This window comes from Pinus tabuliformis, chromosome 6, assembly GCF_031772625.1.
Source record: "Pinus tabuliformis cultivar Carrire ecotype Pingquan chromosome 6, CPIR1, whole genome shotgun sequence".
NCBI lineage: Eukaryota > Viridiplantae > Streptophyta > Pinopsida > Pinales > Pinaceae > Pinus > Pinus tabuliformis.
The window spans coordinates 938,540,667-938,612,755 of NC_142292.1; positions in this window are offsets into that span (position 1 = coordinate 938,540,667).

The following is a 72,089-nucleotide window of genomic DNA, read 5'->3' on the forward strand; positions in this document are numbered from 1 at the left end:
TCCACTACCTGGGTGAACTGTACAAATTTTTCCCTCAATGGTCACTATGTAAATTTTTCCCTTAGTGGTCACTGCATGATTTTTTCCCTCAGTGGGCACTGTGCAAATTTTTCCCTCAGTGGTCACTGTAAAAATTTCTCCCTCAGTGGTCATTGCGCAAAATTTTCCCTCAGTCTAGCCTAAGATGCATACTACACAATCTCAATGATTAAGCTTGAACCTTGAGTGCCTGGATTGCGCAATCTTGACTCCCAGTGGCCACTGAGAAATTTATTTCCCAGTGGGGATTGTGCTGAAAAGTTCCTCAGTCAAGCCTGATTTGCACTCTGCACAGTCTCAGTGATCACACCCATTTCCCTATCACCTGGAACTGCATAATGCACAGTTACTGGGCCCTCTCTCCCAACCTGTCATTTGTCCTAGGTTCAGTTCATGGATAATAATGCATCATTTTAGGATAGGGAGTTTTCAGATTGATGTCGTCCCATCATGAGTGAATTGCAAGAATAGGTACACTATCAAGTCATGGCGAGATGATGAAGGAGGAGAAGAAGGAGGGAAGCATGCCTAAAGACTCACTTGTAGCTGAACAGACGAGTGGACCTACCAAGAGAAAGAAAAAGGAACACAAATGTGCAACCACCTTCCAAGACCAAAGATCATTGAAGACCCCGCATCATCAAGCTATGTGGAGGAGAAGAGAAAGCATATCCAAGAACACATCCATCACTCAGTAGCAATAGCAGGTTGACATTTCCACATCATCAAACCAATCCATGTTAGCAGTGTCATGTCGAGTCATGTCATGAGTTTTCATTTGCCACATCACTATTGTGGGCCATGTACATTGTAAATCAAATGTATTGTAAAGTGAAAGTCCAATGGACACACATGAATATGAAGAGTCATGTAAGTTGAAAAGTCATAGGAAGTTGAACAATCATGAGGGTAGTCAAAGAGTCACAAGGGGTAAGCATCACCCCTTTGGTTATATATACCCCTTCATTGTATGAGCAAAGGACTCTTTACCTTGGTTCCTCCTGCAAAGCATTAGAGAGATCAGTTAGTTCTTTGAGGAGCAAGGAGTGGCTCCAATGTCCCACTACTGGGGCTAGTGATGTACAATGTAAATATGTGTCTTGGAACTTTTGCTTAATTACAGAAGCCTTTTCAGGCCACGATGTTTTCATGCATGACTAAAGAATGTTTATAGGACTATTCTATGAACGTTTGTATTTCATGTTTGCTTTCACATGTAGTAAGATAGTTGAACTAATTCAGTTATTTTAGTGCTCATCTGGTTGGGAATGTGTTGTAATGATGTCCACTATTGTCTCATCCTTGTGGACTATTCCGCGGGATACTAGACAAACCTTTCCTTGCTTACCTGTTATAATGACCGTCACATCCACTGTGGACTATTTGGCTGGATGTTAGATGGATCTTCCCTTGTTCATTGGTTATAATGACTGTTGCATTCGCTGTGGAATATTTTTCTGGATGTTGGTGGTGGGCTCCAGTATTGCAGCAATAATGCTGCAACTCATGGGACTCCCTTCTTTACTTTTATCAACCCGGTAGTTCGTAACAAACTTGGAAGCGACGGTGCTGTATGCACAAGTACTAGCTCTTGCCGCAGCTGTCACTTGGTTAGCTGGCACAAGTCCGCTAGGGGCTTAAGCCAACTTCTATGAGCTCTTAGAAGAAGCTTTGTAACTGATGGATGGAAGCTAACTCAAAGGAAGATGATCTACTTGCAGAAAGAAACTGAAAGCCAAAAAGTAACATAAACCCTAGCAAACCCTAATTCTACCAGCTAGTCCTACTGATGCAAAGGAGAGAATGCAAACTATTAAAAGAGATGCCATTACTTCTATGAAGGTAAAATGCACATGTCTAGGCTACCTCTATCTGAAGGAAACATCTTTTTGTATTTTTGAATAAGTTATCAGAATTATCATGCATGTGTTTTAACTGGCTTTTTACTGTGCAGGGGTGGATCAAGGAAGAGAAATGCTTGGAAAAGGTTGGGAAGGTTCAGAGAGGGTCTAAGGAGTCCCTAACACTCTTCCAGAGAGTTTCACAAAGTTTGGCTATCCAGCAACCTCATTTGTGAGCTTCTACAGGAAGTCTGCAGGGGTTCTACAGGATGTTTCAGGGATTTCTACAGGATGTTCAGAAATTTCTACAGGATGTTTTAAAATTGGATTTTGGAGGATGGGTGAGTGAGGTAGGGTGCATGCATGGATAGGGAGGTAGGGTAGGGGCCTGAAATGACCTAGGGACTGATGGATGGAGTGATGAGAGGGTGTAGAAAGCTGACTTGACTTAAAGAAGGCGAAGACAATGGAGGAGCCAGAAGGTAGGGTTACGTGAGCAGAAGAACAGTTGTGAGACAAGGAACCTAACTAGGAGATGGAGCAGCTGGCCTAGACGAAGCTTAGGTGGACGAGAGAGAGGTGGAGATGTCCTGCACGGTGTACACTTAACCGAATCAACTAAGTCCTGCACACAATCGAAATCTTAGCTAATCTAATCTAACTGTTAATGAAACAAATGAACAATAGCTTTATTTATAAAGAGAAACATGTACAGCACTTAAGCAAAGAAACATTTCAAAGGCCTGAACGCATAACTAACTTCTACAAATGAAAACATTACACCAAAGATTGCATGGTCAAGCAAACTAGTGTTTTTGTTGGGCAGCACTGTTTCTGCAATTCCAGCCCCTGATCCAATAAGGGAGAGGTGAAACTGAGAGTGTTGTCAACCCTTTTTCTTGGAGCTTTATCTGTTATTATCCTACCAATCTATTCTACACATCTGAAGCAATCCTATTTATCAACAGTGACCTATTTAACCAACACAACTAAATATTGCTCAACAGAAACACGTTTCAAATGCATAAAAGGAAAATCACAATGCATAAAGAAAAGATAACAATACAAAGAAGGAGGCCCTAGGCTCTCAGGTTGGGCCCAACCCCGAGAGCTATGGTTCCTATAGAAAACTCAGAGCTGATATCAAATTTGACTGCTTCTCATTATAAAAAAATAATCATAAGTCAAGAGTTATGCCAACAATGGCTACAAGAGAACAAAATGGAGCTAGCAGCACTGTAGTGCAAAGTATGCAAGAGTTTCCAAAAAGTCCCTCACGAAGGCTAAGGCCTTAATATTTATACACCACAAGGCCCTAGCTGGCCTCCTAAATCTATGGGACTTGGCTGCCCAAACTGTGAGTGAACAACTCCTTCCAAAAATCTGTTTGGCTGCCTTCTAGATCCGGTTTTGGTGGCCTTTGGAGCTCGGAGTTGGGGGTGAAGATCCTGAGGGAGGCTATTTAATGCCATAGACAACCCCCTACGAATCCTCAACCAAAGCTTGGCTGTCTCCTAGCCCATGACTGCTCGGTTTTGCTCCAACATATGTCAAAAAACCTGAAATGAGCACGTGTTAGCCACCTAGGAAGAGTGACTACCCTTATTCGTACAAATGACATAAACATACTAAAAAAATAATGCATAATTTATGAAAAATGAAGGATTGAACAAGGATAATTAGGCCAAATGAGCCCAAAATGTTACCAAATTTGGGGCTCATCATCACCCCCCTGCTAAAATGATTGCTCATCCCTGATCAACTAGTCCAGCTCCTCGTCTTTCATTGCTTTAATTGCCACTCTCACATCCCAGGCTTTTGAAGTAGTATCCTCTTCACTGTCATGGAACCCGGCCTTCCTTTCCATCTCTTCCCACTGCTTATGCTCTTGTTTTTCTGTGCTTCCTTCTACCAATCCCAAAAGCAAAGGTGGGCTTAGTTTGAGGCCGATCCAGCTGGCCTGGAGGTTCTGCATGGACTTCTTGTAGAGAGGCACCCGTGCCAGGGCCTCCCTCATTCTAGTTGGAGTGTGATATTCCCTGATTTTGAGGCTGTGGGACAATGTGTTCCACCTACGGGTGCAAGCATGAACACAATTGTCCCCTAATAATCGCTCCATATCCTCGAAGTGTGCTATAGCCTCAGCCTGCTGATCCATGTATTTTAATAAAGCCTGAGAGTTGGTTGCTAGGTGTTGGTGGGCTGATATCAATGCGGTGGGGCCCCCTGGCTCTGCTCTAATCAGCAGTGGTTCGTGTAACTCTCGGTTCATAACATCTTTGACCTCTGCCGCTCTCTTTTCTTCGTGGTTTAACCATGAGGTTAGCATATCTCCCACGACTGTGTTGGGGTCCCATGAAGTTACATTTGGAAGGGCCAAATTATGGAGGTAGAACTCTGATAGCTTGGCCTTGTCCTCCGTTGAACTGCTGTTACATAAATCTGTGAACTGCTGGGGGTTTTGGATTTGGGAGATACCCCTCTGTGCCAATGCATTAATTTGGAATTACAGCCACTGGTCCCGTAGGTATAGGCCATAAGATTTGGCCGGCTGCCTACATTGCAGAGCATCCATAGCCCAATTGGCCATGCAGGCCAGTTGTGCCTCCTTTTCTTGCACCTGCTATTTTAGAGCTTGTATCTATATGTTTGCTTGCAATTCTCTTTCCTGTAGTTGCTGGTTTAGTTCCTCAAGATCAACTTGCATTCCTTCTTTGTCTTGAGTTTCTGCTGTGGTGTCCTCTGATGCTGTGCCCCTTTCTTTCCTCTGTCCTTGTAGCTGCAGTTTGAGCTTCTCATTCTCTTCCTGTAGAAATACTCACTGGCAGTTTCCCACATGTTTTTCCATAGCCAATTCTCTTCTTGCCTCCTTGAGTTGTTCCTCCAAGGGGCCTATATCTGCTACTCCTTTAGACTTAGCTATTCTCATCCATGTGTGGGTCCTCACTCTTTCTTCCTCCAGTGCAAAGAAAAGCGGCACTGTGAATTTCTGTGGAATGATTTTCCCGGCCTCCAAAAAGTTATAATAAGAGCCCAAGCTGGGCTGGGGGCTAGGTTCCATAATGTTCTCTACCTCTTCTTCCCTTTGTGGTGATTTGGCTGCCTCCCCCTCCATTCTTTCGGTCTCCTTGAGCCTGGCCAATGTTTCCTGTAGAATGGCTTCAACATCCTGTAGAGGGGTTTTTGAAGCTAACCTTTCCATTCTCTCCCTCCAGGTAGTTGTCTTCAGGCTCCCCCGCTCATAAGTGACTGATACTTTGGAGGGGGACTTCTCCTTTGGCGAGGTAGGGGTGTCTTCAATGATAATTGGGTCTTTGGATGGAGGTTGGGGCCTGCCGGTTTTAATTCTTACACTCCTCCTTGCTTTGAAGTACAGAGGAGTCTCCCTCTTTCGTTTTTCCTTTGGCTTGGGAGAGGTACTTAGGGTGGCCAGCACAACTGCTGCCTCCCTAGCAAGAATTTCGGCCGTTTTCTCCTTCTGTTTTCCTTTCTCAGGACTTCCTGTAGAAAGCCCTGTAGTGGTTGATTTCTGGCTTCCTGTAGAAGCCGTTTTTAACCTTCCTGTAGAAACAGACGGCACCGTTTTAGCCTGCTTGGCTGAGGGTGCTTTTTCTTTTAACTTTGCTGAGGCTGCCTTAGAGGTGCCCTCACTGACGTGGACTTTTTCAGTCCTTTCCACCCTACTCTGTAGTCTTTTCTCCCTGGGTGTTGGTGTGGTTTTGTCACCCCCTATTTTGGCAGCTTGGTTTTTCTCTTGTTTCCCCTTCTGTTCTTTCTTTGGTGTTTTGCATGAGGTTTCTTGGCCTTTACCTTTCTTCTATGCTTGAGTGTGTTCCTTCTCCTCGCTGCTGGAGGAGGTGAGCTCCTCAGCCAAAATTCGGATGTCATCATCCTTAGTCAGATTTCGAAAAGTTTCCCAAGAGAGAGGGACGGTGTACGTGTGGAGTGCATCTTCCACGAGGAGCTTGATGAGCCCATGATGGGCTATCTGGTCTGGCGTTCCTTCTCTCAGTTTTGTGGCACACTCAGTCATGGATTGTAGGAGGAAGTAAGGAATGCTCAAATTTTGCTCTGAGGGTAGGTCCATTTGGTGCCTGAGTTCTGTGAGCAACCGGAAATGATAGCTATACACGATGCTAAATCGCCCCTCGCACGTAATATACTTCATAATCTGGAGGCTGACCTCACTCCAGAACGGCTGTAGGCTGGTTCTTCGAACTCCATTCTTTTCCTCTGAGAATTGTTCCTCTGGCAAGAAGAACTCCTTCTTAGCTTTCTGACCCAGTTTTCTCTCCTCCTTATCCCAGGGTACCCCCATCGGTAGATCAGTTACTCTGCTAATGAACTGTAGGGTGAGTCTGAGGGTCAATCCTCTGAAGTTGACAACGGCCAATGTCTTTGACTTTGGCTTCAAGGATCGTAGGAATTCTTCTGCAACCTCGTCATCGTGACCTTGAAGCTTATCACAGAATGACATCCATTGTGCACGGGAAAAAAAGTCCACCACCTCAGGGGTTTCTCGTAACTTCTTTGAGTCTGTAGGCTCTTTTCTAATGAACCCTCCCGGCATGGTAAAAACTTGCTTTGTTGTCCTGAGCTTGCCTGCTCGTATACAGAAGTGGATCTTCAGGATTTTCTTAGACAGAGCGCAGAGCTATGTCTCTGTTATGCACACAGTTTATAAAATTCACAACTTTCTACGAGTGAGCCTTGACAATGGCTCAATTATAAATCAAACCCTGGAGAAAATCCTACATACATACTATGACGACAATTCTCATGCAAGGATAAGAAAACGGCTTGTAAATTCATGCATAGACTTTAATTCACGGTTTCCTACCCCTTCAACACGTCGACTTCACCACCTTTTGAATCAATTGCATGGGAGAACTGTGTTCAGGCTTACCTTATTCCAGAATTGCCACCTTCGACGTGAACAGTCCAAATTCCTCCGTAATGTTGGGCTTCCTGTAGAAGTCGTGCACGGATTCTGGGGAGCACTTCAGTGGTTCTGGACCTTCTGTGCAGCAACCGGACGTTGTAACAAGCCAAGAACTCGGGTTAATAGCCTTCAGAGAATTTAGGATGCGTACTCGGCTGCAAAATGGTTGAGAATAAATGACTGCAGTGCGCCATAAGTGATTCAGCCGGCTGATTTGAATTTCTGCAGAATTTGTGGCACAGGGGTGAGCTGTCCCCGTCGGCCCATTGGCCGACGTCACGGCTATCATTCTGTTGCATGTATGCCTGACCACCGAATCCTTCCCTGTATATCTGCCACCACCATTCTTGTTAGATCGCCGCTTCTCTCCGACTGGACGCTTCCCACGTGTCCATTTCCTGTCTTTTCGACATAACCAAAGCCTTTCGGATTTGACGAGGCCGTCGGACTGGTTGTGGTGGCCAGTTGAATGGCTACCCGACTTGTTCAATCTGTTCATTTCCATACTTACACACATTTTAGAGTATAGCTTATGTAATTTGACGAAACAGGGTGAGGCACTTACCTGTGCGGCCGTGGACGTGATTTTTCTCAAGCTTCAGGATGAGGGATGATGGATCCGCTTGCTGCTGCTTTGTGCATAGGCACGGGAGCTCCCATTCATTGACTGCTGCTGGTTGCGAGACCGGTTTCCTAGCTGTGAATGTTGCATGCGTCGGCTTCATGAGTTGCAAGTTCCTTCATGGTGTGTGCTCTAGCCGGATCAACTGCTACAGGATTCCTGTAGAACATCTTGTAGTTGTTTCTCCTCCTGGGGTGCATGCCGAAATAATGGAGTCACGTTCACAGGTGCAGGGTCCTTAGATTGCCTTGACAGGTAAAGCGTTGAGCCTCTGCATGCTTTATTTCCCACTTAAAAATATTTCTCTGAGAAACCAACGTTCTGGTATGACTGTGCAGGTATTTCAATCTTATGGCAGAAATGGTGGTGAAAGGAGGTGACAACAGTGGGGGATGGAGAATAAAAAGTGGTTGCATGCCTCCTCATCAGGCTTCGAGCTTCAAATTCTTCTTCATAGTTGGTCCTGGCCCGTCCAAAGGTTCTACAGGATTTTTCCTGTAGAAATACAGAACTTCCTGTAGAAAGTCCTGTAGCTTCCTGTAGAAGGCTAAACTATGACCAGATTGCGCCCAAACCTTGGAAGAGATGAGTGTTTATGGAGGGAGTGCTTGTGAGGTCGCCTGGTAGCATGGTACGGACCCTTGTCCTTAAGTTGAGAGGCCTCCTTTTTGCATGGAATACCTGCAACCTGCATCAATTTCCAAAGATTAAGCCTGTTTTTCTGTTTCTGCCTCCTTCTTTTTTATTTTCTTTTTCTTCTTCTTTTTCTCTCTCTCTATTTTTTTTTTTAAGAGACAGCAGGGGCGCCTCAATGAGGTTTTCACCCCTACCATCTGCCTTGGGTGCCTCAGAAAGGTTTTCACCCAAGGATCTTTTTTATTATATATATATATATATATATATATATATATATATTTTGTTTTTTGTTTTTTTTGTTTTGTTTTTATGATGCTCAGGGTATGCCCAAAATAGAGGCAGAACCCTTCTCTATGACCAGCACTGATTTTTCCACAGTTTTGATGAACTCTTGCCTCGAAAGAGGTTTCCTGTAGATCTTTAGTCGATGCCCATTGACGAGCTTGGGGATGGCTTCCTCATCAATGGTCCGAATAAGAACAGAACCATTGTCATTACACTTCTCCACTGCATATGGTCCTAGCCATCTTGTCCTCAGCTTCCCCTTGAAATCCTTATGTCTGGAATCATACAGCAGCGCCCAATCTCCCAGCTGGAATTGTTTGTAATTGAGGTGCCGATCATGCCATATCTTCCTCTGAAGTTGAACCACTTCTGAGTGGAGAAGGGCCTGCATTCGGTGTTCATCTAGCCCATTCAGCTGCAATAACCTTTCTTGTTGGGAATGGCTGAGATCTAGGTCCAGCTGAGTTGCCATCCTTAATGTGTTGTACTCGAACTCAATTGACAGCAAAGCTCTCTTCCCAGAGACCAGCTCATAAGGTGTGAAGCCGGTTGTGGTCTTCCAAGTGGTGTTGTAAGCCCAAGTGGCCTCAACCAGGCGATCTGCCCAATCCTTTCTGCTGCTGCCCACCACCTTAGTCAAAATCCCTTCTAATGCTTTATTGGTGACTTCCACCTGCCCATTTGCTTGAGGATGATAAGGGGTGGAAGTCTATGCTTGATCTTGGGATGAGCGAGCAAGTCTTCAATTAAGTTGGAGGTGAATTGGCTTCCTTGATCGGTGACTAACTCTCTTGGGTAGCCAAATTTGTAGAAGATATTTTCTCTTAAAAACTCAGCCACCTTTTCTTCTGTCGCTGCTTTGATTGCCTTGGTTTCCGCCCACTTTGTCAGATAGTCTGTGCACACAATGATGTAAGACCTTTGCCTTGAAGGAGGATTGATAGGACCCACAAAATCCATACCCCACTTCTCAAATGGTTCAAGAGTCACTTGAGGTTGGAGAGGCATTTCGTCCCTTGGAGTCGGCTTCCCCATCCTTTGGCATCAGTCACATTGGCTGATATATCTTTTGACATATTGATGAAGCGTGGGCCAATAGTAGCCTGCCTGTAGAATTTTGAAGGCAGTCTTCTTGGCTGCAAAATGTCCTCCACAAGGCCCATCATGACAGGTTAGGAGGATGTCAAAGACTTCCTCCTCCCTTACACAATGCCTTAAGATCTGATCGGGGCCAAGTTTGAACAGGTTGCCCCCGATCCAAGTGAATGAGGCACTTTTCCTCACAATTCTGATTTTCTCTTTTGAGGATAGATGCGGAGGGAACTGTGCTGAGACCAGATAGTTTGCTATATCAGCAAACCATGGAGAGAGTATTGAGATAGCAAACAGATGTTCATTTGGCATCTGGTCATCCACTGTTCCATCTTCACCTGCAGGTAAATCCAATCTAGACAAGAAGTCAGCAACAACATTTTCTTTACCTGGTTTGTCAACGATAGTCAAATCAAACTGCTGCAACAAAAGTAACCATCTAATAATACGAGCATTCACATCCAGTTTATTCATTAAATATCTAATTACAACATGATCAATATGTACAAATGTTTGATAGCCAGTGATGTAGTGTCGGAACTTGTTCAGGGCATCGACCATGGCCAAGAACTCTTTCTCAGTTACAGTATAATTCATTTCTGCCTTGGATAAGTTTTTGCTGACAAAGTATATGGCATATGGGAGTTTTTGTTCAACCTGTCCTAAGGCTGCCCCTATGGCTTTTTTCAAGGCATCAGTGTAGATGTGGAAAGGTAGGGCCCAATTTGTACCTCTCAATATCGGGGTGGACACCAACTTATCCTTTAATTCATTCAGAGCCCTTTGACAGTCGTCTGTCCATTTGAACTCAATATCTTTTGCTAAGAGGCCAAACAGTGGTGAGGCTAGCTTACTGAAGTCTTTAATGAATCTTCTATAATATCCTGCTAAGCCTAAGAAACTCCGAACATCTCTTACCTTCTGAGGAGGTGGGACCTTTTTGATGAGGGCAATTTTATTAGGATCCACCTGCAATCCTTGGCGAGAAATGGTATGTCCTAGCACGGTCGCTTCAGTCATCAGGAATTCACATTTTTCAGGACTAAGGGACAGGTTCATCTCAATGCACTTGGTTAGAACTTTTCCCATATTGGACAATGATTCCTGGAAGTTGGACCCATAAGGAGTGAAGTCATCCATATAGATTTCCACCGAATCATGGACCAGATCAAAAAAGATGCTCAATACTGCTCTTTAGAAAGTGGCAGGAGCGTTGCATAGCCCAAAGGGAAGGACTTGGTAAACAAAGGTACCCCAAGGACAAGTGAAGGTGGTCTTATCTTGGTCTTCCAAGCTGATTTGGATCTGGTTATACCCACTGAACCCATTTAGGAAAGAGAAAAACTTCTTTCCCGCCAGTCCATCCAACACTTGATCTATGAAAGGCAGAGGGAAGTGGTCTTTCTTGGTGGCTTTGTTCAGTTCTCGGTAGTCCATACAGATTCTCCACTTTCCATTTTTCTTGGGTACCAACACCAGAGGGGACACCCACTCACTATCTGAGATGGGGTAGATGAATCCTGCATCGAACAATTTTTGCAATTCTTCTTTGACAATGTCCTTAAGGGCTGGATTCATTCTCCTTTGAGGTTGCCTGACCGGTTTACAATCTTATTTAATGTAGATGTGATGGGTACAGACCGAAGGATGGACTCCTTTCATCTCCTTATAGCTCCAAGCAAAAGCATCTAGATGACTGGCCAACAGACTATACAGCTCCTTTTCCTGGGAAGGAGATAGGGAGGAGCTGATCTTTAACGTTCTCTTGGGGCCAAAATCCACATTTTTAACTCTAGGAGAGATCGGATCAGTCACACAAAGGTCCACTATGGTGTTGGCTTGAGTATCCTCCACCAATTTCTCTAAGGACAATGCACTAGGAGGCGGATTATGAATCAAGGTCTCAATCAAATCATCCTCGGTTTGAGGACCTCCCCTGGTGGTTTCTAAGGTGCACAAGGGTGCAGAGTACACCTCATCCTATTCTCCTTCTTCCAACCAAAGTGGTAAGTCATGCTCTAATAGAGGTTGGGCAGGAGGGTATAGGACTAGCTGCCTGGACATAGGACCATTTTTGATGGTCATGTTTCCTGCTCGGCAGCTTATGTAAGCATCTGCAGTGGCTAACCAAGGCCTTCCCAAAATAAGGGGGTATCCAGTAAGCTTTGCCTTTGGTTGAAGAACCAAGAAGTCCACAGGATACTCCCAAGAGTCAACAGAGACCAAGACATCCTCCACAATCCCTTCGGGAGTCACGGTGGAGCGATCTGCCAACTGCAGGATTGTCGAGGTCTTCCTTAAGGAACCCTGAAGGTTGAGTTTGAGCATGGTATCCCTGGTCATCACATTAATGGCAGCCCCTAAATCAATCAAAGTGTGGGGTATGATGGTGCCATTGATGTGGACATCAACTACAGGACTCCTAGGATCCAAATACTTTCGACAGATTACTTGCCCCAACATAAGATCAGACAGTTGTCTTATGACATTGATGGTTGAGGCATCTCTTTTTCGCCTGCCTGGGTGCATGAAACACTTTTCCTTAACCAATTTGTTGTATATCGGTACATCTTTGATGGCTTGGAGAAGTGGTATTCTCACACACAACTGTTTGAGTTCTCCCAGAAGCTCATTCTCTTCTGGGTCAGGTTGTGTGGTTACTGTTAGTCTCTCAGGAAAGGGTGGAGTGGCCTTGGGTTCACTTTCCTGTTTATCTGTTGGGTCCCTATAATACTAGTGATTACCCCATTACTATTGTAGTTATACCCCTTATTTATATTGTTGTGCCCCTATTACCCCCATGTTGTTATTTTTGTGCACCATAGAGTCCCTCTATTGTTATTTTTGTGGCTTTATATTATTATTGTTAGGTCGGCTGGATTATATTGTGACTCCTTAGACTCCTATATATAGAAAGGAGGTTTTGTCATTTGTATCATCAAAGAATTGTTCATTTATGTAATGTAAAGGAGGTTTCCCCCTTGAAGAGGCTGAATTCTAAGGCGTTGATCTATCTTTTCTATCTTTTCTTGAGCTGGTTTCATAACATTTGGTATTAGAGCTTTGGATTCTAGGGTTTCGCTGCTCCAAACAGGTCATCATGGAATTTTTGCTATAACTTTTTTTTCTGTGACGTTTCATAAGTCGCAAAAAAAACCCATTTGAGAAGAAATCACGCTAAACCTTGGGTCCAAATTTCAGAGCTTTTCGCGTGATATTTGCGGAGATATGATCTGAGGAAGTTGGTCTTTTTGCAGACTCCTGAATTACATTCAAAACAGGTGACCTGGGGAAAATCGTCATAACTTTCTCTTTGGGGATTGGATTGAAATTTCATAAGAAGGTACAGAAAGAGGACGGACTGTAGTTTCTTGTATGTGTGTTTCAGATTCAAAGGTTGAAACAGTGACTCGTGGCACATCGTACAAGTTCGCTCTACTGAACTTGTCTAAAAGCAAGTCACTGTGGGAGATTTCACATAACTCTTCCTTGGAGAATCCAATTTGGGTCAGAATTGTGGCATTGGAAAGAGAACGCAGAAGGCTACTACAAGTCGCAATTTCAGAACTGGATGATCCGAAATTACAGAGATACATCAAATTCAATATCAGGCTTATATAAAGTGAAAAAAGGTGTGTGTAAGCTTGGTTTAAGGGAATTCAAAGGGCATAGTAAAGCATTATTATCGGTAACTAATGCCCCGAGGAAAGAAAATGCAAACACCTAGTAAGGAACCTGAAAGCTCGAGCATGACTCATGAAGAAGAGGAAGAAATGCTACATGATATATCAAAATTACAAGAACAAGTGCAACAAATGTCACGCTCACAAAAGCTAACAGAAGCTAAGATAAGTGGCGTGGAATCTAAGATAAATGGCCTGGAATCTAAGATAAATGGCATGGAATCTAAGATAAAGGGCATGGAAGCTAAGATGGATGATTTGAAGACAGATTTGAGGACAGATTTGAAGACAGACATGGCAGATTTGAAGACAGATTTGACAAATTTTCTACAAGAAATACTTATTAATGGTGAAAAGGTTGTAAAGGAAACTCATGATGTGAACAAAAGTAATGTTAATCATGATTCCATAGATGCTAATGTTGGATCGAAGACCCACCATATTCCAAAAATCGATATGAGGAAGTTTGATGGCAAGGATCCTACCACATGGATATTACAGATGGAGCAGTTCTTCGATCTCAATAATGTGCAAAACACACAAAAGGTACGTATGGCAACTGTATATTTGGAACCAAATCAGTTTGTATGGTATCAATGGCTTTGCTCTCGTAAAATTTTTATCACTTGGGCAATTTTTACGGAAGAATTGATAGCACATTATGAAGATATAAAAAGCAACACTTTTTTTAGCCAATTGATAAGTCTCAAACAAAAGGGTTCAGTAATGGAGCACATTGAGGAGTTCCAAAAATTGAACATAAGGGTAAAAGATATTCCAGAGGAGCATAGGATTGATGTGTTCATAGGGTCTTTAAAGGATAATATCCAACATGATGTTCGCCTTTGGGAACCTGATTCATTAGAGAAGGCATTCAGGTTAGCAAGAAAAATGGAAAGCAAAATTTTGGCAACTAGGAAGCATACCACTCACAACTATAAAGACGGAAGTGTTGTTGCCCCTAGTCTTCCACAACCTATAAGGTTGACACCACAACAATTGGAAGAAAAAAGAGCAAAAGGGCTTTGTTACAGTTGTGATAGCAAATACATTAAAGGTCATAAGTGTGCTGAGAAGAAATTATTCTACATAGATTGTGAAGAGGAAGAAGAAAAGGAGCAAGAAAGGTCAAAAGAAGAAGATATACTCCAGGAACAAAGCCTAGATGAAGAAAAAATAAATCCGACCATATCTTGTAATGCATTGGCGGGAATTACCACTCCTCAAACCATCAAGATAGAAGGACAAATCAAGAAGAAAAAGGTAATAGTGTTGATTGATTCAGGAAGCACCCACAATTTTATTCATTGTAGGGTAGCAAAAGAATTGAATTGCTTCCTATATCCAGCACCAGAGTGTCAAGTGATGATTGCAAATGGAGGAACAATAAATTGCTCTGGAAGGTGCCATAATATCAAGCTATCCATGGGAGAATATGTATTGACTAGCCCAATGCTTTCCATTCCAATGGGAGGTGCTGATGTTGTACTAGGAGTCCAATGGCTACAATCCTTGGGTACAATAGCTTTTAATTTTCAAGAACTTTTCATCAAATTTTCTACGGAAGGAAAGGAAGTTGAATTAAGGGGTATTTTAGGGAAACCAGGAAAGATAATCAGCTCTAATGGTATGACAAAGCTTCTAAAAAAGGAGCAAAGAGGGGTAATTGCACAATTATGTTCGCTAGATGTTTCCACATCGGAATCATCTATTTCTCCAGATCTCCAAAAAGTCCTGGACAATCATTCCAAGGTATTTGAGACTCCCAAAGGTCTCCCACCTATGCGTGATCATGATCATGCTATTCATTTGATTCCAGGAAGTGTTCCTCCAAACATCAGGCCGTACAGATATCCCTATGTCCAAAAAAGTGAAATTGAACGTATGGTTGCAGAAATGCTAGAGGCTGGTATAATTCAACCAAGTCAAAGTTCTTTCTTTGCTCCAGTAGTATTGGTGCACAAGAAGGATGGATCATGGCGCATGTGTCCGGATTATAGGGAGCTCAACAAGCTCACTATTAAAGATAAGTTCCCCATTCCTGTCATTGATGAATTACTGGATGAATTGCATGGATCAATTTACTTCACCAAGTTGGATCTTCGTTCGGGATATCATCAAATCAGAATGAAGATTGAAGACATTCCGAAAACGGCATTTAGAACTCATGAGGGTCATTATGAATTTTTGGTCATGCCTTTTGGCCTTACCAATGCACCTTCAACATTTCAAGGTTTGATGAATTCAATTTTCAAACCATTCCTTAGAAAATTTGTGTTAGTATTTTTTGATGATATACTAATCTACAACAAGTCTTGGAAGGATCATGTTGAACATGTTGACAGGGTGCTACAACTATTGGAGGAGAAACAATTATATGCAAAAAGATCCAAATGTTTCTTTGGAGTCCAGGAGGTGGAATATTTGGGTCATATTGTATCTCATGAAGGAGTTAAGGTAGACCCTAGCAAAATTAAAGCCATTAAGGAATGGAAAATCCCCACATCCATAAAGCATCTGCGAGGATTTCTTGGGTTGACAGGGTATTATCGCAAGTTTGTTAAGAATTATGGGAGAATAGCAGCACCTCTAACAACATTATTGAAGAAAGATTCATTTTCATGGACTCCGGAAGCAACAAAGGCCTTTGAACATCTTAAAGAGGCAATGTGCCAAGCACCCGTCTTAGCTACACCAGACTTCACAAAAACCTTTATTGTGGAATGTGATGCTTCAGGAAATGGAATTGGTGCTGTTCTAATGCAAGATGAAAGACCCATTGCTTTTGAAAGTCGTCCAATCAAGGGAAAGTTTTTAAGCAAAGCTATTTATGAGAAGGAAATGTTGGCAATACTCCATGCACTTAAGAAATGGCGACCCTACCTAATGGGAAGACACTTCAAGGTAAAAACGGATCATGATAGCCTTAAATACTTTTTAGAACAAAGATTATCCTCTGAAGAGCAACAAAAGTGGGTCACAAAGATGTTGGGTTATGACTTTGAAATCATCTACAAAAAAGGGAAGCAAAATGTGGTGGCAGATGCACTCTCAAGAAAGGATGAGGATGTGGAAGCATTGTTGTGCACCATTTCTATTATCCAACCAGATTGGATAAACGAAGCAAGGGAGGAATGGAAGAATGATGAAGAAGTGTGGGCACTTATTCGAAAGCTACAACAAGATTCCAGTACATCTGATACATTTAGCTGGAAAAATGATTCATTATGGTACAAAGATCGCTTATACCTCTGTAAGAATTCCCAGCTAAAACAAAAGATTCTTATGGAATTGCACACTTCTCCCTTAGGAGGGCACTCAGGATTTTTAAAAACTTACCACATGGTTAAGAAGGAATTTTTTGGGATGGCCTTAAATCAGATATTCAAAAGTTTGTGGCGGAATGTTTGGTTTGCCAGCAAAATAAAGTTGAAACAATTAAGACACCGGGTCTATTAAAACCTTTATCCATTCCAAGCCAACGTTGGGAGGAGGTTTCAATGGATTTTATCACAGGTTTACCCAAGTCTGAGGGAAAGAGTGTCATCATGGTGGTAGTTGATAGACTTACCAAGTATGCACATTTTTGTGCATTATCACATCCATTTAAAGCCAGTACAATTTCTACTGCATTTATGGAAACAATTCAAAAGCTACATGGAAACCCAAAGATTATTGTAAGTGACAGAGATCCCATTTTCACTGGAAATTTTTGGATAGAATTATTTTCTTGTCTTGGTACTCAGTTAGCTCATAGCTCATCTTATCATCCTCAATCTGATGGGCAAACTGAGATAGTAAACAAATGTTTGGAAGGATATCTTCGTTGCTTTGTATCTGATAAACAGACACAATGGGTCAAATGGTTGCCTCTGGCTGAATGGTGGTATAACACTTCCTTCCATACAGCAACAAAAATGACCCCATTTATGGCACTTTATGGGTATCAAACACCATCCATCACATCATATTTAAGAGAAAATTCTAAGGTTCAGGCAGTGGAACATCACATCGAACATCAACAACAAGTCCTCCAACTCTTAAAGGATAACCTCGTGTTGGCACAAAATAGAATGAAACAACAGGCAAATCAACATCGCAGTGAAAGAAGTTTTGATGTAGGTGATTGGGTATTCCTACGGCTACAACCATATAAGCAAATGTCCCTAAAGCAAGGTAAGAAGGATAATAAATTATCACCAAAGTATTATGGTCCGTACAAGGTGTTGCAAAAGATTGGTACTATGGCATACAAATTGGAGCTTCCTGCAGCTTCTCGATTGCACCCAGTTTTCCATGTTTCATGTTTAAAGAAGGTTATAGGCGACAAGCTCCCAGTGCAAACAATATTGCCAGAACTTGATGAGGAAGGAAAAATTATATTGGAACCGGAAGCAGTCACAGAAACAAGAACTCGACAGCTACGGAATCGATCAATTTCAGAGTATCTTATCAAGTGGAAGAACTTATCTGCTGAAGATTCCACATGGGAGGATGAGAATTTTATGCAGAAGTATCCAGAACTACTCAAGCGTTGAGGACAACACTTTTTTGAAGGAGAGGGGCATGTTGGGTCCCTATAATACTAGTGATTACCCCATTACTATTATAGTTATACCCCTTATTTATATTGTTGTGCCCCTATTACCCCCATGTTGTTATTTCTGTGCCCCATAGAGTCCCTCTATTGTTATTTTTGTGGCTTTATATTATTATTGTTAGGTCGGCTGGATTATATTGTGACTCCTTAGACTCCTATATATAGAAAGGAGGTTTTGTCATTTGTATCATCAAAGAATTGTTCATTTATGTAATGTAAAGGAGGTTGCCCTCTCGAAGAGGCTGAATTCTAAGGCGTTGATCTATCTTTTCTATCTTTTCTTGAGCTGGTTTCATAACATTATCTTCCTCGTCCTCTGGGGGAGGAGGTTGGCGATCCGGAAGAGTCTTCCCGGATCGCAGGTTGATCTCCTGGATCTCCACAGTATAGGTAGGGCATGTTGTTTCCCCAACATATACCTGCTGGGCTTGTCGGTTGTTAGGATTCGGGTTTGGTTGAGTAGGCATTTGGGGTTGTCTTGGAGGAGCAGGAGGTAATGGTTGTGGTTGAGCTGGTGGTGGAGGCAAAATGGCGGGAGGAGTGTTGTACTGGGGCCTCCACCCTGGTTGAGGTGCATTCCACTGAGGTTGTGGCTGGACATGTGAGTGAAACGAATGAGTAGTGGGCTGAGTATGGTATTGAGGTGGGTAAGACCATGGAGGAGGCACAGACCAGGAAGGATGAGTAGGGGGACCCCAAGAAGGCATAGGAGCAGGTTGGTTGGGGCTATAATAAGCTTGGGATGTCCCTTGCATCCCCTGCTGGTAAGGTCTAGGTCCATGCAGCCTCCTTTGGTTGAGTAAGTAGAGAGGTTCAGTGGGTGCCTCAATTCCTTGGTATATGGCCTTAAATCCAGGTAAGGTTGGGCATTGGTTTGTGGGGTGGTCCTCCTCACAAACGAAACATACCTCTACCGAGTGTAATGGACACTCGTTCTTAGGGTGCTTCCTTGTACACCTAGGACAGAAGATGGCCAAATCCCTCTCAGCTTCCTCTTTCTTTTGCTGGATTCGGAATGTATCAAGTTGCATGGCAATGGTCTGTCTCACCTCACTTTTGAGGTCCTCCAGCTGATTAACAAACTCATGCTTGGAGAAAGTAGTACTAGCTGAAAGGGGGTTTCCCCTGCCTCTTTTCCGGGCTGCCCTAGAGTGGTTTCTAAACACAGTCTTTATATCCTCATAAGGTAGTTGGTAAATATCTCCTCCAGCTAGCATGTGAAGGGTATCTAGAAGGTCTTCAGGGACTCCTCGGAGCAGGACCAACTTGAGAGATTCAGGGTCAAGTGTGCACCTGGCCCATTTATAACTAAGTTGGAACCTTTCCTCATAATCTTCTAAAGACTCATCATTTCCCATGGTCATCTGAAAGATTTCTCCCTTGGCTTCCTTGGACCTACAGTAGTCCCGGTATTTGGTATTGAAAGCTTGCTGCATCTGAGCCCAAGTGGTAATACTGTTTCCAGGTAAGCCATGAACCAGCGTAATGCTGCATCCTTGAGGGTAGAGGGAAAGAGTTTCAATTTTTGCTCATCTTCTGTAGAGTCATAGGTTCGACAAAGGACAACAAACTCAAATAGGAAGGTATCAGGGTCTTCAGTAGTCAATCCATGGAAGTGAGGTAAAGTGGAGGGGCTTATGCTTTTCATTTTCATGTCTCCATTGGTCTCTCGGATGGGAAAGGCACCTTCTATTCTATCATCTTCTCTTCTACCGTTTCAGTGCTCAACCATGGCTTCAGATGGAGTGTTCTCTAACTCTTATTCTGTTATAGGATCTTCGTATATCTTAGGAGGCTCACCTATAGGTTCTTCTGGATCACTGTCACCAAAGAAGAGAGAAGGGTGACTCAGTGAAGTGGTGGGGGTGTTGGGTAAGAATTTGCTGGTTTTATCTCTATTCCTACGAGGCATGAAATAGAAAGGCTTTTGATTGCTTTTTGTTTTTTTGTTTTTTTGTTTTTTGTTTTTTTGTTTTTTGGTTTTTGTTTTTTGTTTTTTGTTTTTTGTTTTTTGTTTTTTGTTTTGTTTTTTGTTTTTTTTTTGTTTGTTTGTTTGTTTGTTTGTTTGTTTGTTTTTTTTTTTTTTTTTTTTTTTTTCTGGCACCTGCAAAACTAAAAATAGATTGAACTGCAACTAACTATCTTGCTGAAATGAAAATGCGGAATTGAAATGAAAGCAGGAAAGGACTAAGCTATGTTGCTCAAATGAAATTGCAGGAATGAAATGCTAGTCTATGCTTGCAGAATTGAAATGCTAATCTACGTTTGCAGGATTGAAATTGTAGAATTGAAATGCTAATCTACGCTTGCAGAATTGAAATGCTAATCTATGCTTGCAGAATTGAAATTGCGGAATTGAAATGCTAATCTATGAAAGCAGGAAATATCTACTTTACTTTTGCGGAAATGAAATTGCAGAATGGAAATGAAATAAACCATTTAGCAGAAGCCGTGTGTAGGAAAATAGAAGAAAAGCAACAATCCAATACTCTGACGCTTCCCCGGCAACGACACCAAAAAGATGGTGTGCTCCAGTATTGCAGCAATAATGCTGCAACTCCTGGGACTCCCTTCTTTACTTTTATCAACCCGGTAGTTCGTAACAAACTTGGAAGCGACGGTGCTATATGCACAGGTACTAGCTCTTGCCGCAACTGTCACTTGGTCAGCTGGCACAAGTCCACTAGGGGCTTAAGCCAACTTCTATGAGCTCTTAGAAGAAGCTTTGTAACTGATGGATGGAAGCTAACTCAAAGGAAGCTGATCTACTTGCAGAAAGAAACTGAAAGCCAAAAAGTAACATAAACCCTAGCAAACCCTAATTCTACCAACTAGTCCTACTGATGCAAAGGAGAGAATGCAAAGTATTAAAAGAGATGCCATTACTTATATGAAGGTAAAATGCACATGTCTAGGCTACCTCTATATGAAGGAAACATATTTTTGTATTTTTGAATAAGTTATCAGAATTATCATGCATGTGTTTTAATTGGCTTTTTACTGTGTAGGGGTGGATCAAGGAAGAGAAATGCTTGGAAAAGTTTGGGAAGGTTCAGAGAGGGTCTAAGGAGTCCCTAACACTCTTCCGGAGAGTTTCACAAAGTTTGGCTATCCAGCAACCTCATTTGTGAGCTTCTACAAGAAGTCTGCAGGGGTTCTACAGTATGTTTCAGGGATTTCTACAGGATGTTCAGAAATTTCTACAGGATATTTTAAAATTGGATTTTGGAGGATGGGTGAGTGAGGTAGGGTGCATGCATGGATAGGGAGGTAGGGTAGGGGCCTGAAATGACCCAGGGACTGATGGATGGAGTGATGAGAGGGTGTGGAAAGCTGACTTGACTTAAAGAAGGCGAAGACAATGGAGGAGCCAGAAGGTAGGGTTACATGAGCAGAAGAACAATTGTGAGACGAGGAACCTAACTAGGAGATGGAGCAGCTGGCCTGGACGAAGCTTAGGTGGATGAGAGAGAGGTGGAAATGCCCTGCACGGTGTACACTTAACCGAATCAACTAAGTCCTGCAAACAATCAAAATCTTAGCTAATCTAATCTAACTGTCAATGAAACAAATGAACAACAACTTTATTTATAAAGAGAACCATGTACAACACTTAAGCAAAGAAACATTTCAAAGGCCTGAACACATAACTAACTTCTACAAATGAAAACATTACACCAACGATTGCATGGTCAAGCAAACTAGTGTTTTTTTTGGGCAGCACTGTTTCTGCAATTACAACCCCTGATCCAATAAGGGAGAGGTGAAACTGAGAGTGTTGTCAACCCTTTTTCTTAGAGCTTTATCTGTTATGATCCTACCAATCTATTCTACACATCTGAAGCAATCCTATTTATCAACAGTGACCTATTTAACCAACACAACTAAATCTTGCTCAACAGAAACACGTTTCAAATGCATAAAAGGAAAATCACGATGCATAAAGAAAAGATAACAATACAAAGAAGGAGGCCCTAGGCTCTCAGGTTGGGCCCAACCCCGAGAGCTATGGCTCCTATAGAAAACTCAGAGCTGATATCAAATCTGACTGCTTCTCATTATAAAAAAATAATCATAAGTCAAGAGTTATGCCAACAATGGCTACAAGAGAACAAAATGGAGCTAGCAGCACTATAGTGCAAAGTATGCAAGAGTTTCCAAAAAGTCCCTCACGAAAGCTGAGGCCTTAATATTTATACACCATGAGGCCCTAGCTGGCCTCCTAAATCTATGGGACTTGGCTGCCCAAACTGTGAGTGAATAGCTCCTTCCAAAAATCTGTTTGGCTGCCTTCTAGATCCGGTTTTGGTGGCCTTTGGAGCTCGGAGTTGGGGGTGAAGATCTTGAGGGAGGCTATTTAATGCCATAGGCAACCCCCCTACGAATCCTCAGCCCAAGCTTGGCTGTCTCCTAGCCCATGACTGCTCGGTTTTGCTCCAACATATGTCAAAAAACCTGAAATGAGCACGTGTTAGCCACCTAGGAAGAGTGACTACCCTTATTCGTACAAATGACATAAACATACTAAAAAAATAATACATAAGTTATGAAAAATGAAGGATTGAACAAGGATAATTAGGCCAAATGAGCCAAAAATGTTACCAAATTTGGGGCTCATCAATTGGACAAGCCTTTCTGGATCATGTGTGACTCTTCTTGGGTGGTACTATTACCTCTCACTTAGAGGCTCACTTTTCTCCCCCCTTTTGTAGTAAGAGAACCTAGACACAGTTGCACTGCACACTCACCTTGTTGTTTGAAGACACCATTGAATCACTCTCTTATGCTAACAGCTACAACCAAGGTAGACCTTTGAGGATTTGGAAACTGAGACTTTATACTAGATGGGACTCCTACACCAAATGGTGTGAGGTGTAATTAGGACTTCATATCGGGGAGATCCACTTGGTTGAAGAATTTACAACACCATCAACAGGCCCCATTACCATGGAAATCCAAGGTATATATATGAGCTTCAAACAAAATGGGCACACTCATATACTTCGAGGGTTCCAGGCAGGCGCTCCCACTATCATTAGCTCGCATAGAATGGAGAAACTTCTAAAAAAGGGACACCATGCGGTAGTTTCTCAATTCAATGCAATTTAGGCCATTTAATCCAACCCTACCAATATTCATCCAGATCTACAAAATGCGTTGAGTCACCATCAACAAGTGTTTGAAAAAACCAAGGAACTACCCCCCCTCTTGAGGTGAGTATCATCATACCATCCCTTCAATTCTGGGTAACCAGCTACCCAATGTATGACCCTATAGGTATCCATTTGCATGAAAGAATGAAATTTAAAATATTAATAAGGAGCTACTAGAAGCAGGCCCTTACTCATCCCCAGTGGTCATGGTCTTAAAGAAGGATGGGGAATGGTGCATGTGTCCCGATTTCAGGGCCCTTAATAAGCTCACCATCAAAGACAAGTTTCCTATTCCAGTCATCGATGATCTCCTAGATGAAATCTCTGGTGCCCAATTCTTTACCAAGTTGGATCTTTGTTCAGGATATCACCAAATCATAATGAAAGTACCAGACATCCCCAAGACAACCCGAATTTTTGGTTATGCCCTTTGGTCTTTGTAATGCACCATCCACTTTTCAAAGTTTCATGAATCACCTTCTCAAGCCCTATCTTAGAAAGTTTGTCCTGGTATTTTTTGATGATATACTCATCTACAATAAAACATGGGAAATACATCTTCAACATGTTGACCAGGTCTTGCAACTTCTAAAGGATAATAAATTATTTGTTAAATTTTCGAAGTGTTGTTTTGGAATGGAAAATGTGGAGTACTTGGCACACATTGTTGGTCACGCAGGAGTACAAGTGGATCCAAAAAAGATTCAGGCAATGCAAGATTGGCTACAACCTTGGACCTTGAAAAGTCTATGTGGATTTTTGGGTCTCACAAGATACTATCGCAAATTTGTTAGAAATTATGAACGCATTGCCAGACCCTTGAAGAGTAGTCTTCTCAAGAAAAATGCATTCATTTGGACAAAAGCAGTTGAACAGGCCTTCTTGGATCTCAAACAAACTATGTGTTCCACCTCAGTTTTGGCCCTCCAAAATTTTACAAAACCCTTTGTGATCGAATGTGATGCCTCAAGAACAGGTATTGGAGTAGTCTTAATGCAAGAAGGTCAACCGATTGCCTTCACAAGACAAAAATTAAGTGGAAAGAATTTGGGTCAATCCACTCATGAGAAAGAAATGTTGGATATATTACATGCATTAGACACTTGGTGACCATACATGTTGGGATGTCATTTCCAGATACAAACTGACCCCCATAGTCTGAAGTACTTCTTGTAGCAACGCTTATCCTCACCACAAAAAAAGAAATGGCTTGCAAAAATTTTGGGATATGACTATGAGATAGTCTATAAGAGAGGTCGCAACAATGTTGTGGCAGATGCTTTATCTCAGAAATTTGAGGAGGACGACAACCACTTATCCTTATATTTTCCCATCCCATCTTGGATTGAGGAGGCCCGCCGTGAATGGTTTTCCCATCCATCTCTTTCCCAACTAATCCAAAGGTTACAAGGGGATCCTAACCCTCCAACGGGTTACACTTGGCAGAAAAATATTCTTCGACATGAAGATCATGTGGTTCTCTCCCCTAACTCCATTGTCAAACCCCGCATCCTAGTGGAGCTGCACTCCTCTCCCATTGCAGGACATTCACGCTTTAAAAAGACTTATGCTCGTGCACGCCGCACTTTTTTGTGGGAAGGGATGAAACAACACATTCTTACTTTTGTGGTTGAATGTGGCATCTGCCAATTCAACAAAGGGGAAACAATGAAGACACCAGGAACCTTACAACCATTGTCACTACTTGCTTCTATATGGATGGATGTCTCAATGGACTTCATTACAGGTCTCCCTAAATCAGGAAACAAGTTGGTCATCATGGTGGTAGTTGATCATCTCTCCAAATATGCCCATTTTTTGCCTTATCTCACCCGTTCACTCTAGCTTTGGTGGCTTAGGTCTTCATGGATCAATTTTTCAAACTACATGGCATGCCTACCTCTATTATGTTTGATCAAGATCCCACCTTCACCAACGATTTATAGCAAGATATTTTCAAGCTACACGACACAACTCCAAATGAGTACAGCTTATCACCCCCAGATAGATGGTCAAATTGAAGTGGTATACAAATGCTTCGAAACCTACTTGCAGTGCTTTGCTTTGGATAGACAACATCAATGGCTACAATGGTTATTATTCTTGCTCAAACTAGCAGGGGTCCTAGGAGGGGTTCCTAAAAGAGCCACTACTAGGTCATTGGAAACAATGGAGCCACAACCCACTGTCACCTCAGCTAAGGCACCCTTCTCTTTACAAACTTTCACTGATGGGAGGAGACCTGGCATAAAGGGAATCGCTAGATGGATGCATCAATGAAGAGATAAGGAGTGACTCCTAAGGCTTATTCACAAGAGAGACTCAATTGTATGGTTTGCTTGCTTGAGAAGCAAGGTGTAAGGCTCTTTAAGAAGGGCCAAGGGGATTTTAAGGGCTAGGGTTTGCAAATAAGACTTGTAAAGGAGGGACCTAGTCCTAGAAACCCTTGTGAAAACTTGGTTTCCAAATGGTCTTTGTGAAATTATCTTCAATAAGTTGTGGGACCACACGGGACCAAGTGGACCCAGAATTAGGTCAAGGGGGTGGAGTTGATCAATCAAGGGTGTGCTTGACCTAATTGAGGGAGAGAAGGGGATCAAAGGGGAAATTTTCACTAATTTTGATGCAATGATCCCAATGAGGTCACTAGCCAAGGGAAACCAAGGGCAAGAATCGATCTCGGAGCTAGGGCTTGGAATATCTCAAGATCCCACCGTTGGAAATGCTTCAAATTTGGAGGGCCTCTAGAAGACACAACAATGCAATAGAGGGAAAGAGATCAAACTTTTTGGATGGGTGAATTGTGAGAAAAATGATGCCCTGGATCACCTATGAAGACTAGGCCTAGAAATAAAGAGAGAAAGGTGTGAAAAATACGCTTTTAGGTGATCATCAATGGAGGATTAGTGCCTAATCCTTTGGGGAATATGGAGTCAAGATGAAATTTGTGTTTTAGAATAACTTCACCCAATCAAGGAGCCTCCTAGACAACTATTTGGCCAATTTAATGTCATTAAATTGTCAATCATAAATTATCGACTTGGGCAGGTATACTAATGAAGCACAGGTGCACTATATGTGCTAGAAGTTATTTGATGTCATGATGTTCCTATTAGAGTCTAAACTTTAGAATTAGTGTGGAGATGGTATTGTTGAATATATTAATGTATTGATCCCTAAAGTTGTTAGCTAGTATTCTTAGGAATTATTCTCTATTGAATCAGTATAAGGATGATATGAGAGTGATTCTAGACTTTACTTGTGTTAGGCTGTTTTGGATTTTTGTCTTGAATTTTTATGCCGCAGCCAAATCTAATTTACTATATGCAGGAGAGATCTATTCTATCAAATTGTAAATGAATAATGTCTAAATTTAATTGCTAAGGAAAATACTCTCACTCTTTTACTTATTCAACTTCATCCAAACAAGACATTTTGAAACGCAGCTATGCTCTGAAATGAAACAGTTGAGCTACACTAAATAGAAAGCAAATGAAAATGGTCACACTGTACCAGGAAAAAAGCAAATAAAATGACAGAGTTAAGCTAGGTATAAAGCAAAGGAAATTGCTTATGCATACAACGATTCAATGGGGAATTCATCATACTTCATTTCAACACACAAAACATAGCATCTATTATTAAGTAATAAAAGAAATCTAAGTGCAATCGGTTAAAGACATGTACTAGTTGTAGGGGCCCTCCACGAATCAATCAAAAATGTCCAATCAATGCAGCATATAGCAAACATAAAACCAAGTCTATTACTTGCAAATGAGTCTTAACAAATTGTTCTCAAAATTTACATAAATTGGCGTGCACCCAAAACACAGAGCGACCATAGTTTTTATAATACTTATCGGCATAATAGTGTGAGCATTTCAAGCCTAAATATCTTTATTTTGGTCAAACTATATTGCTAAACAATCGATTTGCTATTCGAAAAATCAAATTGATAAGATTTCGTGAAAACTCGGACTCTGTCTCGACGATAATCTTGCAGTTGACTTTGGGGTTGACTGTGTTATCATGCGACCTTCATGATGAATTGATTTGAGGGAATAGGAAGGAATCCATGAGGGTATTATTACTTATCCATCTATATCTTCCTTCACTGAGCTGGAGCTTATGAACCCTGTGAACAATGGAGGTAGCTGCGAAAATATGGATTCGCTGCAGAAACAGGCCAATTCTGTAGGCGAATGCATACTTTCACAAAACAATAAGGTATATATATAAATATGAAGAAGAAGACATGTAAATGCTTACCTTTAACAAAACCTTGTGTCTATTGCATTATTTAGGTTATAATTATAGGAAAAAGGGAAGGAATATAGGCAAAAAGGGTGTCAAGGTAAGGCAATCCTTGGACTCTACAACAACTTCGCATGGCAATAAGGGCATGAGAGTAGCTGCTAAAAGAGTTTATACTTCCATGTCTAATAATAGATGACTTATCAAGATATGTTCAACAGAAATAATATCTAGGAACATTCACCCCTTTTAAACATGATACATAAGATGATGCAGTGCTATAAAGACTAAATTTCCACAATTTCGCATAAGAAAAATAATAAATTTCAAATCTAGTATAACGAAAATCCCAACAACATCAATGTCATAAAGTAAATAACAAGAATAGGCATGAAAAGAGTACTTACATGTATAAAAATAATATATCTAATCATCATATTATGCCAATAATGAAGCTCTAAGACAAGAGAGAGAATATCCAAACATCAAAATTCATCCATTACATCCAAATTCGTCCTCCAAGAGAGAGAGAGACCCAATCCAAGTGATGAAGATCAAAATGATTCATCTCACTTCTATTTATACACTCTCTAATGAATTCGATTTATCTAATTTGGCCTAATTTATCCCCTAAAATAAAAGAATGTGAATAATAACAAAACTTTTGGTGACAAGCCCACCAAATAATGTAAAGATAAGCCTCTCAAGAGTATTGAATGATCAATAAAGTGAGTCGTTGGGTCTTTGAGGAGGCCTAATGAAGTCCAAGAGGTAACATGATGTAGAAATGGACTCCAAACATAGTGGACAAGGGGTTGGCCCCTTGTTTTCTAATTAAGAACCTGTGGTGCTCCCAAGTGGATGTGGGGGCACAAGGACATCCTCATGGGTTTCCAAATGGATCAAATATGCCTGTATACCATCTGTAAGGGCTGTAATAACGGCATAAGACCTCCCTCTGCAACGGGAAGCATCCTAGAACATCTGTGAAGTGTATGGTGCAACTGTGGAGTTCGCTCGGCATGGTGGACCAGGTGCATCATCCTCATCCAAAAGGTTGAACACGTGCAATAAATGAATGTTGTTGGGGATCCATGAATTAATATCTGCTATGGTGGAGGGCCATGGCTCTCAACACTCACCCTACAAGTGCCATTATGTCCATCTGGATGGCTAGGACTCCGTATAGAGAGACCAAGCCCCAAATGGAGACCCACCTGTAATCCTGCATAAGATCAAATGTGCCCCCTTTTCCCTCCAATACAATCAGCCATTAGAATAATCAAGTAATGAAGCTTACAAGTCATGGGATCAATGGGGCATTTCATCATGGCATGCCCTTCCAAAGTTGGTTTTGGCATGTACAAGTGTCTCCAAGCTCAATAGGGGTTAAACAAAGATACCATTAGGTGGTTTCAACCTCTAAAGGGGTTGGCATGTCTACGGTACATCCTTTAAATGGTAGTTGGAAAATGATATAATAATGGAATGGAGTGGGGATCAGGGGAATCATCTAGACCACATGTCAAGTTTCATGGGTAGCTATAATGAGGGCAACCCACGCCAGGGTATGTGAGGAGGGAGAAAATCGTGGTACATGAGTTACCTCGACCTTTTTTTTTCCACCCTTCTTCATATGCCTTTTGTCTTTAATTAAATTTTCTTCATAACTGCTTGGGGCTCCAAGAGATGAGAGCATGATGTGTAATATGTAGCAGTGGATACCCCCTTAAGGTGGGGCGGTTCATCACCCACCAGCGGTTGGGACAATCATGGGTTCCTTAATGATAGAGGGGGTTCATCTAGGGCCCATAAGAACTGGAGTGATCGCCATGGATAAGGGGTAGAGCTCATGCTTGGCTTTTTCCTATGTGCTAAATTTCTATGTCCTGGCCATCTTTTAAATTTTATGGTACATTTCCTGTTGAAAATGGCTAAATTATGTTTTTTCTTTTCTTTTTAGCCACATCAACCTCCAGAGCATCATTCCAGGCCCAACCCAAGGTGTGGACAAGGGGAGGGGGAGTCTAACCCTTTGTGGACCTGATGGACACATGTGAATCCGGATGGGAAAAGAGATGAATGGGGCTACAATGAGTGGAAGGGGAGCAATGTAGGTGGTATTGGGAAGCAAGACCATGCAACTAAAATAAGGATTTCCCATGTAATTCCATCCCTAAATCTAATGGCCAGTAAAGGAGATCCCATGGGACTAGGATACAAGGGTAAACACAAAACCGAGCAATGGAGACAAAAATACAAACCTATCCCGCTCTTTCCACCGAAACCCCCACCAATTCATGCCCAAAAGTGCTCATGAAAAATAAGGAAAACTACTCAACTATACCAATGAAAAGTCATACCTTTGGGGTTGAAAGGCCCACCTTCAAACATACATTCATAACAGATGGGCAAGGGACCACAGGAATGGATCAGGTGGTGGAGAAAATGGCACATCAAGCTATTTGGGGGCTGCAAGGAGTTGCTGGCTATAGGCTGAGGACTGTCCAAGACAAAAAATTTCTCCCATATACACTACCCATAGGTGGGTAACTGTGACCTTTAGCAAAATGGTGGTATAATACTAATTATCATGAAGCAAAGAAGATGACACCGTATGAGGTGATGTATGGCCAACTCCCACCTTCGCAAATTTCTTATCTTCTAGGATCTTCCAAAGTACAGGCAATGGATAAGCTGCTTCAGAACCGAGTTGCCACTCTCGCTCTTCTAAAAGATAATCTCAACCAAGTGCAAAACCGGATGAAGCAACATGCTGACTAACATCACTCGGAACAATCTTTTCAAGTGGGTGACCAAGTGTTCCTTTGACTCCAGCCTTATAAGAAAATGTCTTTGAAAGAAAAGAGCTTCCAAAAGTTAGCTCCAAAATTTTATGGGCCTTATTTGGTGGTTTAGCGTATTGGTTGCATCACCTACAAACTAGCATTGTTCGCCTCTTCCAAAATCCACCCTGTCTTCCATGTCTCCTGTCTCAAGAACTTCGTGGTGCACAATTGTAAGGTTCAAACCATCCTACCTGAATTGGACGAGGAAGGATCTATTTGGCTCTAGCAGAAATTGGTCTTGGATTCTGAGAAACGACAACTCCATAGTCACGCTATCAAGGAAGTCTTCATATAGTGGAAAGACACCTTACCAGAAGATGCAACATGGGAACCAAAAACGATTCTTTAGAAATTTCCGCAACTTCAGCCTTGAGGACAAGTCTGTTTTTGAAGGGGGAGGGCATGTTAAAGTCTGACCCTAACCGCTTTATTAATTTAATAAGCTCAAGGGGCCCCGTAAGTGTCATGATTAATTAGTCTAATAAATTAAGCTTGTAAGCATTGTAAGTGGTTGACCCACATTATAAAAAGGGGCCACAATTAGTTATAACGAGCCATAGTTAACAAATAAAGTGGTTAACCCACAATATGTAAGGGACCACAAGTAGTTAGGGCTTTGGGTCACAAGAAACTATATAATGTTAAAGATATAAAGGAAATTATTATCTTGTCTTGTGTAATTGAGCTATGCTCTACTAGAGGTTGCTCCCTCGAAGAGGCAAGTGAACCATATTTTTGCAGCTCTTAATGAAGTATTTCTATTGTTGGCATCTCATCGTATTATTTTCTATAGTATATATGGCATATTCACACTTCTGATATTTTCTGCAAGTCAAGCATACTACATTATGTCCATTTCTTCAGAGATGCAGTGGAAGATACATCAGATAGATGTGAAGATTGTTTTCCTCAATGGGGTGATTGAGGAGAAGGTGTATATTGAGTAGGCTTAGGGATTTGAGGTGCATGGGAGAGAGTCTCATGTATCTAGGTTAAAGAAGGCCCTTTATGGGCTAAAGTAGGCTCCACACACATGGTACATGAAGATAGATGAATATCTCTTGGTTTGGGCTTCACCAAGGGTGAGGGAGATCCCAACTTGTACTATTTACTTATTGAGGGTAAGCCACTCATCATGGTACTTTATGTAGATATCTCTTCTTAATAGGATTGGAGAAGCTCATAGGGGATGTGCAAGGAGGATCTTACTTCAGGGTTTGAGATGAAGCACATTGGCTTGATGCACTACTTTTTGGGATTGGAGGTATGGCAGCAGCCAGGAGAGATTTTCCTTGGACATGGAAAGTATGCAGTTGAGATCTTGAGGAGGCTCAGGATGGAGGATTGAAAGCTTATGTCTACACTGATGATCACTAACTTGAAGAAGTTAAGTGCTTCTGAAGGTGAGTTGGTGGATTTGACTCTATACAAGCAGTTGATAGGTTCCTTAATGTATCTCGTCAATGCTAGGCCAAATATGTGTTTTGCTGTGAATACACTCAGCGAGTTCATGGTGGAGTCAAGACAAGTTCATTGGGTGGAAGCAAATCATGTGCTTAGATACCTTTGAATTACGAGATGTGGAGATTGCAGGGTCGAGTTTCAGAAATGAGCCATAATTGCTAGGGAGGTCGAATTAACAAGGCCTAATTGCTTTTGAGGACAATTTCTAAGTGGCCGAATTCATCCTATGCGGGCCAAGTTACAAGTTCCAATTATTGTATTTTTCCTTGCATCTCTGTGGGTTGAAAACACAGATTTTCTAGATTAATAGATGATGGAGAATTGTTATGGGTGAATTATTTTTGCAACGTGTGATTGATCTCTCTCATTTAAATTCCACTGCATATATTTATTTCTAGAAGTTAAAAATACTAGTGATTTTATTTACGGTAATTCAGAATTTATTTGGTTAAATAAATAAATTGTTGGGGATAAAATTAATTGCCATGAGAAACTAAATTTGGGCTGGTATTTGGAAATTTAACAATGAATAATCTAAATGTTCTTATGATGAACCACCCCTTTAAGTCAATTGGTCAAGCATAATGTTCAAGATGTTGGATTTCCCTAGGTGGATATATATGTAGATGATGGAAAGGACGATATTTATCTCAAGAAAATTTGGTCAATGTAGAGAAGCTTCCCAAAAAAAACTACATTTGCAAAAACAATAGGGAGCAATGGATTTTGTGCAATAATTCATATCCCTAAGGTTATTGTCTTTTGGTCCTATACCTTATAGACACTTTCTAGTTTTAAAGAGTTATTTTTAGAATGTCTCATTCTAGCAAATTTAGCATAATGTTTTGCCCCTTTTTGGCAGTCATATGTTTTGGAGCTAATTTAAGAAACTTTTTCTTGGTCAATTTTGGACAAGAATGGACTATATAGAATCTAGAGTTCATATCCAAATTATATGAGATTTAATAAGTTTAATATTCATAAATGAAGAGATAATTAAGAAAAATCAAAGTATTTCTATCTGTCATGGAAGCTAGTTTAAACTTTAAATTGTGCTTTTGATGTACAAATTTTCTTTATTTGGTTTGGAAACCCCAAGTTATGGTCAATATATATAACACCTAAGAGCATGTTTGTGTTAAAATTGTGATGTTCTATGCTGTAACAATTACTTATTCCAAAACTTTTTTTCGTTGCAATATTAGTTAAGCAATTGTAGTTAGAACATAAACCAAATGCACAAATGTAGACAACCAAGAACAAGATAAGGCACAAAGAATTAGATCCAATAAAAAGGGCAAAACCCACAAGGGGAAAACCCAACCAGATTCTTCTTCTATTAGATATAAATTGTTCAACAGAGATACAAAGTACAACGAGAGATCAAGAGAATGAGTAAGTTCACCAAAATCTGAACAAGTTGTAGCATGAAGATCACTGGTAGCAACAGCTGATGCAAACACTAAATCAACCTTCAAGTTCTGCTCTTACTCTCCAAGTCTCTCTCTCACAATCTTCTTCAAGTCTCTCCAGCTCTTTCTCTCAAGTTTGAATCTTTGAACAATGCACAGGTAGTGAGAATGAGATGATATGAGATACATATATAGGAGGAACAAAAAATTATGGTCATAACGAAGGAGCAATACCCATGCCTTGAGCAAGAGTTACATATGCCATTTAGGGAGGTACACATGCCTTTGTAGCTCATGCCATTAAGGATGTACACATGCCTTTGTAGTTCATGCCATTAAGGAGGTACACATGCCTTTGTAGCTCATGCTATTAAGGAGGTGTAAGAGGAATCTTTTATGACATGTTTTTATTGTGAGTAAGAGGAATATTCCATGTCTTAATGAGTGCGTAAGAGAGAGAGTAACATTTTCATTTATGAAAGAGTAAGAGAATCTTTGATGACAAGACTTTAATGAGAGTGAAACATATCCATTAAGAGAGAGAGAGAGATTTACGATGTGCTATGTGAGATATAGAGGAACGAAGTGATTAAGGGATGAAGGTAGCGTGACTTGAAGTTCTTTTTAATAATAATTATGTCATAGTATCATACAGATAATTATAAAGGTAATGATAATATTGATGATTAAGTCAAAACTTCAACTATTAAGATTGATTAACGGTAAGTGATTTTCCAACATTTATACTTCATTACAACTTGATGCAAGGTGATTTACTATTTTTGGAAAGTCATGCTTGAGATGCTAGACATGACTTTCTAATTTTAGAAAGTCACACCTGAATTTTCAGAAATGAAAATTCAAAGAAATTCATCCCTGAGTTGGCAATTTTCAACACTCCCTCTCAGCTAGGGAGAAATTTCTTTCTATAACAAAGATCTTTGCTCTCTTTGCTCATCTCTAATCATATCTTCTCTAAAACAATGATGTCATAATCAAATGAAGAAGAATCATCACAGGGGAGATCCATCTATAACCCTATATCCACTAATCTTCCCATCTTGACACAAGCTTGGGGGGATTACCACTTGTCAACACGTGACAATGATCGCGCACAATCAAGTCTCACCTCTACATGGGGGGATTACCACTTGTGAAGACATGACAAGGATCACACTCAAATAAGCTTTACCATAAGTGTCAAGTGGTAGAACACTTGCATCCATAGACTTTGGGGAGGATTACCACTTGTCCACACATGACAAGGATCACACACAACCAAGTCTCATCCTTGCTTTGGGGGATTACAACTTGACAAGGATCATGGCACACACACAAACAAGTCTCGCCTCTACTTGGGAGGAATACCACTTGTCAAGGATTGTGCACAACCAAGCTTTACCACACCCATTGGCCAAATGGGTGCTACTCCCAACAACCCTAGCTTGTGGGTAGGATGTGTTAGCCACCATTTTGTGGGTGATATCCCTAGGAGAATTTTTTTTCAAGATGGTCCTCAACCGACAATTCTGAGCAGCCACCAACTAGCTCAATGTGCCATTTCTTCACTACCTGATCCAACCATATGGAACCTTGCTCATCTGCCATGATTATATGTTTGAAGGTGGCCTCCCAAACCTAAAGGTATGCCTCTTCATTTGGTAATTGAATACTGTAGTTTGCTTATCATGGACACTTTTGGGCATGGATTAATGGGGGGATTCAACGAAAAGAATGGGAAAGGTCTGTGCTCTTGTCCCCTAGACCCCTTTTGGATATTAACCTTGGATTCTAGTCTCGTGGGATCTCTTTGACTGACCATTTGGCTTTAGAAATGGTATTTCACGGGAAACCTTGATTTTGGTTGTGTGGTCCCGCTCCCTTTTCCTCATATATTACCCCATTTCCACTCATTATTACCCCATTCATAATTTCTCCCACCTGGGTCCACATTCCTCCACCGGGTCCACATAGGGTTAGCTCACCCCTTCCCCTTTCCTGCACCTTGGGTCAGGCTTGGAATGATGCCCTGAAGGTTGATGCAAATAAAAAGAAAGATAAAGGCATATTTGGCCACATTCAATAGGAAAATGTACCACAAAATGCAAAATCTACCCGAGACAAACACATTTAACACGTGGACAAAAGCCAATGCATGAGCTCTACCCCATCATCATGGCCGTCACCCTAGTTCCTATAGGTTCTATGAGCCTCCTTCATCATATAGGAACCCATGAATGACCCAACCCCTGGTGGGCAATGAACCACCCTATTTTAAAAGGGGGTATTCAATGCTATATCTTATACATCATGCTCTTACCCCTTAAGCCTCAAGCAATTAATCAAAGAAAATCATAAAAAGGAAAAAGGCATATAAAGAAGGGTGGAAAAATCAAGCGCAGGGTGCCTCATGTACCACAATTACTTCCTCCTATACATTATAAACTCAAGTGTGGGTTTCCATTTTATTAGCTACCCTTGTACCCCAGCATGTGGCCGAGGGCTACCCCTTCTCAACCCCTACTTCATTCACCTATCTATCCAATGCCACCACCTTTTGATAGATGTACCTCGAACATATTATCCCCTTTTGAAGTAGAAACCACCTAAAAGGATACTCAGTTAACCCCATTTGGAGTTTAGGAGACATTGGCACATCCTGAAGCCCATTATGGAAGGGCAGACCATTATGAGGTCCCCACCTGTGGTCCATGGTTGGTAGTATCATTTACTCGATTTGTCTAATGACTTGTTGTATTGGAAGGCTAGGGGATGCATTGGATCTTATGCAGGACTGCAGATGGTCTCCATCTTGGGTTTGGTTTGCCTATACGGGGTCCTAATCCTCCAGAGGGCTACATTGGCAAATGTAGGGTGTGTGTTGAGAGCCATGGGCCTCCACAACAATAGGCAGTACTCCATGGATCCCCGAGGATGTTCAAAGATGCTTGAGATTCGCCTATTAGATGAGGAAGATGCACTTGGTTCACCTTTGCCTAACCAGCCCCACAGATGTATCATACACTTGGAAACTAACCCATGAATTGTAGGATGATGTGGCATCACCTACACCATCATCAGATCCCTTGCAGATGGTCTACAAGAATCTTCGACTCATTTGGATTCCCATGAGGTTATTATTGTGCCCCCACACCCACTAGGAGCACCACAAGTTTATTGTTTGGAGAACAAGGGGCCAACCCCTTATCACTTTTGAAGCTCCTATTATTCATTGTGGCACCTATGGACTTCATCAGGCCTCTTGGAGGGCCCTATGCCATGTATTATTTATCATCTAACCTCTTAAGAGGCTTATTCTTTCATTTGTGAGCTAGTTTGGTGGGATTGTCACCAAAAGTTAGATTATTAGCACATTATTTTATTTTTGAGGCTTATGTAGGCCTAGGAGACTAATTCAAACTTCTCTTTAGTGTATAAATGCAAGTGAGATGAGTTCATTTTATCATCATCACTTTGGATGGATCTCTTCTCTCTCTTGAGAATTTCACACTTTTTCTTGGAGGATGAATTGGAGCTTTATGGATGAATTTTGATGTTTGGATTTGGTTTATCTTATATTGGATCTTCTCTTTTGTCAAATTGTGGATGGTTGGATATGTTATATTATATGTAAAATGTTGTTCTTGTATTACTTTTTCATATACATTGGATTGGGATTTTCGCTAGTTTTAGGGCTAATTGTTGCATGTATTTACTGCTTAAATTGTGGAATTTTGTCTCAATATAACATCTCTCAATGTATGGGCCATGTAATTTTGAATGAAATTTACAAGATATAATTCCATCAATGAATTCATCTTGATAAGTCATCACCTTTTGCAAGTCGAAGTATAGAAATTGTAAGGTTGCTTCCCTTTTCCCTAGAAGGCTAGCGAGGTAGTCTTAAGGCCTCCTTAACTAAGAAATGAAGTCATCATCCATATTTAGTAGATACTCCATTCTCCCAAGACTAAGGCACTAATCTACCAAGAGGTGGTCACCCAAAATCAATTGTTTTTCATCTTTTCCTAGGTCTAGCCAAGTTGGGTCTCCTAGGGCATCATTTCCCCCACAAAATATCCCTCCAAAAAGTTCGATCTACTAGCCTCTCTTGCGTTGGTGTCTCCTCATGGTCTCCTCCAATTTTTAATCCATTCCGATGGTGGAGTTGTGAGAAAATCCAAGACCTAGCTCCGAGATCAAAATTTTCCTTGGTATCCCCAAGGCTAGTGCCTCATAGGATCAATCAAACACCTTTAAGTGAAGATTCTTTCTTTGATCCTTTCCCCCTCCTTGTTTGGGTTAAGAATATCATTGGTTGCTAAACTCTTACCTCCTAACCTAGGTTGGGTCCACTTGGTCCAATGTGGTCCCATTCCTTTGAAAATACAATTCTTCAAGAACCATCTAGGATACCAATTTCAATAAGGATTTTAGGGATTGGGAAACATTTCACAAGTCATATTCCTTAAACCTAACCCTCAAATCCTCCCATCCTTCTCATAGAAGATAATGTACCTTGCTTAGAAAGCAAGCAAGCTCCATTCTTCAACCTCCTCAGGAAAATGATTATTTGGGTCACTCTATATCAACTTGTTGATTTATCCTTCATTTCTGACTTCGTATATACTGGGTCTCCTCCCATTGGTGAAAGTTCGTAAATAGTAGGGAGCTTTAGCTGAGGTGACAGTGGGCTAAGTCTCCATTTGTTGCCCTTGGTTTAGTATTTTCCCCTTTAGGGATCCCTTTTAGGTCACTTTCTAGTTTGAGCGGTAACATTTTGGCGTCGTTGCCGGGGACACGAAATGTGTGCTTTATTCTCCATATGACATTATCGATATATCATTTGGCAACTCCATTGGAGGAACAAAGTCCTAGTTCCTCATTGAACTTCAAATTCAATGCTTGTATGGTGAAGCAAGAATTTGTGAAGGCATTTTAATTCACCTCGGCGACTGCATTTTGGCATTATATGCAAGATCATGAAAAATGGCTAAAGATAGTTTCCACAACATTAATCCCAAAGAAGAACAAGACCTATGGGAAAGATTGGATTCGTCGTCTGAGCTTTGTGATCATCTGATAGAGCATGATAATGAGGACATAATACTCAGTTTTTATAACAGGAGCAGGTCAAACCTTGATAGCATAAGGCAGTAGTATGAAGAAGGGCCCACAAATTATCTCTTCTTGGAGCTTTCCTATTATACTGGTGCATTAATTCCTTGTCTCACAAGATCAAAGAAAATATGGCTCATTACTATAAGAGGATTTTGATGACCAGGATGACCAAGAAAATGAGTATGATGAGCAAACATTAGTTATGGAATTGAGGGCCAATAGCAGTGAAGTAAAAGATATCTCCTTTGAGGATGATGAAGAGTTGGATCCTGAAAGCCTCCAAATCACACAAGAAGGAATGGATGAATATAGTAGGTCATGCAAGGGTTTAGTAAGGGAATGTAATTCTAATGCAGTATTCTCCCGTTTATATGATGAAGAGGTGAAGCTTCATAAGATGAAATGTGAATATAAAGAGAACCCTACTAATGCTCTCCTCTTAGAAGTCTCGCTTGTCAACCAACCATGATGAAGATGACCTTGAGGACCTTGGCGATGAGTAGGAAGATGAGTCCTCGTTGGGGCCGCAAGATGGCTAGGATGATTTTGAGAGCACGTGTGTTGAGGAGAATGAGGCTATGGAAAGTGAGGCCAAGACTTACCTTACCTCTCTCAAGGGTATCACCCCTGATGACTCTACTTTTGAGAACCTTGAGGAAGGTAATCCCATGAGCTCCTTGGAGGATGACATTGGCAATTTTTTCGGCATTGAAAAGGAGAAATGGGAGATTGTTGGGCCTCAATTTAATCATGCTCCTGTTTATGATACTGACAAAGAAGATTAGGTTGAGATTGGTTTCCCCTTTATCCCGGGCATTATTTACGATGACATATCCATTGATACTCGTGGAAAGGAGAATTATTATTTTCCCTTTTCTTGAAGAAGGACAGTTGGAAGTGATTGATTCTCCTTTTAATGAAAACCCAATCATTAATGCTTATAATGAGGAAATCAATGAGGCTCCTACCTACCCACCTTATGATTATATATTCAAATCACTTGAGCCTTTAGATTATGGGGAAGGAAAACCCTTTGAATACGACATTTCACCCTCCCCTTTGCCTTTCCATCTTGCTCATCATCTTGAGTCTTCCTCAAGTAAGTCCCTCGTCCCTTTTTCTATGACCTCGAGTGACCATGCCCCTTTTCCCCTTTTTGAATATGGTGTCAAGAAAGAACCCTTTATTGAATATACTTAATCCCCTTTGACTCACCCGTAGGGTTTTGATCACTCCAACACCTCCCCTCTCCGATGTGACCGTCACATTGAGCAACCTATTTGTTGCACTCCTTCTTCCTCTCACCACTCGCTCCCCTCTCATCACAACTGTGTGACATCTTCAAAGTATGATATTACAATCAATGATTGTGATGGCAAGTTCTTGATAATGATCTTTCATTCCACCATTGCGTACTTAGAGGGAAAGTCTTGCACTTCTAGTTTGGATTATTCTCCTTCTCCTAAGGCTTCTTGTTACCTTGAATAAAGATCATATTTTCCCACCTCCCACCCGCTTCATCCTCCATACAAATGTATCCACATCCGCTTCAGGATATGCTACATGAGTAGTCATACTGGCAGGCATATGTATATTGATATGATGATATGTTGGTTGCATTGGCTTTATGATTACACTTAGCGTTAGCATTATTATATGCATGCTAGAGTAGGATGCATTATATGTTGATTTTGCATTAGAACTAACATCATATGATATTTTGTATGGTAGAGTAGAGATACATCTTTGCATATTTTATTTTTCTGTTGTTTTTTATGGCCTAATATTAAGCATGTGTGATCATGAGACGCCTCGAAAGCATGTGGCCACATGTTTTTCATCCATTGTATATGCAGGTGAGACCTCTACAGTAACCAAAAGATTTTTGGAGTTCTCGTGACCTCCCATTCGAGAAGCTTTTCCCACTTCTTCAAGAGATCACGTCCTAGTTGGTGTCAGATGTTACCCACCGTTTTGTGGGTGATATCCCTAGGAGAATTTTTTTTCGAGATGGTCCTCAGCTGGCAACCAGTAGCCCCTTGCAGCTACCAACTAACTCATTGTGCCATTTCTTCACCACCTAAGCCAACAATGGGGTCCCTCACCCATTTTCCATGATCATATGTTTGAAGGTGGGCCTCTCGAACCTAAAGGCATGCCTTGTCATTTGGTAGTTGAGTATTGTAGTGTTCTTATCATGGACACTTCTGGGCATGGATTAATGGGGGGATTCGGCGAAAAGAATGGGCTAAGTTTGTGCTCTTGTCCCCTAGACCCCTTTTGGAAATTAACCTTGGATTCTAATCCCTTGGAATCTCTTTTACTAACAATTTGGCTTTAGGGATGGTATGTCATGAGAAAACCTGATTTTGGTTGCGTGGTCCCACTCCCTTATCCGCATATATTACCCCCTTTCTACTCAGTATTAACCCATTCATCATTTCTCCCACCTGGGTCCACATTCATCCCTCGGGTCCACATAGGGTTAACTCACCCCTTCCCCTTGCCCGCACCTTGGGTCAGGCATGGAATGATGTCCCAGAGGTTGATGCAACTACAAAGAAAGATACAAGCATATATGGCCACATTCAATAGGAAAATGTACCACAAAATGAAAAAGATGGTCGGGACAAACACATTTAGCACGTGGAGATAAGCCAATGCATGAGCTCTACCCCATCATCATGGCCATCACCTTGGTTTCTATAGGTTCTATGAGCCTCCTTCATCATATAGGTACACATGATTGACCTAACCCCTGGTGGGCAATGAATTGCCCTACCTTAAAAGGGGGTATTTGCTGCTATATCTTATGCATCATGCTCTTACCCCTTAAGCCCCGAGCAGTTAATCAAAGAAAATCATACAAAGGAAAAACACATATAAAACAGGGTGGAAAAATCAAGGTCGGGGTACCTCATGTATCACGATTTCTCCCTCCTATACATTATAAACCCAAGTGTGGGCTTCCCTTTTATTAGCTACCCTTGTACCCCAACATGTGGCACAAGGCTACCCCTTCTCATCTTGGTTTATTTGATGATCCATAGGAGCCCATACCTGCAAGGAAAAATATGTAACACCATATGAGCTGGGGACAAACTCAATCAACACTACATATGCCAGTGGTTCCTTTGTCTTGTATAACTCTTGATGGATAGCTCTTGAGGGGCTATGGGACCATCTTGAGGAGGCCAAGTGCCTGATGTTGTAGGCTAGGTGCTTGTTATTGGATTGGGATGCCGAAGTCTGGTGGGGGTGTAAGGACTTTGATGCCTGGGGCTGTGCACCTTAGTAGGTGTGGAGGGAGTGGGCCAGCCTTGCAAAATGCCCAAAGTCATTGAGTACCGTACCAGATGCTTTCCTTGGGGCATATGAGGTTTGAGTCAAGCGCGAGCCTTAGGGCCAGCCTTGGACTAGGATACAAACCAATGAGGCTTATGCCTGGTTTTGAAAGTGGGAAAAAGGACAAAGATTCCTTGAGATTTCCCGGGTGTTGTGAAAACTTTCGATGCTTGCTGGTTATACTAGTTCAACAGAGGGTGTAGGGAAAACATGAAGCAATAAATAACTAAATAAATAAAATTTTAAATGATTCAATTTAACTTCGGGACGAAGTTCCTTAAAGAAGGGGAGTATGTAATGTCCCCTAATAATAATAAAAATAATAAATAATAAATAATAAATAATATAACATAATATTAAAATATAAGAAAATAAATGATAAACAATAAATAAAATATAATAATATTAAATAAATAATAAATGATGAAGAAAATATAATAATAATAAATAAATAAAATAGTAAATAACAATACTAGAGTTCTAAATAAATATAAATAAAAGTAAACTATAAAAATAGTAAAAATAACTAAAGTTAACAAAAAGTAAAATAAAATAAGAAAGAGTTAAATTAAGAGAACTATAAAAATAGTAAAAATAAGTAAAGTTATCAAAAAGTAAAAAGGAATAAAACAAGAAAGAATTATATTACTTAAGAGAATTATTAAATTAAGTTAAACTTAAAATAAAGAAATAGAAGTTGCATGTTAACACATGGAAAGTGTACATGCGGTCCCCTTTCCATTGTTTGGTCTATTTAATAGACGAAGAAGAAGATGAGATTCATCATTCCATCATCAATTCTCTTGGGAGAAAAGTGTTTTAAGGCAAAGGATTCCCTAGCAGTAGTACGCTGATTGAGGGCTCGGGGGTGGCTAGTTGTAGAAAGATTATGTGCAACTGAGCCTACGGTTGGGTGGAGAGTCATCCCCAAAACTTTGTTGCGGTTAGCGAGATTCAAATAGCGTTAAACTCCAAAATTACAAGTAAGGAATATCATTGCTACAGGTAAGTTGCGTTTGCTTCTATTTTTCAAAAATTCTATGCTAATTAGTTGAATAGAAGTGTGTTGATTGTAAATTGCAAAATTGATCTAATTAGTTGCATGTTTTAATTTCGGGGTTGTTAAAAATGTACCATACACTTAGAAGCTGACCCAAGACTTGTAGGATGATGTGGCATCACCTACACCATCATCAGAGCCCTTGCAGATGATCTATAGGCATCTTCAACTCATTTGGAGACCACATGTTTATTGTTTGGAGAACAAGGGGCCAACCCCTTGTCCATCACTTTTGTGTTAGAGAAATCCAAAAGAGAGGCAGTTAAATGATTTCTCTGATTATGACATTATTTTGTGTTGTTTTCATCTTTATTATTAGTTCTTATTAATTATCTTTTCTTATCATCAAGGCTAGTGCCAAGTAACAAAATAGAAGAGAACACAAGATGTAGGCACGATGCCAGGGAAAAACCACACTCTAGGGGAAAACCTGGTCAAAATTATTCCTTCAGTAGATTCAAGATGAGACAACCAAGACCCGTACAACATAGAATCAAGACTACCTCCATCCATCTAGTCAACTTTGTCATGTCATTCTTCAGTTCTATCATTCTTTGCTCCTGTAGCAGTCATCCTTCTTTATACTTCAGTCCTTGCAATGGCACCGAACTTGTATCTTTAGATAGCAATGAGCATCGAACCATCCTTGTTGTGATAACACCGAGTTTTCTCACTGAGATAGCACTGAAACCATATCATTGTACTTGCACTGAAACTTTGTCACTATACTAGCATCGAAAATAATCACTGTGGTAGCACTGAAAAACATTTGCTATGATAACATTGAAATGTCTTCCCAGAAAATAGCACTGAACATTTCACTGAAATATCACCGAATTGTTGTCTTTATCCTTCACTGAAGTTTGCACTAGTATCACAGAAGGTAGGTCGAAATTGTCACTGTGATTCGTCAGAACTTGTCTCCGAAATCTGAGCTTCTTCACCGAACTTATATTCTGAAATTATATCTGAACTTCCTATGGTGAGAATAATGCAAAGACCCTATGCCTGTATATATAGTTGTTTATCCAATATAAATAAGCCAACATGAGATTTCGAATTGTTGTGTCTTCATATAGGCCAACATGAGTTCACCTTATGGAAGCCGACTTGAAGAGGATTCTTTCAATGACAAGGAGACTTTGATGGATGGAGGAGTATTCACAAATTGACTTTGACAATAACCTAAAGCCTACAATGGAGGCTTGACCTATACATTTGACCCAACCATGAAACCCATGCTTTAATAAGTCAATTCAATAATAATAAAAATTCTTTTTGCTTTTCTTTTGACAAATATATTACATTTTGACTTCAAGTACAATTATGAAGACTGAACCTAGTTACATTTTCCAACACTCCCTCTTAACTAGGGAGGTATTCATATTTTCATATAACTAAAGAGGTACATGGAAGATGTCAAAACACATCATCTATGAAGAAGTTTAGGCATCACAATGCCATGGACTAGATTCCTGACCAGGGCAATCTATCCATTGGTCTCTCAACAATTTAGGCACTACAATGCCATGGACTAGATTCCTGACCAGGGTAATCTATTTAGGTGGGACTAAGATGGACTCAACCTTTCAGCATCTTTAGGTACCATCAGGCTTACTTGTTAATCATCAACCCAGGGATCCAGGTGTGTATTCAAAATTAGAGCTCTACAACCAACACCACCTTTCCAACTTCGTGACCTAGACATCAACACAAAGTGTTGACCATATGTCCTCCCAGGAAATGCTTCACTTGCAAGCCTCAACACTCCTTGATCCAACATATCAAGGACAACAAATCTCTCCTGATCAAAATGATCGGTAACCAGCGTGCTATCAAAACCTTTGAGAGATTTACTTGTACAAACACAACCCCAATAAATAATATACTTTCACATGTACATAATCAAATACAAACCTTCGGGGTCTTCTAGAATTTTCACAGTAGGACTATCAACCGAATATTTAATAGAAGATTCCTCAATCATACACTTTCCTTTCATATTTCATATGCAATAACATATTCTTCAATCGTATCTCGCTTTCCTTCTTTCAGCAGCACCTCAAAATGCATTCTCCAATTTCCTTCTCTCACTCATGGACTTCACTAAAACTTACAGTTGTTAGTCTGGTCTAGTGCATGACACATGAAGTAGGGAATCATATTTTTCACTCCCTCTTAAATAGAGAGGTTTCAATTATTCTTCTACAAGGAATATTCTCCACCATCCTCTTATCCTAGGGAGATTCCTTTCATTCAAGCTCCCTCTTAACCTAGGGAGATTTCATCTAGACTCCCTCTTAACTTAGGGAGTTCTACTTTTTCTTTACGACATCAGAGAATCTTTCATGGTTTCCATCCTTCTTATCAGAGTCATTCATTTATCATTCTTATCACATCAACTTTACTTTACGGTTGTCTTCACCAACTTAAAGATGATGCACCTACACAACTTAGATAACAAGTACAACCAAAATTATAGAAGCATGAAGTTAGCCATATCAAAACCTTATAATAACGGAAGCATTTACAAACATAATCATCAAGAGACTATACTTCAATACTTCAACTTCTTGCCCAAGTTTTGTTACAAACCCTAAATCACATCTACAACTCAAAATATTAAACTCATCTAGGGTTTCAATATTATTCCAACAAGATGACATTTTATTTCATATAGCAAACCCTAGAAATAATTCAAAAAAGTGATGTGTCTAACAATGATAAGAATTCATACGTTAGACTCCCCACTAAGATTTCATACATGAGCTTCAACAATCAAAACCAAACACCGCTTAATCAATATCATGTCTATCATCTACCAAGGTTTCATGTAGACCATAGATTTCCATCTACGTATTCTTAGCAATCACCATATAGATTCATAAATTCCAGACGACTATACATACTAGAGAATTTAACTACTATTAGGGTTTAGCTGCTAAACCCTAGATTTTTCCAAACAACATCATCCTATACCATCAAACTTTGACTGGGGCTTGTTTCCAAGCTCTAGGACTCATGACTGTTAACACTTAGGTAAAGGAATTCATCAACATATCATAAGCACATCCTATGTCAGGCAATATTAATATGTTACACATATATCAACCTCGAATAGGCTAGGGTTTCAACCAAATGGACACATACCTAGGGTTTCATTCCTAGGACTCTATATACATATCAAGGGTTTTGCTTATATAACAAGCCCTAAGAATCTAGGGTTTCAATTCATAACATAGAAAACCCTACTTTTATCGACAAAAACTTCAAATAACTTTTTCCAATAACCCTAAGCAGTTTTAGGGTTTCAGACATTAACATTAGCATACCCTTATATTATCTTGTAAAGTCATAGCGAATCTTTCACTGAATTATAAAATCTTGTAATATCTTGGCAAATATTTCATTGAATAATAAAACATTGTGAAGTCTTGAAGAATTTTTTGTTAAAGTATGAAACCCAAGGATAATTTTAGGGGCGAATGTTCGCCCTTTGGCGAAATTAAGGGGTTTTAAATTTTTAGTGGGCGAATATTTTGTATCATAGTACATTTTTACAAATCACCTCAAATAGCCCACCTTATTTTAAGGGAGAGGGTAAAAAAGGTAAATTTAGCCCTTGAAATTAGGACTTACAACCTTCCATTCCCCCATTTTCAAGAATAGGTTTTATTTAAGTGAATCCATTCGCCCATTTTCAAGAATACGTTTTATTTAAGTGAATCCTATGGGCCAAATACCATATTTATAAAAGAGGTATGGTAAATTAATAAAAATATAAATAAATGAGAGGTATGGTAAATAAATATAACATTTTTTATATTTACTCCATAAGTCACCTTATATACATGTGAGGGTGTAAACAAATAAAAATATAAGTAAAGTGGAGGTATGGTAAATAAATAAAACGTATTTTTATACTTACTCAAAAGGTATGGTAAATAAATAAAAATATAAATAAACTAGACATATCGTAAATAAATAAAACCTCTTTTTATATTTAGTCCATAACCCTCGTTATATTTATGAAGGCTCAAGAAAGAGGTTTTATTTAAGTGAATCCTATGGGCCAAATACCATATTTGTAAAAGAGGTATGGTAAATTAATAAAAATATAAATAAACTAGAGGTATGGTAAACAAATAAAACATTTTTTATATTTACTCCTTAAGTCACCTTATATTTACGAACACTCAAAAAATGGGTTATATTTAGGTGAAACCTATGGCCAAAATACTATGGGACAAATACCATGGACTAGATTGTTATTAATACCATGCAAAAAACCATTATTAACCCTAATATTGGAATTAATAAAAATCAAAATGGCACATGGTATTGACCCATGGTATTCACCAAAATGGCACATGGTATTGACCCATGGTATTCACCTGGAATGTAGCCTATTTAAATGGGGGAATTAAACCAACATGTAGCCTATGCTAAGATTCACTAGGAGTTTACAAAGTTTTATTATTTAGTGAAAGACTCACCAAGATCTTACAAGATTTTATAATTTAGTAAAATATTCGCCATGCCTGGTGAGAGATTCGCCAAAAAATTATATATACATATTATATTATTGATAAAATCGCCTTCCATTTTTCCTATATACCATGGAGATTCGCCCATTTATTATATTTATAAATTTAGGGGGGGTTCTTAAAATTTTCCCTGATGAAACCATATATGATAATAGGAAAACATATTCATTAAACAGTAATATACTAACATACATTTTTGGAAAAAAGAAACGTAATTTTCTCTTCCCACAAACAATGTTGCAAGTTTCAGTGGCCGTGTTTGTCAAGGTTCTTACTGTACACTCTTTCATATCCTTCTATTAGTTTTGATAATATTCTACAACAAAATTCTTGTAAGTGTTGATCTTGACCACCAGTTCTGTCAAGGTAGGAGAGATCAATATTTTCTCTACCACTTTCGTTAAGCTATGAGAGATTAATGTTTGTACAAATTGTGTTTTACTTTTCTCCCAACTTTGGTTTCCTTAAGTGTTTCCATCACTACCTTGTTGATTCCATATCAAACCAATTTCTCAAATGCTAGCCTAACTATGACAAAGGAATTTCTTGCTTCTACAAATTTGCACCCTCGTTGCAAGGAGAAGTTGTTATATTTGCAGAGGCAATTTATAAACACTTTCATTCGCTCTCCGAGTAGTTTTTAAGCCATTGAACTTCAGGTAGTTCATCCTTCCATATGATATTTGGTCGTTACACTCTGTTCTTCAAGAAATATATAAGCTATGAAAGTCATTCTACCCTGTCATGAAGTGTTGGATCAAGGGAATCCCAAACCCATGAACCTTACCTATGGTCTTACGATGCAAGCTTCTATTTTGAGTCATTGTGTTAAAGTCCCTCCCCTTCAAGCAGGCTTTATGCAAGTAGGAAAATGAAACAGGGCCCCCTTACTTACCGACGTTCCTTTCTCTTACCTGAAAAGTTGTATCTTACGCAACCAACAGATGGTTCCTACCTTGAATTATGGAGTTTAATAGACCAACAATAAAAGATATATGTAACTCTCGTCCCCACCACCTAAACACCTTATGGCCTAGCACGAATGAAGGCATGTTAAGGATTTCTTCATTAATCTTCGTAAAGATAATTTCAATTCATATTCATCATGGCTTCTGCTAACCACTCATGTAGGGTCACTTGGTTTGGAAATGAAAATTTCTCAATAATGCTTCTCATCACTCAACCACCTTCAATCATATTCATTTCAACAATTTCATTTTGATTAGCATTTGTAAAATTTGTATGTGGTTTTTGTCATCAACAACTACTAGTTTTTCTTGAATTTCTCCATCATATTCTTAAGTAGCATTGCCATGTTCATTATCATCACCTAACAAATAATAACATCCTTGAGGTAGAATCAACATGTTTATAACAAATTTCGCATCTTTATCACAAGGTATTTCAAAAACTTGGCTACAAGCCTCATCATTGGTAAAAGCATCATAATTGAGCACCTGAAACAAGAGTTATCCTTTGTGCCCACTTCAAAATGTGAAAAATAATCAAATATCGGAAAACATGTGAATCTAGAACTTGATGTATTATGGATAATTCTCTAGCAGAGGTAGACATGAAAGACACCAAAAGTAGCACCAGTTCAAATTTTCCTACTGCACGTTGCTGACTTGGGTTCGAATCGCAGATAATATACAGAACAAGAATATCACACATGCAAGAGCAGCTGACTTGGGTTCAAATCCCAAACAATATATAGAACAAGAATATCACACATATCTGTAGATAATATATATAACAAGAATATCACCTTGGCAAGCACCAACAAAGAAATGCCATGGATAAGTTTTATCAACCTCTAGATTGAAACCCACCTTGGAACTTTAACCTTTGGAGTCATTTTTATGCCTTCATATAGTTATTTTATTTGATGATGTACTTGAAAATGAGGGATCTCCTTGTCTACAAAATTGTTATTCCTTCTTTCCTGTCCAAATGGCTCTAGAGGCAATCAGGGGCAATGATCTATGTTATTTGAGTGCTCTATCATCAAACAGTCCAACAAGGAAGCCTCCTGCCAAGTACCCTATCCTCAAATAAGGGGAGAATAACACCCCATACCTCCTGAGAAAAAATACAAATGAACACCAGCACATGGTCTATTGTTTCCCCTTCACATTTGCATAGAGTACAAATTCCAGGACCCTACCTTGCCCTATTTTGTAGAACCTCTCACATCAAAACATTATTCGTTAGGGCCAACCACATAAAAATCATGGATTTCATTGAAGATTTAACTTTCCAAATCTTCCCCACCACCAAGCTACTACTACTACTTCATCATCAAAGATAGCCTTGTACCGCAAGCTAGCTGTCAACAGTCATATGGCAGGATCGTTGGACCATACAACTTTCTTGCGTGAAGAAGACATGGAGACAACTCTTTGCTCCTAAATGCAACCAATGTTGAGTTAAAAAAAAAAAATTGCTTGATTTTGTACTGAGCAACAACAAAATATACAAAATTTCCTTGTGACAGAGTTGCTAAGATGGAATCTTCATCTATAAACATTTACCTATCAGGATGAGAAAATGCAAATCAAATTTCTTTCTTATTCCATAGACTCCAATTGCAAGATAAAAATAACACATCAAGTTTGTTTACCCCAACACACCAACAAGTAGCAAGCCCCAACTATATAATATAAGAAAGTAATAGGTATCCCAAAGGCCTGAAGGGGATATAATGGAAAGAAGCTGTTAACACCCAGGTTGTTCCCTATGACTCCCAAGGGAATACGGCCGGGGTAACCACTAACCAAGCTTTGGATTACAGGTCCTAGCCTACCTGTAATCAGAGAGGGCTCTCTCTTTAAGATTTAACTTTGTTTTGTGAGGATTTTAGGCTAGTTATGAGGTCAGATTGTATTTGAGGTTTTGGTTGCGAACTGTTGTTGTGGGAAGGGCATGAAATGTTTGGGAGATGTTAGTCCATTGGGCATATGGAGTCAGAGAGTTGGGACAGTCCTGTGCCTGTAATGGAGAAAGTTTTACTGCAAGGCTAGATGACTATTCTTAATATAAATTCTGATTATTGAGTGAAACAGTGGGAGATGGAATTACAGACAGTGTGATAACAAATTGAACAGCAATTTCCACTTAGTAGCATACATGAATTACTAAATAGAAACTGTGAAAGATTCAGGGTTTATTGGAGCAGTTAAGAATTCCAATTAAACAGCTGAGCCTATAGAAAACATTTATAGCAAGGACAGATTGAAATCAGGGTGTCTCCATGGACAAATCCTGAGCTATTCTTTTTCTTTCCTCCTAAGGTTAGATTAACATGTGAAAGATATGAGTTAAACTGATAATAAACATGAAAAGAGATAGAGAAAACTTATTATATCAAGACACAGCACTAGAATCCTGCAACATTCAGTAATTCCAAGACAGCAAGCATCAGTAAGACCAACTTCTGCAAACCCCAAAGCCTTTCTGTATTATTTCTCCAGAGATTACAGCCGAGTTCTCTTTCTTGAACAACAGAAGTAAACAACAACCCCCAAATGAGCAGCGCGGGGGTGAATATATACAAAAATATCATGTAAAATATCTAGAATGATAGTTATTGAGCAATAACTATCTCTACCAACTTTGTTCAGTGAAGTTATTTACAAAATTTAAAGCCTGTAGTAAAGGTACATAACAGCTGTTTGCTGTTTGTCAGTTGATGATGACTTTTGGGCCCAAGGGCCGGCTGCGTTAATTCTTGGACGGCTCCTGCTGCCGATGGCTACTGTAGATGACACGTTGCGGCTCTGATGCCTTTGGGATGCTGACCTGTAATCTTTGACCTGTGGTTGCTGATCTGTGACTTCTTTATTGATTCTTTGCTTGCTGTAAAATGCATTTGATTAAATTATTTTATCAAATCACAGCAAAGTCCTTATCATATCCTTCCACCATTGATCAGTGGGCATCTGATGCCTTTGCATCTTGTGTAATGTTTCATCAGCATCTGTATATTTGTAGTAATTAGGGGGGACTGCAAACAGATGATTGATTTCATGTTCTATATAAAACATATTTTCTAGTTTATCATACAGCTCTTGTCCTGTGGGTGGCCCAGTTCCTTCCGAAGTGCTAGATGAGGGAGTCAACTGATCAGCGATGTAGTTGTTGACTCTTTTTTCATATTGCTCATGAGAAGATAGCCTTCCTGCGCTGTTTAGTAAAATGGGGAGTCCCCTGTCATATAATGCTGTGATCTTGGCACCAAAAGCATTTACCTCTGCTTGAATATCCTGACATTTTCTTTCTAGTGCATGTACATAGTTTCTGAGGGTGAGTACCCTTTTGATCAGCAAAATTGTATCAGTTCTATCTCTGATACCCATGTTTGCTAACTGTATGCCAGTTCTGTTGTTCAACACATTGATCATTCTAGTAGCTACATGTGGCATACTTCCTAGAGAAGCTCTGGCTTTTTGACTTTCTGCATAAGCCTTGCCCAGCAAATCCATTTGCTCATGGATGGTCTCTATATATTGCCATTGGTCTGTGATTGATTGACCAATCTTTAACCATATGATTTTCTTGAGCTCCGTTATTGCTTTGCCCATGGCCATCTCTTTCTCTAGCTCTTTGATTTTTCTTTCCAAGGTCCTTACTTCCCTTGTCTTTTCTGCCACCTGTTGCTTAGATTTATCATGTTTCTCATTGAGTGTGGCCAATTTCTCCTTGGCTTCATTCAGCTCTGCCATCTGGGCTTCTAGGACTTGAATCTCCTTCATCATCTTTTGCATGTCTAGGCTTGGAGCCTGTTCTGGTGCCGTTGCTGGTGCTGTTGATGGAGCTGTTGATGGAGTTGTTGATGGAGCTGTCTGCGCTGTGGGAGGAGCAGTAGTTTGAGGGGACTCCTCAAGGTTTATGACTTGCTGAGGGGGTTGAGATGGCCAGCCTCCCTCTTTCTGCTTTAGTGCCTCCTGTAGTGCAGCCTCTGTTTCTACCAATTTACCTTCTGTTTGGACCAGTTGCTGATGTAGTGTTATCAGCATGGCTACTGTATCCTGGTCTTTCCTCTGCTGAGCAACCTCTTCTGTTTGGGGGTGAAGGGTTGCTGGGATCTTCACCATCTTTCTCAAAGCTGCAATATCTGCATCTCTTTCTTTTAGCAGTGCCTGCACAGCTTTGGGATCCTTTGGGTCATGCCCGAGCTCTATAATTATTTCCTCCAGAGACCTGATCCTGTTGTCTTTAGCCTGGGAGGATGCCTTTTCTAACTCCAATTGTGAAGTGGTATTATTCAAAGAATTCTGCAATCTATAATTTATCAATGTTTTATCTGCAAGAGTGGCATACACCATCTCACCCGTTTGCTTGTGCAATTCAATTTGATCCATTGGGTGGATGTCCTTGGACAAGATTTCCAAGTTCATTCTTATATAATCAGCTGCAGATTGTGGCTGCAGTGCTGTGGGCATGAAATGGCTCATTATCATTTTGCCCTCTTGCACATCATATGCAGACATCAACCTCTGCTGGTTTGTAGGAGCCATTTTCAACAAGTGATTGTACAGCTGCAACCTCACTGGCTCATTTATGGTCTTGATGTCTATGAATTGTTTCTTTATGCTAGACTCACCCTTTCTTTGTTGCCCTGAGGAGCTGACCTCTCCTTCAAGTATTCTTTGCTGCTCTTTCTGTAATGAGCTAGCTGATACCTCTGTGCTGGGGGGACCCATCTGTGTTTGACCAAAAGGCATCTCCTCCTCTGAAAAAGGATTGATCCTTTGTCTCTTTTCCCCTTGCTGTGATGTTGCGGTACTAAGGGGAGTCTGTTCCTCTCTATCTCTCTTCTTACCCCTCTCTTCATTGATAGGGGTTTGGAGCACCGAAGTCTCCACTGTAACATTCTGTACTGGGGCCTCCTTTTCTTGCATTTGCTCATCATTAGGACCAGGAGCCTGTGCCATTTCTTCCTGCTGTTTAGGATGATTTTCAGGCTGTTCTTCTTGGGCTGATTGCTGCTCTTCAAGGGCCTCTTGCTGTTCTGTTTCCTTGCCTTTATCTTTGGCTGAAGTCTCTGCTGTAATTGGGGCTTGGACTGCCTTTTGTGGAGCTGTGGATGATGAAGCAGCTGCTCCCACTTGAGTTCCTGGAAGAGAAAATACCTGTGAACAAAGCTCTAAGTCAGCCAACTTTTGGAGATTTCTTATTCCTCTTTGAGCTAATTCTTCTTGTGTAGTAGCCTCTTCTAAGGTGCCTTCCCTCCATTCTAGTTGATTTGCATATTTTTCTATGTGAGGCAACCTTATGTGATCATAACTGGCCAGCCTATATCTGACCCTTCTTAAGCTTATGAAATGAGTGGGGTCGTATGGTACCCAAAGGAAGCTGGTCTGTAAGCCAAGGTCATTTAGCATGCTATCTGCCTCTTGCCAAGCTTCCTCCCTTTTATTGTAGATGAAGGGGCCTAATTGGTTTCTGACTTTAAGCTATGCTTTCTTGCCCTTGCTTGAAAAATGGAGTACATCAACATTCCCAAATTGCCTGAAATACTCAAGGGAAAATAATCTCATAGGCACATATCTGGGCAATCTGTATGGGGCCAACTCACACCCATATATTCTGATAACTGTGTGGTTTTGGTAAAAATACCAATCCCCAATGCTGTATATCTTGGACAACTGAAGAATTCTCTGCATCTCATCAGTTAGTCTTGGAGGAGGTGAGCTCAGAAGCAGAGACATGGCTGGGTGGATGAAGAGGTCTATAAATTCACAATAAGTGTAAGGGGAACAAGACCTACAGTGGAAAACAGAGGACCAATAGACCACTGACCTTGGATTGCCTTGTGCATCCATTCTTTTCACCGAAAAAGGAAATTTCTCATGCTGATAGTATAGGATTGAATGATAGATATAGGAGGTGTATCTAAACACCCTTTCTCTTTCCAAGTCTATCAATTGCTCATGTATTTTATTGGAGATGTAAGTGGCATAGTCATAATAGATTGGGGGCTTACCAGGGGAAAACATGGCCATTATCGCCAGCATAGTTTCATCAACAATTTCTATTGAATTATAGCCCAATATGGGACTAATCATTTCTACAAGGTCTGTGCCCAATTGATTTAGGTATACATGATGGATGGGAGGGTACTTCATGGTCTCAGAGGTTGAATCAATGAACAATTGATTTATCTTGGTGATTTGAGCATCTGTCAGTTTGACTCCTTGTTCTATCAGATCCACCATTGATAAAGGAACTAATTTCTTAGCAGTTTTGAAGTTTAGCATCTCTCTAATGGCTGCAGGGGTGACATAAAAAACAACTGAGCCTGAAGGGTCAAGCACAGCCCTCTGAGTGGGGTCATAGCAGGCAGCACACCGATGGATTAGCTCAGGAAACACATTGACCTGAGGGAGCTTGAATATAGGGAGGAAAGAGTCCCAAATGCCCAATATATCAATTCCACTATTATGCTTAATTTTCAATTCATTTAGCAAGTGAATGTGGTACTTGCTCTTCATTAGCATTTCCTCTGATATTTGGTAATCTTTATCTGCTAATGGTTGCCACTCCAACTCTCTCTGAGGGACGTTCAATGGAGCAACATTCAGGGCAACAGGTGCTACTGGTGTATCCATGTTTTACAAGTGAATTTGGGTTAAATTTCGACTATGATTGGGAGAAATACCGTCCTGCGCGGTAGGTTAAGTAATTTGCTGAATTACAGCCTGTTTCAGAGAAACAGGGGTGTAATTGGGCACAATTGGCCGATTAAAAACTGATGGAATTGGTTTTAAGGCGTAGTAGGCCTATTTCTCTAGGGAAAATGGGCAACTTTAATAGTTTTTTAACAATGCAGGACGAAACAGAGCGCGCAGTTGGGGAATTGACAAATACCTGGTTTAACGGCGGTATTTGAGCTTGGTTGCAGTCGAATTCTGGGCGGCAGCAGCTTTGAATGGTCTTGACAAGGTGCGGCAGCAAGGACGTGAAAATACATGCAGGAGGCAGAGCAGAAAAACACAGAAAAATGCGCAAAAATGGCAAAATTCGGCCAAATATGGACTTTTTGGCGTTGGCGCGAAAATTTGGATGACGTCAGCATGACGTCATCAGGTGGGGTTAGGGTTGGGTGACGTCAGCATGATGTCATCGGGTGACGTGGCAGCCTGTGAGTGGTCCACGGGGACTGCATAGGTGGCGCGACAGCTCGAAGCGATGGCGGGTGGGGGCGCTGATGCGGCGGTGAGGTGGCGTGACGTTGGCATGACAGGACAGCGGAAAACCGGAAGCAGTAAGCGGTATGATATCGGACCGCCCTTCATACGGAAGCGGGAATGTCAGAGGGCCACCCGATCTAGTGAGATAGCGGCGCGTGTCCCTGCCCATACGTCAGTGGACGTCAAATTTCGGGCGCTAATGGCAGTACATCGGGGCCGCTCCGAAATTGATGAGGGCCGTCGGATGGAAAGCCCAGATCCGACGGCTGGCGGGAGGGCAAGTTGTCAGGGCGATACGGTCAGACGGGGAAAATAAAATATTATTATTTGTTGAAATATGCGCCCGGCGGAACATTGGAAAAAGTGGGTTTTGCGGGTTTTTTAACAGTGTTACGGGTTAAAAAAGGGATTTTGCACAGGTTTATTTACAAAGAGGGTTTAGGTTATTAATCCAAGAAGATCTCGGATTAATCCCAAGATTAATGTTTCAACACTCTTTGGGTCACGCTCAATGTTTTAGCGCTTGAAAACATTTAAAGCCGATCATAGAGCTATAATGCTCGGGGAAGGGGATATATAGATATTCTGGGTTTTTTGCATAATTTACATAGTAATAGGGGGAATAGGGGGTATAGGGAGTTGAATAGTGATAGATTAGTAGTTAGTATGAGTGGAAAAGGTGGATGAGGGGGGTAAAACACTAAGCTTCATATGAAATCAACTTAGTTTAGGAAGTAGATCAAAATGAAAAGAATTTTTACACAAGAAATGTGGCTTTTAAAGAAACAAGAACCAACAAAAGACTTTGACTTCCTTTCATGAACATAGGCCGTGTTGGGATGTTAGCAATGAATGTAATGGGGGATAATCAGGGAGTTAGACATGCTTCATTGTATTACTGCAAAACTGCTGGATAAGAGACCTGCACTGGCATCATGTTTTTCCTTTGCTCGGGCCAGTGACATAGAAGAAATCATGCTTCTGCAACCCCATCTACCTACCCACTCTATTGCCTAGCATTTTTTGTTACTCCAAGGAGGGTGCACTTAGACTTGCAAACCCTTATGTGCCTTTTCTTTTCTTTTGGCTTTTTCTTTTGATTTTCTATCTAAAGCTAGCCTTATTGCTTCCAAGGCCCCAGATTAAACAGTTGAGAACCTTAATTCTCTACCTAACAACTTGCCTGCCAAGATTAAGCAGTTTGGACATGCTTCTTTCTCTATTCTTATGACAAGAAATTGAAACATGGCATGATCCAGATTAGGCTGTTGGACCATCCATCCAAAATTCAGTCAACATCAAGCTATGTACACATATTGCATTCTCTTGGAAATATGGGATCTTTGCATCACCAAAGCAGAGCATATTTGGAACTTTCTTTGCCAATCATGAAAAATGAAACCTATTGGTATAGGTATCTAACCGAAGCCACTGTTGTCAGAAACCTTCCAATCAATATATAAATATATAAATGTAGATTTATTATTATTTTAATTAGAAATCTTCAATTAAATAATAAAATTTAATTACGTCTGTTCCAATCTAAATTGTTTATTAGCATAATTCACTACCTTCATACGTCTTTCATTTTTTAACAACATTGTAACATGTGGATTAATTTCCTTTTTGGTGCACAATCTCGGCCTTTTAGGACAATATGGTGCAGAGGCCCAACCCCTACAAATCATTACGACAAACTAAGAATAACAGAGAAGATGAAAGGTTGTACAAACCAACATATTTTTCAAACAACTAATCCAACATCAGTACCTTAACTTTTTCATGAAGATATCGTATTGAGAATGCTTGAAAAATGGTGGGAAATATGGGTAGCGACTATCTCACTTCTGGGTGGGTGATGTGGAAAGAGAAATCAGAAAAACAAATATTAATGGAGATATTGGTATTTTTAACTAAATTTTGTGAAGTGACTAAATTTAGCTTTAACCATTCACCTTAAGATGTTTTTTACAATATAATTTCCTAAGTCTATTTAATATCTTCATTATCATAGAAACCAACCTATATCCATCTTAACTCCACATCTACCACTCTTAGAGGGATGAAATCTATTTATCCCTCTTAGCACTTGGTAGACCCGGAATTAAGATGGATCTAAGTTGATAGAATTTCCCCTTTAAATAGTCTATTCTCACATGAATACCATTGTATTACCATGGGTCAATACTATATGTTATCATAAACTTGAGCTTAAAAAAAATTAATAATTGATTTTTTTTTTTTTTAACCAAGTTAAAATGTTTAAGTAACATTAAATTACAAGATCCATTTTTACTCTTATCTACCACCCCGAGAGGGATTTTTTGACTCTATGCTAGTTTGCATATCACGATATTTGATCCTCTCAGCACTTACTAGATCCAGAGTAAAGATGGATCTATGCTAGTTTAATTTAAATAGGATACATTCCACGTGAATACCATGGGTCAATACCATGTGCCATCTTTATTTTTATTAATACTAATATTAGGGTTAATAACGTTTTTTTGCATGGTATTAATAATAATTTGGCCCATGGTATATGGCCCATAGTATGGGTCAATACCATGTGCCATCTTTATTTTTATTAATACTAATATTAGAGTTAATAATGTTTTTTTCATGGTATTAATAATAATTTGGCCCATGGTATTTGACCCATAGTATTTGGCCCGTAGGGTTCACTTAAATATAACGCATTTTTTGAGTGTTCGTAAATATAAGGTGACATATAGAGTAAATATAAAAAAAATGTTTTATTTATTTACCATACCTCTCGTTTATTTATATTTTTATTAATTTACCTTTTTATTTATTTATCATACCTCTCATTTATATATATTTTTATTAATTTACCATACCTCTCATTTATTTATATTTTTATTAATTTACCATACTTCTTTTATAAATATGGTATTTGGCCCATAGGATTCACTTAAATAAAACCTCTTTTTGAGCCTTCTGGGTTATGGACTAAATATAAAAAGGAGTTTTATTTATTTACCATACCTCTAGTTTATCTATATTTTTATTTATTTAACATACCTTTGGAGTAAGTATAAAAAGAGGTTTTATTTATTTACCAAACCTCCACTTTATTTATATTTTTATTTATTTACACCCTTGCATGTGTTCGTAAATATAATGCGACTTATGAAGTAAATATAAAAAAATGTTTTATTTATTTACCTTACCTCTTGTTTATTTATATTTTTATTAATTTACCATACCTCTTTTATACATATGGTATTTGGCCCATAGGATTCACTTAAGTAAAACTCTCTTTTTTGAGCCTTCTTAAATAGAAAGAGGGTTATGGACTAAATATAAGAAGTGGTTTTATTTATTTACCATACCTCTAGTTTATTTATATCTTTATTTATTTACCATACCTTTGGAGTAAGTATAAAAAGAGGTTTTATTTATTTACCATACCTCCACTTTATTTATATTTTTATTTATTTACACCCTTTCCATCGATGAAAACCATATTTGAAAACAGGGAGTCGTTCATAGAAGAAATCAGGGCGATTGGGACCAAATACAACCTCCCAAACCAAAAAATGGGCAATTGCAAATGAATTTAACATTGCAAAGCAGAAAATCCGGCAATTGTAGTGGAATATAACCTCCCAAACGAGACGAATTGGGTCAAATGAGTCTTTTCATAGTTTATTGCCATTTTTTTTGGGTAAAATGAAAAAAATAATTAATTTTCAAATAAAAGTTCGGCTAAATGTATGAAATGGGTGTTTTATAAAAATTTCGCCCCTCTAAAATGAAAAACCCCTTAAATTTCGCCCTTGGGCTACAATTTGCCCCTAAATTTACCATGGTTATCAGGTTACCATAGGAGGTTCATCTGGAACTTCTCACGCATTTCACATCCTATTAAATCACGCAAAGAAAAGGTAATAAGTTTGAATGGACAGAGGAATGTGCAACCAATTTTGAGCAGTTGAATCAGTTGTTGACAAATGCTCCAAATTCTTAAGATTGTAGATCTGGATAAAGAGTTTTTGGTATGTACAAATGCATGCAAGAGAGGACTTGGTGGAGTCCTGATGCAAGAAGGACAAGTAGTGTTTTATGAATCAAGGAAATTGAATGAGCATGAGCATAATTATGTTACACATGATCTTGAGTTGGAAATGATCATTCTTGCATGGAAAATGTGGAGACACTATCTTCTTAGCAAGAGGTTTGTATTAATGAGTGATCACATTGGATTGAGATACTTGTTTGACCAACTGAATCTGAATGCCAGGAAAACTAGATGGTTGGCCACGATCAATGAGTTTGATTTTGAGATCAAGTACATTAAGGGAAAGGAAAACAAGGTTGAAGATGCTCTTAGCAGTAGAGTGTAGGTGAATCAAATAGCAACTATGATTTCCTACAAGACAAATGTATAGGGTAATATATTACAAGCATGACAATAGGATGATAGGTACATGGATCTTAGGCACAATTACAACATGGTACAGGTGAACAAGATTTGGACTATCATCTCACAACAGATGGTTTGGTCATATTTAGGGACAAGATCTATGTGCTAGAACAATGAACTCAAGAAGCTTATGTTGAGGGAATTTCATTCTAAACCATATTCAACTTACCCGGGATAACAAAAGACATTGACAGTGGTGAAGAAGTTATATTATTGGTCGAATTTGAAGAAGGAAGTGGTAGAGTTTGTGGCTAGATGCTTGGATTGTCAACAGGTAAAAGTAGAGTATAAGCATCCAGGTGGTTTGCTACAATCTATTCTGATTCTAGAGTGGAAATGGGAGGTCATTTCCATGGAATTCATTATAGGTTTTCCGAGGACATCTATACAACATGATTCCATAATGGTTGTGGTGGATAGGTTAACAAAGGTAGCACACTTCATTTCAGTGAAGTATAGGTACTCAACTAGTGATGTAGCACAAGTATTCATCAGGGAGATAGTGAGACTGCATGGTGTTTCGAAGAATATTGTGTCAGACAAATATGTTAAGTTCACTTCCAGATTCTAGAAAGAGTTGTTTGCAGGTTTGGGTATAAATTTGGCCTTCAGCACAACTTATGGTCCACAAACATATATATAGATAAAAAGGGTCGACAAGGTACTAGAGGACATGTTGAGGATGTATGTGATGCATCAATGACGGAAGTGGTAAGAGAATCTTCCACTGGTTGAGTTTTCTTATAACAATGTCTATCAAGAGTCACTGAGGATGAGTCCATTTGAGGCACTGTATGGGCGGAGTTGTATACTCCCATACGTTGGAGTGATTCAGTGAACAGGGTGTTCATAGGACCGAACATGTTGGCAGAAATGGAACATGAAATGCAAGTTATCAAGAGGAATATAAAGGTAGCATGAGACAGGCATAAAAGTTATGCATATCAACACAAGTTGTTTAAGGAGTTTCAGGTTGGGGAACATGTATACTTGCGTATCAAGCCCAAGAAGAGCTCCTTGAGGAGCATGTCATGTGTGAAGTTAGCACCTTAGTATTGTGGGCCTTTTGAGATCCTTGAGAGGATTGGACCAATGGCCTATAGACTTGCACTGCCTCCTACAATGAGAGTCCATTATGTTTTCCATGTTTCATTGCTTAAAACATATATAAAGGATGTTGATCATGTCATTGTTTGGTATGTATTGCAGGTGGAGCTAGAAGGAGAATTCCAGCCAGAACCTTAGTGTATTTTGCAAAGAAAGATGCTCATGCTCCGGAACCGAGAAATTGAGTAGGTGAAAGTGTAGTGGAAGCACTTTGGGCCAAATGAAGCTACATGGGAGATGGCTGATAAGATGCAGGCTATGTATCCTTCTCTGTTCGCTGGTTGAGCGGATGTCTTTTGGTATATGTTATGGCATGGTGTTTTGGTATATGTATATATGTATATGGATGTAAATACCATCATGAGCTATGTTATAAAGCTCCAATAAACAATATGGTTATCATGTTGTTATGTTTGTCATGTTGGTTTGATTTTCAGCAGGTTGATCATTGTAAATACTGCATCGATCTAAGTTATAAAACTCCATGGGTAGTATGTTTTATTTTTAGCGGCCTTGCTGGTTGTAGGTGTCATTGAACACCAAGGATGGTGTTTCCCTAATGGGGAGGGGTTTTTAACAACCCCGGGTTAAAAATTCATGTAATAAATTTAATAAGGAAAAATAAGACCAAGGTCATGGGACACTTATTCCAAGCTGAATGTTGGTAAAAACATCCTAGTGGGTGTTCATTTGGTTTATTATGGATAAGGGAAATTGGAAAAGGATTTGGAAAGGCAAGAGGCAATTATTGACATTTTATTTATGAAAATAATGGAAAATAGGAGAAAAGGAAGGTGAAATGTCACATGTTACATTTGAGGAGGAAAATGAAGGAAAATAAGGGAACTTGAAGAAAATAGAGGCCTCACTAATAAAAAGGCTTATGAGGATCAATTCACAACTTTCTTTTTCATTTCAGTTTTGGAGCTCTCTCTCTATTCTCTCTATTGTCTCATACTCTCATACACTTAGAGTATTCTTGGAGCACTCTAGCATTAGAGGAAGGAAGGAAAAGGAAGGACAAGAAAGCAAAGGGAAGCAAAGATCAAGCAAGGAAGAGTTGGATCAAGTGGCTACAATGGGATTACTTGCAGGTATCGAGTTGCATGTATGATTTCCTTGCTAGTTTTGGCATGCATGGTACATGCATGTGTGTATTTGGTTCTCTTGCTATCATTGGCATGGGTTTTTCCAGGTGTGGCAGTGGTTTTCAACCTTTCCTTTCCATTTCTGTATAGCCATTGAATGATGGGGTTCTTTTACTTGGTTGTGCTGGATTTCTGGATGGTTTCAAAACTGAGTGGCATGGTCTCAAGGCCTAGGAATCCCTTGACCGATAATGATAGGATACAATGTAAAGCCTGGTTGTGAATACCCTAATTAGGCGTAGTAATCCCTTGGCTGGTAATGGTGGAATACATGGTAAAACATCGAGGTGAATAACCTCATTGGGCCTAGGAATCCCCTGATCAGTAATGGTGGGATACATGGTAAAACCTTGAGGGTGGAGACAAACAAATTCCTCACAGTTTAGGTGGATAGAATTGGAGGCATCCATTCATGTTTAGGGAATAATGATATCTTGACCGGTATATGGCGGGATTGCAATGAATGTTGTAATTTATGTTTATTGTTAGGCCTAGGAATCCCTTGGTGGGATACACGGTAAAGCCTAGTTGTATAGATGAGGGTTTTGGGTTAGGAATCCCTTGACTGGTAATGGAAGGATACATGGTAAAACTTGAGAAGACTTGCTTGGTTTTGTTGTGAGTCCCATATTCATGGTTGGAATATGGCACGGGGGTGATTAGCTAAAAGAAAGATTTGGTTCAACCCAATCTATGGTTAGGTGGTATGTGGAATTCCCTGGCTTGGTTGGATTTTGCACATGTTAATTAGGTCTCTTTCTTGTTGTGTTTTATGTGTAAGTGTACTTTTTATTATGTGGCTTTAATGACTATTCTATCATTGTCTATCTGTTGGTTATATGTTGGTTATAAGCATGGTTTTTTTACATATCTTTATCATGGATCTTATCATGTCTTGATTAGTAAATGAATGAACAATGAATGTATGACCTAATAGATGATAATGCAACTATTATGAGAGGTTATCAAACCTTCTTGATGGATCTCAGATAAGTATGTGGTCCCTATGTTCATATGTGTTTATATGACATGTACATTACATGTTCATGATGTGTTTAACGGAATGTATATCATGTCTAGGCCTTGTCAGGTCAGGTCCTTGTTCAAGTTTTACATTAGTAGCCTTATATCAATGTTATTTATCATTTCTGGAAGTTTCATGAAGTTATGGGCAGAGGCTCGAGGCTTAGCCCTGAAAAAGTGGCTCAGAATCTGGGGTTGTTGGCACAAAACTTCCTAAAAAAGGCAACAATCACATGGATTCCTCACTGTGGGAGTGACTAGAGGATCCCAGTCACATGAAAGGCTTTTCATGGGAATGAATGGGGGTCTAGTTCAACAAAACACCAAGTTGGCTTAGGGGTTGGACACCTGGAGGGATTGGTTGGATCGTAAAGTTTCTGAAGCTCGCGAGGAAGGTTATTGGTCTTGTCTTGTTTGTTGCACTTCCTTAACTATACATGGGGAGTTGAATCATATCATAGGAACTCTTTGTCACATGTTTACCCCAGTGGGTTGGTTATCTTGGGTAAATGTGGGAGGAGGGTGTTACAAATTTTGATTAAAACTTCCTAAGCAATTGCAAATATACATTGTAATTTCTACACATCCTTTTACATATTTAACTAATACCTATGCTACTGAGTTCATACAGGTCCAAAAAAGGCCTTGACTTATGTTACATTTTCTGTTTACTATATAACTATATTGATTCCATTTTAATGTCTTCCAAAATACTCCTAAAACTAAAATATATTTTCAGTATACAATTCAAGAAGACAATTAAACTAGCCTCCACTTGATAACCCATGAATATCATATTTTAGTCCTACAGTTTCCCCTACTCCCTCTTGCATCAGTTGTTCTTGAGTAGGATCCTAGTTAGGTTCCACCTCCTCCCATGCATCCTTTTTGACGTTGATTCCCTCCACTCCCCTTCTACTTGTGGCTTCCAAATTTCTCAAACAACTATATATTTTGTCTGATTTTCCCTACAACCTATCTATCTTTCTCTGTAACAAATCAATCTTGTGACCGAGAAATTTCATCTATACCTGGTTCTCCATGGCCACCAATTCTCCTTGTTGATTAAGCAAAGAGATAATTTTTTCCATTGTCACAAAAATGTAATCTAGTTGATGGGAAATCTCCTCATCCCCCAGATATGTAATTTTCCTTCCATGGTCTCTCCTGCACCTCGAGTAACTTTATCACCTACAAAATCTCGTTTCCAATCACATGCCTCGATGTTTAGGATAATAAATTTTCTTATCTTAAGCATAATTTCTCATGGAATACCCATTCTCGTCAACCAACACAACCACTCACGACCTTTAAAATGATGTCCTACCTTATTCATTACACTAGCCAAACATTCCTTGCTTCATTCATCACGATGAAAACTCTTAACTAGTGCCATTCAGGTTTTATCACTCAAGCATGCTCGCCTCACCATACTGCTGGAGAATTTATATTGCAGATCCCACTTGTGTTTACTCACATTGATGCCAATCCACCAACTATCCCGAGTTTCATGTACATTGTTGGCTTAGTGGGGCCTGACCTAGGTTCGGAAGTGATTTAGCCAAGCAAATCCTAGTACTACTGGCCCTTTCGGCAACAGTCCGCAGAGCGTGGATTGAGGTCTCACCCGAAGTAGTATGGGAGGGTGCTAGAACCAGGTTTCTGCACCCCGGGGATGTCTGATATGAGGTGATTGATACGCATTCCAACCTCCATACTTACTGCGCTACACGCACCGTGAAGACCCCACGCCCTGTGATACTGTCTTCGCGCAATTCTAGCCACAGCGTGACTCGTGTTATTTACCCAAGTCTTCCTTAGTTAGTCTCTATTAGCTGATTACTTAGATTAAATTCACATATAAGCATCATACGAGTATTCATCAAGTGCGCGCAGTAAATAAACAGAGTAAAAGCAATGAATAACATCAACATAAAGATTCCAAAACAGAGGCATAGAATAAAATTCTCTTTATTATCTTTTAATCCCAAGTACAGACCCGACTCCGCCCTATGCACTCAGCTATAGGGGTCTGCGCACTCAGCTATGGACTCTACTAGGCCTTTGCGCACTCAACTGTAGAGCCTCTTCCTACTACTATGACCCAATACACTTCAACTTTCACTCTATGCTCTAACCATGCCTTCGCTATTCCATCTTCATCTCCGAAAAACTATCTTTACCCTTAGAGCCTCACTCTATTTATACAATCCCATGGTCCATGGACCATGGGTAGGCCAACACAACTTTACATTAAATTACAATATTTTAGGGTGGACAACCCTATGACTCAATTGTACACTTCATGCTCCGCGCTCGCACTTCGCGGAGTTCTACACCATCTTTGACCAAAACTTGGGCTTTGATCCCCAAAACCTACTGCGGGGGATCCCATGCCCAACAGGCCCCCAACAAAATCATCGTGACTCATCTCGAGTCACTTTGCTGGTGCGGCAATCTTGGCACAGAGCCCCTCCAACTGTGTCTATGCTGCACGAAGGTCCGCAGCGCCCTTTTCTGCCGTCTACTGGATCTGCTCCATTTCTTCTTTCTAAATCATTTGCGTCTGACTCGAGTCTCTTCTTTGGTACCGGCTTCTAGTGCCTGTGTTTATAGTGCCACGCCCCTGTCCGGCTCCTTGGTTCGCGAAGACTGTGCTTCGGTTGGTTAGTCAGATAGCTGGCCCACCTATGTAGGGCTTTAGGCGACTGCCATTTACTTTTCCTGGGAAGGGTTCTCCATTAAGTTTGACTAGCTGGACCACGCCTCCGTCTGTGACCTCTTTTACCACATATGGTCCCAACTAGTGCATTCTGAATTTTCTAGGAAATTTTTCGAACTTGCTGTCATACAACAACATTAAATCATTTACCTTGAAGGTGCGCAACTTGATATAACGATCGTGCCAGGCTTTCTCACACTGCTTTTGTACTTGCTGGTGAAATCTAGCTAGAAATTGTTCTTCCTCGAGTTCTTCTAATTGCGCGAGCCTTTCTTCCAGAGCTTCGTGGTCCGTCATGCCTGTGAGTGTTGCTATTCGCAGACTAGGGACGATGTATTCCATTGGCATGACTGCTTCCGTACCATAGACCAACCGGAATGGTGTCTGTCCCATTAATTTCTTGCACGTTGTCCTGTACGCCCATAACACAGTGGGTATGTGCAGGTCCCAGTCGTTCTACTGCGCGTTACATATTTTGGTCAACGTAGTCTCTAGTATTTTATTGAATGCTTCTACTGTTCCATTAGCCTGTGGGTGGTATGGTGTACTTTTCTGGTGATAAACCTGGAACTCTTCTATGAGCGCGTTGATGGTTTCATTCAAGAAATGTGTTTCGTGATCACTCATTAAGATTTTTGGGCAGCCAAATTGTGTCAACACGTTTTCGAACAAAAACTTTGCAGTCATGGCAGCCGCGCAGTCCTTGACTGGTTGTGCCTCCGCCCAACGTGTCAGGTACTCCGTCGCGGTGATGATGTAGCGTGCATCCGTCGTTCCTCGAGGTTTGATTGGGCCCACAAAGTCAATTTCCCATTTCTCAAATTGCTGCAGTGTCATTTGGGGATTTAGTGGCATCTTGTCCCTTCATGATGGTTTTCCTATTCTTTGACATGTATCGCAGGCCTTACAATGCGCTTCGAATCATGGTGTAGGGTCGGCCACCATAACCCTCCACGAAGAATCTTTTGTGCATTCACGCGTCCTGCATAGTGTCCTCATGCAACACCCCCATGTGCTTCCATGAGGATTTGACCTCACTCAAATTCAGGTACGTATCTTTGCAATATCTCAGCGTTGCCCATCTTGTAGAGGTGCCCCGTGAAGACAGAAAAATCCGCCGCATGCACCACTAATTCCTTCTTATGTTGGATTGAGTACTCCTTCGGCATAGTCCCTATTGTGAGAAAATGGATGATATCTTCGAAGTGTCTGTTCGCGACGCGTACGGCAAAGAGACGTGCATCAGGTAGTCCCTCCTCCAAATTTGTTGGTTCCTCGCTCGTCTCAATTCGTGACAAGTGGTTTGGTTCCGTGTTTAAGTGTCCTAGCTTGACTATGAATTCAAAATCATATTCTTGAAACAATAAGAGCCATTTGCATATGCGCCCCCCAACACAGGCTTTTTCAACAAGTATTTCAATGCGGAATGGTCGGTATACATATTAAGATGTCCTCCAAATAAATAATGTCGGTATTTCTGGAGCGTGTACACCATTGCCAACCCCTCGCGTTCGGTGGTAGAGTAGTTCTTTTCTACTTTGGACAATCTTCGAATTGCAAACACGATAGGGTGATCCACACCCTCCATGTCCTCCTGTGTGAGTACAACTCCCAACGCGATACACGATGCATCAACATGTACATGAAATTCCACGCCCCATTTCGGGAAGACCAAAATTGGCACAAAGGCCAGTTTCCCTTTTAGAACATCCAAACTCTTCATGCAATCATCATTCCAGCAATATGTCACATCTTTTTTCAATAGCTTTTCCATCGGTGCGGTTATTTGGGCATAACTCTTGATAAACTTCTTATAGTAGCCAGTGTGCCCCAAAGTAACGCGTAATTCTTTGACATTGCACGACACTTTCAGATTCAAAATAACAACAATCTTCGTAGGGTCCACCATCAAGCCTTGTTTGCAGATCACATGGCCTAGCAGGTTGCCAAAGGGAATGAGGAAGTTGAACTTTTTAAGGTTCAACGCAATTCGGTGTCGACAACAAGTATCCAACATCAACCGTAAGCTCGCTACATGGTGCTTAACTAATCCAAAGATATTCCAATCGTCCAGATAGACCTCCAAGAACTTGTGGATGTATTCTTTGAATGCTGCCACCACTATGCACAAGAATATCGCTGGCGTGTTCTTCAGTCCAAAGGGCATAACTGTGTACTGAAATCAGCCCCATTCTGTTGTGAAGGTTGTTTTTCTCCTATCTTTCAGCGCAATCTTAATATGATGGTACCCTAAGAAGCCATCCGTAAATGAGTAAGCTTCCTGACCACCAAAATTCTCCAATAATTCATTTGTGAATGGTGTCGGGAATGGATCGTGAACACAGGCATCGTTGAGCTTCCTGAGGTCCATGCATATTCTCATTTCGCCTTTCTATTTTTTCTCCTGCACTACCATAGGACTCACCTAATCGGATTCTTCCACTGGTTCGATAATTTTGGTTGCAAGCATTTTATCTAGTTCGTCACAGACCTTTTCTTTATACTTTGGGTTCAAGCGGTAAGGCCACTACTTAACTGGCATCGCGTCCAGTTTCAAAGTGATCTTCATCATCCCTAAGTCATTGATGATCCCTTTTAAGTCCGTGATTTTGGTGAGGAAGAAGTCTTGGTGTTCGTAGAGTAACTCAGCAACCTTATCTACCGTAGCATCGTCCCAATAGTCCCCAAGCGTCGCATACTTCGGCTCTACTTCTGTGCCAATGTTTACCTGCTTTGTTTTTAGTGGTGCGGTGATGTCAGGATCCTCAATTGATGGTCCTTGAACCTCACAACAACCTTCAGTTTCTAGAATATCAATATTTTGGGGGTCATCATCATCCTCCTCCACTTGCACATTATAACATTCTAGAGCGCTTCTTAACTGGGTTGCCCATACTGGTTGCAACATTTCCAATGGCTCCTGTGGTATTTTGAAGATGGCGGATTTTACTGCTTGCAGCACATCGTCAACAGTATCCAACCACCGGTCTTCAAATGTGAATGTTAACAAAAATCCCTCACGCAGGAAATCCCATTTTCCCATACCATGTTGGAGTTCTATCTCAGTATACCAGTTCATGGGTATGACATCCAAGGTATGGTAGAATAAGTGTACCCATTCGGGCTGTGGTTCTTCCCCATAGACCTTGGTCCATTTCGCGAGGTGCATATGCGGGTCATCTCGTCCATCGTATTTGTCTTTTAACCACATTTGTGGCTTCCCAAACCGTAGGCACATCATCCTTCTGCATCTATGTCAGTCCTCGAAATTTCCTTAATGTGTACCCCACCATCGTGCGACTGTTGCGCGTAGTGCCCATTTCAATGCATCAAACCACTGCTATTCCGTGACTACACTTTCAAATTTGCTCAGGAATTCATCCACCACTGTCAATCCATCATATGTCGGCAGCTCTCTTGCCTCGGTTGTTATGCAATAGAGTGATCTAACCATCATGTTGTAATTCAGTGTTGTCACTTCGTGCAACCGATTCTGCCATTGGTCTACTTCTTCGTCTGAATCTGAAGTGCAGGAGCTTTCGTGCTCCCACGAGATCCTCCCATCTATAGTCGGATTCACCCAATCCTGGTCTCATGCAGTTATCTTGTAAATATAATCAAGATCATCATCACTTTCATTGTCGTGCACTGTTTCAATGTAGCGCACTCCTTCGGCTGGGTCTAGCAGGACTACTACGCATAGCGACTTTTTCTCGAAGATCATTTTGCACTTCTTCAGGTTGGTAACTTTGTTCATATCGGTGGCCTAGTCTATTCCTAACAACGTGGGATAGGGATTGCTATCATCGACAATCTCTATTACTTCAAAATCTGCCTGTGCGCTCGTACCTTCAATATCAACTGTTACCCCTTGCAACCTCCCCAAGGGAAAAATCTTCTATTGGTTCACCATTCGTAATTGAATAGGGGACCATTGTAATGTGGGCCTACCCATGTGTTCCCATGTTTGCTTCGGTAATACATTTGCGTCCGAACCCAGATCTAGGTTCACCTGATCCAGTTCATATTCCCCAATTTGTGCCGTCAACCTCATTTCCCTTCCAGTGCATAATGCATGCTTCCCAAATTTCCGGATGACGCACGGTTCCCCTGACCCTGCACACCTGGTGATTAGTTCCTGTTGTCCTTTAACTGCCTTGTTTTCGCGCAGCAGTTTCATGCATGTCTCCAGAAAGGTAGTGAGCATTGAAGGGTCCATTCCTGGCTCTGGTTGATCCTTACTACCTAAAGTGGAAGCCTCCGCTAAGCTCTTCTTAGCTTCCATGAAAGTCTCCTTTGCACGTTCTAAGTCAAACTCGGGTTCCTTTGTAGGAGCCTTGCAAACCCATGTACTTTCCTCTGGCTTCTTTCCCATATCTTCTCCCATGGTCATATCACTTCTGAGCATCATGTTTACATTTGGGTCCTCTTCAAACGGCTCAAACCTCATCATTTTTATATTCTGAGTCAGAGGAGGCTGGAATAATCCTTTTTCGCGCATCTTTATGATCAACATAGGACTGTCTATTATTTCATGATCAAATTGAGCACAATACGAACATGATATCCTCGTTGGGTTGTTACAATCGCGGGCATAGTGCCCTAGTCCTCCACAATTGTAACAAATTAACTATCTGCGGACCCTTCTTGGTCCCATTCCACCTCGTCCCCGACCTCGCCCCTAAAATCCAGTGCGCGCCATCCCCGCATCTGGGTTGAGGGCTCGCTTTTTTCTCTACATCCTACAGGCTGGGGTTCGATCCATCATTAGCTTGTAACTATGGTAAGTGCACTCATCGTGGCCTATCGACTTGCAGAAATTACAAAACAATTGCTGGGGTGTCTGTGTATATTTCTGCAGCAAATGAAAATTGTTCGTCCTATGTTTCCCTCCTATCTGATAGATCGTGCACCATAAAGCAGGTTTCGCACTCGACCTTGTTTGTGCCTCTAGTCTCAGCGGCATTGGCCCTCCTCCTGCCAAGTAGTTTTTGAACACTAGACAATGATCCTTGTCATGGCCTTGGCCTTTGCATTTTATGCACCATACTTCCTCGAGTGCCTCTGGCCGCGGTGCCCTATCTTGCTTCAAGCTTTGCATTTCCAAACATATATTCTATAGTTGCGCGTGGATTTTTTGAACTCCCAACTCAGGGTCTTGTATCGGGGTATCATGTAATCTCATCACCATTTCCAATGCTTTGGCTTGGGTAGAAAGTTTCTGTTGTGATAGCATTGTCCTCAAGTGTGGTGCCAGAGATGCTACAAACCATGCGTAATGCTGTGCATCTGTCAACATCATGTTGGCTTTGTGGATCGTACTCTTCAGCCGTTGATCCAGATCCCAGGGAGTCTCACTCGAGAGCATTGTGATCTCTTTAAACTTGATGATTGATTGTGTTTCTGACTTTGGTCTGCTAAATTCCCTGTTCAACGCGTTTTGGATCTCTGCTATCCCTGCATTTGGGTGGTCGTTAGAATGCTTGGTATACCATGTTAATGCGTGATCCTGCAGCGCTCTCACCAATGTAGTCTTCTTAATATTATCATCCGTGATACCTTGTGCTTCCAGACTGCTCTTACCACAAACCAGAATTGGTCCAGATCCTCATTCCCTACTCCTCTGAATATTGGTAATTTGATCGCGCTCACCATACTGACCCTTGGAGGTGGTGGAGGTGGAGTGGGTGGAGATGGAGGTGGAGTGGGTGGAGATGGAGGTGAAGGAGGTGAAGTGGGTGGCAGTGTGGGTGGAGGTGGTAACTGTGGAATCTGCTGCCTTATTAAACTGATTGTGCTTCTCGGAGAAACCTTCACGAGCTCGTCCTCGCACTCCCGCAAGGGTGAAATTAAGGGATTGTTTTCTAATTCTTCATTACTTCCGCTTCTATAGCTCTTTCCACTCCGCATAGTCCCAAACATTAATTTATTTGCATAACCTGCTTTTCACATAACAACATCTTAATCCAGGTATTCAAAGACTTAATATACTTACCTCGCGGTCCCTTGAGAAAACGTCGCTCTGCCTCGTTGTAACTGACGGTCGTGTCCACTGCGAACTCAGTGATAAATCCTCCTATTATTCGGTCAAGCCACTAGTCCACAGCTCGCGCTATCTTATCTTCTGAAGCTTCTAGTCTGCGCACTAGTTCTAGAGTCCACACTATTGGTTCATCGAGCCTACACCTTCCTTGGCTGTCTGATAACTTTGCGATTTACTCATACAGTTTCGATGGAAAGGATGTAAAGAAAATCTCATGGATTTCAGTGTACAAATAGCGATCCAACCATTGTTCCTTAGATACCTGTGGATTTCTATTTTCCTACGTCGCAAACTCGTGAATCTTCTTGTCCAACCACTCTTCAATTTCCTTCTTTGTTGGATTCCAGTGGCATGACATCAGACATCCCTTATGCAGATCCCAGTCCCAACAACAGAACCATTTGTTGGCTTAGTGGGGCCTGACCTAGGTTTAGAAGTGACTTATCCAAGCAAATC